At 49.9% G+C, this 59,770-nt stretch overlaps 1 protein-coding gene across 1 annotated transcript; it reads left to right on the top strand.

Annotated features, from left to right (window-relative positions):
* The first annotated feature begins 21,536 nt into the window (after nt 1–21,536).
* LOC133339356 (serine/arginine repetitive matrix protein 2-like) lies at nt 21,537–48,979 on the top strand. Its single transcript, XM_061547488.1, has 12 exons — nt 21,537–23,512; nt 24,900–24,950; nt 26,681–26,841; nt 26,978–27,094; nt 27,781–27,824; nt 30,589–30,918; nt 31,473–33,426; nt 33,903–34,040; nt 38,067–41,449; nt 42,466–42,610; nt 43,568–44,014; nt 46,467–48,979. Exons 1-12 carry the CDS (start codon nt 21,537–21,539, stop codon nt 46,553–46,555), a joined length of 8,835 nt encoding a protein of 2,944 aa, XP_061403472.1. The 3' UTR covers nt 46,556–48,979.
* Nucleotides 48,980–59,770: the final 10,791 nt, after the last annotated feature.

The raw sequence follows: 59,770 nt of genomic DNA, 5'->3' as shown, positions 1-59,770 counted from the left end.
TGTGTGGAGACGCTGGGTGTGTGTACGCTGTGTGTGAGTCGCGGGTGTTGGAGACGCTGAGTGTGGAGACGCTGTGTGTGGAGACGTTGTGTGTGGAGACGCTGTGTGTGAGACGCTGTGTGTGGAGACTCTGAGTGTGGAGACGCTGTGTGTGGAGACGTTGTGTGTGGAGACGTTGTGTGTGGAGTCGCTGTGTGTGGAGACGCTGAGTGTGGAGACGCTGTGTGTGGAGACGTTGTGTGTGGAGACGCTGTGTGTGGAGACGCTGTGTGTGAAACACTGTGTGTGGAGACGCTGTGTGTGGAGACGTTGTGTGTGGAGACGCTGTGTGTGAGACGCTGTGTGTGGAGTCGCTGTGTGTGGAGACGCTGTGTGTGGAGACGCTGTGTGTGAGACGCTGAGTGTGTGACGCTGTGTGTGGAGACGCTGTGTGTGGAGACGCTGTGTGTGGAGTCGCTGTGTGTGGAGACGCTGTGTGTGTGGAGACGCTGTGTGTGAGACGCTGAGTGTGTGACGCTGTGTGTGGAGACGCTGAGTGTGGAGACGCTGTGTGTGGAGACGCTGTCTGTGGAGACGCTGTGTGTGAGTCGCTGTGTGTGGAGACGCTGTGTGTGAGACGCTGTGTGTGGAGACGTTGTGTGTGAGACACTGTGTGTGAGACGCTGTGTGTGAGACGCTGTGTGTGAGACGCTGTGTGTGGAGACGCTGTGTGTGAGTCGCTGTGTGTGGAGACGCTGTGTGGAGACGCTGTGTGTGGAGACGCTGTGTGTGGAGACGCTGTGTGTGGAGACGCTGTGTGCGGAGACGCTGAGTGTGGAGTCGCTGAGTGTGAGACGCTGTGTGTGAGACGCTGTGTGTGGAGACGCTGAGTGTGGAGACACTGTGTGTGGAGACGCTGTGTGTGAGACGCTGTGTGTGAAGACGCTGAGTGTGGAGACGCTGTGTGTGAGACGCTGTGTGTGAGACGCTGTGTATGGAGACGCTGTGTGTGGAGACGCTGTGTGTGAGACACTGTGTGCGGAGACGCTGTGTGTGGAGACGCTGTGTGTGGAGACGCTGTGTGTGAGACGCTGTGTGTGGAGACGCTGTGTGTGAGACGCTGTGTGTGGAGACGCTGAGTGTGGAGACGCTGTGTGTGGAGACGCTGAGTGTGGAGACGCTGTGTGTGGAGACGCTGTGTGTGGAGACGCTGTGTGTGAGACGCTGTGTGTGAGACGCTGTGTGTGGAGACGCTGTGTGTGGAGACGCTGTGTGTGAGACGCTGTGTGTGAGACGCTGTGTGGAGACGCTGTGTGTGGAGTCGCTGTGTGTGAGACGCTGTGTGCAGGATAAGTGAGGTGCAAAGTAGATGAGACATAAGTGACTGTACAGATAGTTATAGGAGTGCGTACAACTGGCGCAAGAATAGGTGAATAAAGTGTAAGCAGGTGACTTGTTACAACGTGTCTGTGTAATGTTTTTTAAACACTACGAGTGAATGAGTTGATGAGTAGGTATTGAGTGGGTAAATGACTGGGTGGGTGAGTGGATGAATGTGTGTGTGAATGACTGGGTGAGTGAGTGGGTGATGAGTGGGTGAATGAGTGGGTGAATGACTGGGTGAGTGAGTGTGTGAATGAGTGGGTGAGTGAGTGGGTGATGAGTGGGTGAATGACTGGGTGAGTGAGTGTGTGAATGAATGGGTCGGTGAGTGAGTGGGTGAATGACTGTGTGAATGAGTGGGTGATGAGTGGGTGATGAGTGGGTGAATGAGTGGGTGAGTGAGTGGGTGAGTGAGTGGGTGAATGAGTGGGTGAGTGAGTGGGTGATGAGTGGGTGAATGAGTGGGTGAATGAGTGGGTGAGTGAGTGGGTGAGTGAGTTTGATGGGTGAATGAGTGGGTGAATGAATGGTTGAATGAGTGGGTGAGTGAGTGGGTGAGTGAGTTAGATGGGTGAATGAATGGGTGAATGAATGGTTGAGTGAGTGGGTGAGTGAGTGGGTGAATGAGTGGGTGAATGAATGGTTGAGTGAGTGGGTGAGTGAGTTGATGAGTGAGTGGGTGAGTGAGTTAGATGGGTGAATGACTGGGTGAATGACTGTGTGAGTGAGTGTGTGAATGAGTGGGTGGGTGAGTGAGTGGGTGAATAAGTGGGTGAATGAATGGTTGAGTGAGTGGGTGAGTGGGTGAGTGAGTTAGATGGGTGAATGAGTGGGTGAATGACTGGGTGAGTGAGTGTGTGAATGAGTGGGTGGGTGATTGAGTGGGTGAATGACTGGGTGAGCGAGTGTGTGAATGAGTGGGTGAGCGAGTGGGTGATGAGTGGGTGAATGAGTGGGTGAGTGAGTGTGTGAATGAGTTGGTGAATGAATGGTTGAGTGAGTGGGTGATGAGTGGGTGAATGAGTGGGTGAGTGAGTGGGTGAATGAGTGGGTGAGTGAGTGGGTGGGTGAGTGAGTTAGATGGGTGAATGAGTGGGCGAATGAATGGTTGAATGAGTGGGTGAGTGGGTGAATGAGTGGGTGAATGAATGGTTGAGTGAGTGGTGAGTGAGTGGGTGAATGAATGGTTGAGTGAGTGAGTGGGTGAGCGAGTGGGTGAGTGAGTTGAGTGGGTGAATGAATGGTTGAGTGAGTGGTCGGGTGAGTGAGTGGGTGAATGAGTGGGTGAATGAATGGTTGAGTGAGTGGGTGAGTGAATGAGTGGGTGACTGAGTGGGTCAGTGAGTGGGTGAGTTAGTTGACTGGGTGAATGAGTGGGTGAATGAATGGTTGAGTGAGTGAGTGGGTGAATGAATGGTTGAGTGAGTGAATGGGTGAATGAGTGGGTGAATGAATGGTTGAGTGAGTTGGTGAGTGAGTGGGTGAGAGAGTTAGATGGGTGAATGAGTGGGTGAATGAATGGTTGAGTGGGTGAGTGGGTGAATGAGTGGGTGAATGAATGGTTGAGTGAGTGGGTGAATGAGTGGGTGAATGAGTGGGTGAGTGAGTTAGATGGGTGAATGAGTGGGTGAATGAATGGTTGAGTGAGTGAGTGGGTGAATGAGTGGGTGAGTGAGTGGGTGAGTGAGTGGGTGAGTTGAGTGGGTGAATGAATGGTTGAGTGAGTGGGTGAATGAGTGGGTGAATGAATGGTTGAGTGAGTGAGTGGGTGAATGAGTGGGTGAAGGAATGGTTGAGTGAGTGAGTGAGCGAGTGGGTGAGTGAGTTAGATGGGTGAATGAGTGGGTGAATGAATGAATGGTTGAGTGAGTGAGTGGGTGAGTGAGTTAGATGGGTGAATGAATGGTTGAGTGAGTGAGTGGGTGAATGAGTGGGTGAGTGAGTGGGTGAGTGAGTTGAGTGGGTTAATGAATGGTTGAGTGAGTGAGTGGGTGAATAAGTGGGTGAATGAATGGGTGAGTGAGTGAGTGGGTGAGTGAGTTAGATGGGTGAATGAGTGGGTGAATGAATGAATGGTTGAGTGAGTGGTAGGTGAGTTAGATGGGTGAATGAGTGGGTGAATGAATGAATGGTTGAGTGAGTGAGTGGGTGAGTGAGTGGGTGAATGAGTGGGTGAATGAATGGTTGAGTGAGTGAGTGAGCGAGTGGGTGAGTGAGTTAGATGGGTGAATGAGTGGGTGAATGAATGGTTGAGTGAGTGAGTTAGATGGGTGAATGAGTGGGTGAATGAATGGTTGAGTGAGTGAGTGGGTGAGTGAGTTAGATGGGTGAATGAATGGTTGAGTGAGTGAGTGGGTGAATGACTGAGTAAGTGAGAGTCAAGATCGGCCTCTGTGGAGGAGGCTCGTGAAGGACGCTACTGGGCAGTTGGAGGCAGTCGCCCTCCAGCAACAACGGAGGGCGGAGGAGCGACGCTCACAACAACGAGCGGAGCTCCGGGCGGCTAAAACGCAGCGAATTGGTACAGTAGGGTGCACAGCTGGTGGTGGTGCACCTAGCCTGGCACAGCAGTCAGTGTAGTACTATATAGTGTAGTACTGTACTATATTGTGCAGTACTATATAGTGTAGTACTGTACACTATATAGTACTATATAGTGTACAGTACTATATAGTACTATATAGTGTAGTACTGTACACTATATAGTACTATATAGTGCGAAAGCAGCTCCACTTACTATACTTTTCTGATATTCTTGGTGTTGTTATTGTTGATGTTATTATTTTGTATTGTTGATGTTAGTCTTGTTAAATTTCGATTTAAAGCTTTCGTGACTGCAGGGATTTATCTTCTTGGTTCTTTCGGTAAAGTCACGTAGAAGGGAAATAATAAATTAATAAAACTAAAACATAGTAAAATACAATTCTCACGACGTTTCGGCCACAACGCAAGCAGCCTTCCTCAGGTGAAGAACAGGTCTATCGGCCGAAACGTCGTGAGAATTATTTTATTGTTTTATTTTTATTATTTTATTATTTCCCTTCTACGTGACTTTACCGAAAGAACCAAGAAGGTTATTCTTGTTGTTACTAGTTATTATTAGTTTGTGTTATTATTGTTGATGTTATTCTTGTTATTATTTTTTTTGTTATTGGTGGCATTATTATAGTTATTATTTTGTGTTTTTTTTGTCACTGTTGTTATTGTTGATGCTATTGTCATCATTGTTGTTCTAAGTTGTTGTTACCAGTACAGCACAAACCGGTTGCGTGTTGGAGAGCAAATCCCCGACATTCACAATCGTGACGAATTGGCCACGTTCTGTTTACGTGACGCTAAACCATACTGTGTGTGTCGGGTGGTGGCGAGGTTTAACGACACAACGTTTATATTTACACGATCTAACAACAACAATCCGAATTTTGCATCATTTTTTACATTTCCCGCCAAAAGAATCCCGACAAATTCAAACGACCCCCCTCCCCCCACGTCAGCCAATCAGCGGCGCTGCCGCCGAACTGCTCGAGACCTCCACCAATCACGGAGCTCGGCGGCGGTGACGTCATCGCATTCAAATTTTAACGGCTCCTCCCTCCCCCCTCCAAATGACCCCCCCCCCCAACTGCCCGCTGATCAAATCACCACCACCACCATTCGGTATCCGTGCGCGCCGCTCTGCAAATAGTGCGCGGCGGCTGCGTCGGTCCGAATCGATCGTTGGACAAACGACGCCACAGAAGGCCCCCCGTGGCAAGTTCTGCTAACGCGTCTCTTTAATTCGTTATCGATTATAATTTTTTTTATCGATGGTTTTAAAATTAATCGAGGCGGATGTGGCGAGTTGGGCGGTGATGCGGTCGTATATAAGTAGCGGCGCCCCTCCCCCCCCTCACTTCTCAGTGAGTGGCGGCTCAACGCAAAAAAATAGTTCTGCGCAGAAACGTTTAAACTTTGACTTATAAAGGGGATTGTTGAGTTTTAATAATTAAAATAATATTTTTAAACAGGTGGAACGAGAGGTAAGTGTCCGGTATTGTTATGCAAACATTTTATTTTGATATTTAGTTTAACATTTTGTTGTGTTTACCTCTGGCGCTGCGGGTGGTGGTGGTGGTTACGTTTTCCCGCGCTTTTTTAAAATGTTTATTTCTGAGGTTAAAGTTAAACTTCAAATCTTTAGTTAAAGTTAAACTTCACATCTAGAATTAAAGTTAAACGGTTACGTTGCTTCACCGGTTTTGTGCGTTTATTAAAGTTCTTATACCGCAATGCAGTGTTGTGTGTGTGTGTATACAACGTAGTTTAGTGTATCTCATGCACATTTCTGCGTTAAAGTTAAACAAATAAAGTTTAATATATTATATATAATAGATGTATTATATATAATAGATATTGTATATATAATATGTAGAGAAATAGATAACTCGACCTGATAAGGTGGCCCACTTAAGTTGTGTGGTTTGTTGACGTTGTCTGCGTTAACTTGTAACGTTAAACAAACCTCAATGTTCATAATTATAATAATATCACCACCTCTCCCTATCATATAATAATATCGCGTTATTATTTATAATAATATCGTGTTATTATTTATAATAATATCGCGTTATTATTTATAATAATATCGCGTTATTATTTATAATAATATCGTGTTATTATTTATAATAATATCGCGTTATTATTTATAATAATATCGCGTTATTATTTATAATAATATCGCGTTATTATTTATAATAATATCGCGTTATTATTTATTATAATAATATCGCGTTATTATTTATTATAATAATATCGCGTTATTATTTATTATAATAATATCGCGTTATTATTTATAATAATATCGCGTTATTATTTATAATAATATCGCGTTATCATTTATAATAATATCGCGTTATTATTTATAATAATATCGCGTTATTATTTATAATAATATCGCGTTATTATTTATAATAATATCGCGTTATTATTTATAAATGTGTCGTCACCCTTCACCACCCGACACGGCCAATCAGCAACAACAAAGTGTCACTCTTCAACACGCGGTGGGCTAAAGTGGAGAACTATTTAGACTTTTTATATTATTGGTTCTTTCGGTAAAGTCACGTAGATAGAAAATAAAAAAATTAAATTAAAAATACAATAACAATTATTTTGTTTGTGTGTATATGCACAATAAAAATAATGAATTAAAATACTAAATAAATTATTTTTTCTATATTTTTTTCTACGTAACTTTACCGAAAGAATCAAGAATAGTACTACTGTATAGTTTAGTACTATCAAATATAGTGAATATACTACATCGTACTAAATATCACTAGTATATAGTATCGATTTAAAGCTTTCGTAACTGCAGGGATTCATCTTCTTGGTTCTTTCGGTAAAGTCACGTAGAAGGGAAATAATAAAATAATAAACTAAAACATAATAAAATAATTCTCACGACGTTTCGGCCACAACGCAAGCAGCCGTCCTCAGGTGAAGACCAGACAGACCTGGTCTTCACCTGAGGACGGCCGCTTGCGTTGTGGCCGAAACGTCGTGAGAATTATTTTATTATGTTTTATTTTTATTATTTCCCTTCTACGTGACTTTACCGAAAGAACCAAGAAGATAGTATATAGTACTGTGAAGTTTAGTGAATTTACTATATATAGTATGAATATTAGTTAAAAATAGACTGCTATATGTCCGTAATAATTTCTAGTATATTCATCATCACCGTTGTTTAAACATCATCGTCGTCATTATACCAATTGTTTTTACGAATGTCACAATATATCGTTGTTATCACTAATATAGGATCTCTGGCGAATTGCCCGATGATGCTGGATGCAATTACCAGCGAAACGTCGTACTCAAATATTGTAAATGTTGTGGTTTCACACTTCAACACACCGGTGGGCTAAAGCAGGGAACTATTTGTCTTTTGTCAACGTGACACTTTTTTACTGATTGGCCGTGTCGGGTGGTGGAGGGTTACGACACATTTATAAATAACGCGATCTAAACCCAAAAACGTTGATTATGACTAATATATGATGTTTTCTGTTATTGGGTTAGATCGCTTGAATTTAAATTAGTCGTTAAACCCGCCACCACCCGACACAGCCAATTATTGAGGCTTGTCACGTAAACAGAACGTTGACAATTCGTTACTGGTACAGCACTAACCGGTTACGGTGTTGTGGAGAGCAAATCTACAACATTTACAATCTTCACTACCAGGACGTTTTAGCCATCAATTAGCAACGGGCATCTTCAGGCGACGGACAGATTTGTGGAGAAATCCGGCTGTTTCGTTCTTAAATAGATGGATAGACATGATGTATTATGGATAATATGGATGGAAAAAAACGTGTATTCTGGATAATGTTGGTCACGAAAGCCCACGTGTTACAAACTTTAAACCCGATGACACGGAGTGGAGAAGTATGATCGAGCCACAAACTAATATTTACCTTGACCATTAGAAACAAAACATTACTCTGTACGGTTTTCTCGGTCATATATGTAGAGGTGATACGCGCTGGGATTAAGGATCGTATGCACAGTGTGTGATGATTGGCTGTGTAGGTGGTGACGCGCGCTGACGGTGGAGGATCAGGGGTCAGCGCGGGGTCGTGGGTTACGGGGTACCGATTGGCTGTGGGCGGTGACGCGCTGAGAGGGAGTGATTAGGTGGCAGCGCAGTGTGATTGGTGGAGTAATGTTAACACGCGCTGGGGAGAGCGGATCGTAGAGAGAGTGCGTCGTGATTGGGTCATTAAGGAACGACGCACACGTCGACGCCGCATCAGCTCCGTCCCTCGTGAGCAGGGGCTATAAAAGGGGATGCACACAGGCGTAAGGGCAGTGTGTAACCAGCGAAGAATGAAGACGGAGATGAAGACCTAGAGCCCTGCGGTACCTAGCCCCGCTGTCCTAAGGGGACCGGGACTCTGTGTAACCCAGAGGCGAGTGTAGTGGGTGTAGCCATAGGGCTTACACGAGTCGAGTGTATTGTGTAGCCAGAGGCATAGGGCTTACACGAGTCGAGTGTATTGTGTAGCCAGAGGCATAGGGCTTACACGAGTCGAGTATATGGTGTGTAGCCAGAGGCCTAGAGCTTACACGAGATTAGTGGAGTGTGTCGGAGGAAGAAGGAAGAGCACACGTTGTATTGTGATACCTAAAGGATTTAATAAAAGTGTGTTACCCGTCAAGAAGTTCCTGCCGTCAATTCCCATACTTCAACTGGCGTCAGAAGTGAAACGGTCCTCCAAGCATGGATACAAGGAGGAACCGTCGGACCCACGGGATTGACCACGAGGACAACCTCGACGACGCGGGCCAGCGGGCATCAGGGGGTGAGGAAGAGGAGCTGCCCACGGGGCAGGATCCACCGACGGCGCCGGTCGAGCGACGGGGGACTGACACCGTGCTTCGCGAGGCACACTCCCGTCTGGCGGAGCTGCTGCTCGCCGCCGCGTCCATCTTGGCGGAGATCAGCTCGTCGGGAGGAGCGGGGACGGCGGCCGACGTGCTACAGGGTCGCCCTGCAGATTCCCGCCAAAACGATTTGGCGATTCCCGCCATTTCATCCGCTCCAACTTTTGGCGGGAACGGCCATCACCACGTGGCAGCGGTTCTCCATGCGCGGCCGCTGACGTCACCAACGCGCGCGGCGGACCGCCATCACACACCCGCCACTGGGGCCGCCATCTTACACACCGACGGGGGGGCAGAGAGGAAGCACGAGGAGGAGGACGACTTTATCTTTCAGCAGCGCCTTCCCACGTTGTCAGCATTCAAGGCGGAAGGCGGGGATTGGAGCCAATTTCAGCGCAGATTTTTGGCGCATCAAGAGATGTCCGCCTGGTCCGACGCTACGGCACTGCGGGCACTGCCTGCCATGCTGGACGACAACGCGCTCGCGGCCTTCACGTCCGCACGCAGGTCGGACCGCTCCACGCTCAAGGATGCGCTGGCTCTCATGGCCAAAGTCTACGGTCCTCCCTCGGCGTGCCGCCATCATTTCTACGCAAGACGGAAGGCGGACACGGAGACCGTGCTCGCCTACCGCACGGCGTTGCTCGCTCTCGCTGACGCCGCGTTCCCTCGTATGGACGAGGAGGGCCAAGATGCGATGGTTTTGGAGCAGCTGCTCAAGTTGGCGCAGGACCTGGGTGTCCTCATCAACATGGCCGACGACACCGATATTTCTTCATTACGGGTCGCCACGAGCATGCAAGCGCACGAGGTCCTTCAACGAAAGCAGGGGGTCGTCTGCAACGCTGCCGTGGCCTCAACTCCGGGTCCGGTTGACACCGTGCCCCAAGTCGTCAGCCCACGAGAGGACGCGTTCATCGCGGGACGAGCGGGGGACTGGAGGTCGGGGGGTCGTTCGCCTCTGCGAGCGGCCCGCAAGCTGGAGCAACCGAGATCTCCGACTACTGTCATCACCTGCTATAACTGCGGCCTTCGTGGCCACGTGGCCTCCGGTTGCCGCGCCCCACGTCAGCGCGCCATGGGACCTCGGCTGGACGACGACCAAGGCCCCAAGTCATCACTGCAAACCCCGGTGTCTCGGAACTGACTGCTGCCGACCACCGGCGGCCGGATCTCCACGGCGGGGCCGGTCCTTCCAGGCCCGATCCGTGCCGTCTAGAGCTGCCGGAGACACCGGACGGTCGCCAACGTCCCGTTCCGTACGACGGACCGGCCAGACGGACTCGCGCTAGGTCGCGCTACTTTGTGTAATCTACCACGCGCGGAGTCGAGGCAGCCGGAGCGCCTCGGCACTGCGTGGGTCACGGTGACACTTGGCGCGTTCGTTTTACGGTGTTCGCTTTTATTGTGTTGTTCGTCGGGCTGTATATTGCTTCGTATTTAAGGTTCTGTTATGTTGTTGTTGTTGTTGTGTTACGGGGCACACTGGGATGTGGAGTTCTTTATTACTGCGTTGCGTTATGTTGTGTTGTAGGTTAACAGCCGGGCCGGCTGCAAGCTATGTGGGAGGGGTGATGTAGAGGTGATACGCGCTGGGATTAAGGATCGTATGCACAGTGTGTGATGATTGGCTGTGTAGGTGGTGACGCGCGCTGACGGTGGAGGATCAGGGGTCAGCGCGGGGTCGTGGGTTACGGGGTACCGATTGGCTGTGGGCGGTGACGCGCTGAGAGGGAGTGATTAGGTGGCAGCGCAGTGTGATTGGTGGAGTAATGTTAACACGCGCTGGGGAGAGCGGATCGTAGAGAGAGTGCGTCGTGATTGGGTCATTAAGGAACGACGCACACGTCGACGCCGCATCAGCTCCGTCCCTCGTGAGCAGGGGCTATAAAAGGGGATGCACACAGGCGTAAGGGCAGTGTGTAACCAGCGAAGAATGAAGACGGAGATGAAGACCTAGAGCCCTGCGGTACCTAGCCCCGCTGTCCTAAGGGGACCGGGACTCTGTGTAACCCAGAGGCGAGTGTAGTGGGTGTAGCCATAGGGCTTACACGAGTCGAGTGTATTGTGTAGCCAGAGGCATAGGGCTTACACGAGTCGAGTGTATTGTGTAGCCAGAGGCATAGGGCTTACACGAGTCGAGTATATGGTGTGTAGCCAGAGGCCTAGAGCTTACACGAGATTAGTGGAGTGTGTCGGAGGAAGAAGGAAGAGCACACGTTGTATTGTGATACCTAAAGGATTTAATAAAAGTGTGTTACCCGTCAAGAAGTTCCTGCCGTCAATTCCCATACTTCATATATATAAGTGTTTAAGAGTTATTGTGTCACTGAGACCTCCTTTACCAGTGGCAAAATATAGTAACAGGTTTTTACCCTTTTAACTGGTACAAAAACTGACACCTTTATACAAGGCATCATGTTTCCAATAGCCACAACACAAGCAGTCAAAATGCAAACAAAAATAAACAACTCTGATGATGATAATGGTATGCATTGTCCTTGAAGTTGATTGGTCCACACCCGAGACAGCTTTTCTTAGAGCCTAGTCCCCATTGGTGTTGACCCAGATGACGCCAAAAGGCGTACAACTCAAAGACAGCGCACTATCAGAGTATTGAGAGCTCGGGGTAAGCATTTACACTATGAGACCTCCTTTACCAGTGGCAAAATATAGTGATAGGTTTTTACCCTTTCAACTGGTACATTGTTATTGTGTCGCTCTAAAGTTTTTAGATTTAACAGTATAATTGGTATTGTGATGAACATATAGTCTACTATAACTAGACATAATTGTACACAGACATGTGTATAGTGGAGACAACCAGACAGAAGGCATGGTGATAATGTCGTGATGATGACAGATTGTTGGTTACAGAGACAAATGTATAGACAGAACTGTATACAGACAGGTCTATGGAGAGACAGCCAGAGATGGACAGACCGAGACAGACAGAAGGCAGACAGTGTGGTAGTGATGATAATAATGTTGTGATGATGACAGATTGTTGGCTACAGAGACATGTATGGACAGAACTGTATACAGACAGGTCTACAGAGAGACAGACAAGAGACACCGAAACAGAATGCAGACAGTGTGGCAGTGATCATGGTGATAATGTGATAACAGACAGTTGAATGCAGAGACAAATGTATGGACAGAATTGGCCCCGATGGTCTGGTTAATGCTACGCTGACGATCGTTGTCCTTTTTGTAGGTGTCTCTGTTTGCCTTTGCGGGCTAGAGATCGGCGGTGGTGGTGCGGTGGTGGTGGTGCGGTGGTGAACACCGGGCCCACCAAACAACCATGGAGCTCCACGGCAAGATCATCGTCATCAAGCGAAACGGCAGCCATGGCATCGGCTTCCCCCTCAGCGTACGCAGCTGCATTATTGGCAGGTGAGATGGTTGGTGGGAGGTGGTGATAGTGGGGGGAGGTGGTGGTGCTGGTGGTGGTGAAAGTGTAATGGGTTCCGGAGACACTTGTAGAGGTAACTTCTTTATTACAATCCAACAGCACTCCAACAGTCCTGATACTCTGTTACAGCCTAGGTACACAGCCTAGGTACACAGCCTAGATACACTACTCTGGCTACGCTCTGGAACTCGCCCTCACAAGGACGTAGAGCCAGGAGTTCCAGAGTCCCACCACTGGCCCTCACAGCGTCCCAGGGTCCTCACATGGCTGGTCTTGGGTCTTGAGCTACAACTGGCCCTGATCGTCGAGGGAGCTCCCCTTTTATGCCTAGTCCTCAACGAGGGGTGGGGCCGTGTGCACCCCCAGATATCCCACAGAGCATACACAGCCCCCCCCGTTGGTGGCGCCAACGGGCTTAAGCGCCTGGGCCGCCCGGGAACCCAGCGCCCTGCGCCAAGGGGCCCAAGCGCCTGGGCCGCCCAGGGTCCCAGAGCCCCCCAGCAGCCCCTCCCATGTCACTACAAAAGTGGGGGGAGGTGGTGGTGATATTTAGGGGGAGGTGATGGTGGTGATATTTAGGGGGATGTGTGGTAGTGGTGGTGATATTGGGGAGGGTGGTGGTGATAGAGGGTGGTGATAGTGGGAGGTGGTTGTGGTGATAGTGGGGGGAGGTGATAGTGGTGGTGATAGTGGGGGTGAGGTGGTGGTGAAAGGGGGAGGTGGTGGTGATAGTGGTGGGGGAGGTGGTGATAGTGTATAGTGCAGTGTATAGCAGTGAGTAGTGTAGTATTTAAATGTAGTGTAGTCGTGCAGTGTATAGTAGCGTAGTGCATAGCGTATTTAGCAGAGGTGGGACAAAGTCATTGTTATGCAAGTCCAAGTCGAGTCTGAAGTCATCAAATTCATGACTCGAGTCTGACTCGAGTCCAAGTCACATGACTCGAGTCCACACCTCAGAGGTGGGACAAAGTCATTGTTATGCAAGTCCAAGTCGAGTCTGAAGTCATCAAATTCATGACTCGAGTCTGACTCGAGTCCAAGTCACATGACTCGAGTCTACACCTCTGGTATTTAGCATCTGAAAGCGCCGCACGCGATACCGTGACCCTCTTTGTTTTGATGGCCAGCCAAAATCCGCCGCTGGTGCTGCGAACACGACGACCGGAAATCTTTGCAGTGACGACAGTTTTGGGCTTGAGTCGTGTCGCGTGTGCCCCTGTGTGTATCCGTCCATGTCCCTGCGCGCATGCTCCCAGGTCTCCCGATTGCGACATCCGTATCCAGTTCAACGAGGTCCAGCTGATGCATTGTCGCCTTGATGTGCAGGATGACGGGCAGGTGAGGGGCTCTCCACTATGACCGATTAACCGCTCACCCACTCACCCACTCATTCACTCACACACTCATTCACTCACACACTCACCCACTCATTCACTCATTCACTCACACACTCACCCACTCATTCACTCACACACTCACCCACTCACCCACTCATTCACTCATTCACTCATACACTCACCCACTCATTCACTCACACACTCACCCACTCATTCACTCACACACTCAACCACTCATTCACTCACACACTCATTCACTCACTCACTCACTCACCCACTCATTCACTCACACACTCACCCACTCACACACTCACCCACTCATTCACTCATTCACTCACACACTCACCCACTCATTCACTCACACACTCACCCACTCATTCACTCACACACTCACCCACTCATTCACTCACACACTCACCCACTCATTCACTCACACACTCACCCACTCATTCACTCACACACTCACCCACCCACCTACTCATTCACCCACTTAACCACCCACTCTTCCATCCACTCACCCAGCCACTCATTCACTTACCCACTCATTCACTCACCCACTCATTCATCCACTCACCCACATTTACACGAGATCTAACCCGGTTGACCCGCAAAGTCTGAGCTGTACTTTCCGCTTGTTGAGCGTTTTCATTCGTGTTGTATCGTGCGTTTCGTTTATTTATTGTTGTTGTTGAACTTTTCTTACCTCGTGGGACATCCGCTTGTGACGTGGAAAAAAAAAAGCGTCGTTGCATCGTCGCATTTCCAAACTAAGGTTTTCACGATTCTAGAACGCCAACCCCTCCGTCCGTCTGTCTGTCCGTCGGTCCGCACCACCACCAGGTGGTGCTGTGCAGCCTGTCGGATGCTGGCAGGACTCTGGTGAACGGTAGTCCGGTGCCGCCCGGTGGAGTGGCGCTGGCGCACGGAGACGTCTTCACGGTGCACCACCGCTCCTTCAGGTGAGTGTCGTGTAGAGTCGTTTATAGTAGTGAAGTGTATAGTAGTATATAGTGTAGTGCAGGGGTCCTCAAACTACGGCCCGCGGGCCACATGCGGCCCGCCGAGGACATTTATCCGGCCCGCCGGGTGTTTTTGCCGCCGCTGCCTGTCTGTTACTTTTTTTCTGCATGAGAAGGACGGTCATTGGTGGAAGAGGGAGAGGGGGCGGAGTTTCCCCCAATCAGACTGCATTGATGGGCAGTGCAGTCTGTATGTCTCTGTGTGGGCAAAGTTATTACTGGTATATTGTTTTTGTAGCGCTGTATATATATTGGTATTTTACTAATATCAATTTTGACTCCCTAGGAAACAATGATGTCAAGAAAGAGAAAAATTGACTCGGAGTGTAGGATATTCAAAGAACAGTGAACTTATGATTACTTTTTCATGCAGTACAAGGAAAGAGCTGTGTGTCTGATATGCCAGAATATAGTGTCTGTGTTCAAAGAATACAATTTACGTCAACACTATAAAACTCAACATAAAGATAAATATGCTTGTTTGGTCGGAGAAGTGAGAAAAGATAAAATATTAAAACTAAAAAATACATTAACAACTCAGCGAAATAGTTTTGTGAAGCAGAAGCAGCTAAATATTTCATCACTGCGAGCAAGTTTTCAAGTTTCCAAGCTAATAGCATGCACTGGAAGACCATTCGTGGAGGGAGAATTTGTTAAAGAATGCCTTCTTTCTGTTGCCAAAGAGATGTGTCCAGAGAAGGCCGATTTATTTAGTACAGTGAGTCTTTTAGAACCTACAATTACACGGAGGATTGAAGAAATGGGAGACAATTTGCATCAGCATTTGCAAAACTCCACAAAAAAACTTTCCTATTTTTCCTTGGCACTCGACGAAAGCAATGATGTTCGTGATTCTGCACAACTTCAAATTTTTATTCGTGCGACGAATGACTATTTCGAAGTCACAGAAGAGCTTGCTGCACTGCAAAGCATCAAAGGAACAACTACAGGAGAGGATATCTTTCGATTTAAAGCTTTCGTGACTGCAGGGATTCATCTTCTTGGTTCTTTCGGTAAAGTCACATAGAAGGGAAGTAATAAAATAATTCTCACGACGTTTCGGCCACAACGCAAACAACCGTCCTCAGGTGAAAACCAGGTCTGTTGGGGAGACAGCGTCTGAATGAAACAGCACACGAGCTTGGAGCATATATAAGCTGGGTTGGAAGCGGGGGAAAGAGCGCCTTGACAAAATAATTTCAATATCAAGAGGAATTTAGCATATTTATGGGAAATGCAGGAATGTGATTAGTACTACATATGCCCGTGCTGCATATGTAGTACTAATAACATTCCTGCATTTCCCATAAATATGCTAAATTCCTCTTGATATGCAAATTATTTGTCAAGGCGCTCTTTCTCCCGTTTCCAACCCAGCTTATATATGCTCCAAGCTCGTGTGCTGTTTAATTCAGACGCTGTCTCCCCGACAGACCTGGCTTTCACCTGAGGACGGCTGCTTGCGTTGTGGCCGAAACGTCGTGAGAATTATTTTATTATGTTTTATTTTTATTATTTTATTACTTCCCTTCTACGTGACTTTACCGAAAGAACCAAGAAGAGAGGATATCTATGAAAAGGTTTGCCAAACTGTGAATGGTTTGGAGCTGAACTGGGCTAAACTAGCCAGTGTGACAACTGATGGTGCTCCTAGCATGGTGGGTCTAAGAAAGGAGTAATTGCTCGCTTTAACCAAGAGATGGACAAACATAACCATTCTCATCCAATAGCCATACACTGCCTCATCCACCAACAAGCGCTGTGTAGTAAATCACTGAAGTGGGACTCGGTTATGAAATTTGTGGTATCTTGTGTTAACTTCATTAGAGCTCATGCACTAAACCACAGACAATTTCAAGCATTTCTGTCTGAGCTAAATGTTGACTATGAAGATGTTCTGTATCACACAGAAGTCCGTTGGCTGAGTCGAGGGAGAGTTTTGAAACGTTTCTATGACTTACTTCCACAGATTACAGCTTTTCTGCTTTAAAAAAACAAAGAAGTACCAGAGCTCAATGATGCAGAATGGAAATGCCACCTTGCCTTTCTGACAGATGTAACAGAGCTACTCAACAGTTTCAATGTGCAACTTCAAGGAAAGGGGAAGCTCATCTGTGATATGCAATCACATGTCAAAGCATTTGAAGTAATATTAGGCCTCATCAAACAAGTGAAGGAGGAAAACTTCTGCCATCTCCCCACAACTCAAAATCTGTTAGTGGAAAAACCATTGGTTGCATTCCCAAACAAAACGTGTGGATTCACTGGAAAAATTGCAAAAGGAGTTCCAATTTGGATTTAAAGAGCTTCATCTCCATGAACAGGACATACAGCTTTTCCGTAACCCATTTTCTATTGACATTGAAAATGTGGATACAATTTACCAAATGGAACTGGCTGAACTGCAGAATTGTGACTCCCTGAAAGATGCATTCAAGTCAAGCAGCCTTCATAATTTATATGCATCTCTCCCTTCTGAGACATATCCTCATCTCAGGAACCATGCACTCAAAATGGCAACCATCTTTGGCAGCACTTATGTCTGTGAACAGACTTTTTCCAGAATGAAACATTTGAAATCTCCAACCAGATCTAGACTAACGGATGCACACTTGCATCACTTGTTACGACTAGCAGTGACAAATATGGAACCGGACATTGACCATCTCATTAGCCAAAAGCAGGCCCATAGTTCCCATTGAAATACTGGCAAGTTTATTGATTTAACTTTACTTGTTCTTCATTTTAAATATTGTATTTGTTCCCTTTTGTTTCTTCACTTCAAAATAAGATATATGCAGTGTGCATAGGAATTTGTTCATAGTTTTTTTTTAACTATAGTCCGGCCCTCCAACGGTCTGAGGGACAGTGAACTGGCCCCCTGTTTAAAAAGTTTGAGGACCCCTGGTGTAGTGTATAGTAGTTTATAATAGTGTAGTGTGTAGTAGTGTATAGTGAAGTGTATAGTAGTGTAGTGTATAGTCGTTTATAGTAGTGTATGGTAGGGTAGAGTAGTGTAGTGTATAGTACACTATGGGAACCTCATTTGCCAGTAAAAATATGATAATTGGTTTTTTACCCTTCTATCTGGCAACAAAACTGACACCTTTTTACAAGGAGTCATGTTTGTATAGACCGCAATACCTGCAGTCATAATACATAATAATACAAACAAAAGACATAACTCTAATAATGTGCACTGTCCTTGAAGTTGATTGGTCCACACCCGAGACAGCTTTCCTTAGAGCCTAGTCTCACATGGGTTGGACCAGATGACGCCAAAAGGCGCACATTATCAGAGTTATGTCTTTTGTTTGTATTATGACTGCAGGTATTGCGGTCTATACAAACATGACTCTTTGTAAAAGGTGTCAGTTTTGTTGCCAGATAGAAGGGTAAAAAACCAATTATCATAGTGTGTAGTAGTTTATAGTAATGTAGTGTATAGTCGTTTATAGTAGTGTATGGTAGGGTATAGTAGTGTATAGTGTAGTGTATAGTAGTTTATAGTAGTGTATAGTAGTTTATAGTAGTGTAGTGTATAGTCGGGTATTATAGTGAAGTGTATAGTAGGGTAGAGTAGTGTATAGTAGTGTAGTGTATAGTAGGGTATTGCTATCGGCATACCCCATTTTCATAGATTTTTACCCGAAATTAACTCTCACTTATGATTGCAAGTTGTTGCGAGTCAGTGACTGCTTTAGTGTTAAAATATGGTGCTGTATTTTTAGGATAGTGTGTTTATAATATCATTTTATGTAGATATCCACATCTATTTCATATTTTTCTTCTGCAACTTTAATTGAAAATGCAATATTTAATATCTCATTTTTATAGATAGTAGTACATAGTGTAATATACATTGTATATTTCTAGATTTGAAGCTTTCGTGACTGCAAGAATTCATACTCTTAGGTTTTTTGGTAAATTCACGTAGGTAAAAACTAAAATTAAAAATTACTAAAAATTAACTCTGTCACTTATGATTGCAAGTTGCTGCGAGTCAGTGACTGCTTTAGTGTTAAAATATGGTGCTGTATATTTAGGATAGTGTGTTTATAATATCATTTTATGTAGATATCCACATCTATTTAATATTTTTCTTCTGCAACTTTTATTGAAAATGCAATATTTAATATCTCATTTTTATAGATAGTAGTAGATGGTGTAATATACATCGTATATTTCTAGATTTGAAGCTTTCGTGACTGCAAGAATTCATACTCTTAGGTTTTTTGGTAAATTCACGTAGGTAAAAAATAAAATAAAAAATTACTGAAAGTAATAAAAAAAAAAATATTTATTAATTTATTTCTATTCTTATTTTATTTCTATTATTATTTTAGTTATTTTTTACCTACGTGACTTTACCGAAAAAACCTAAGAGTATACATTGTATATGTTACGCTCGTATCAGTGAACCCCAACTTAAGCAAATTCACACTTACGCGGGGGTACACGGAACCTAACCCCTGCGTACTCTTGATACCTTACTGTAGGTGTAGTGTATAGAAGTGTAGTGTGTAGTAGTATACGGTGTAGTGTATAGTAATGTGGTAGTGGATTGTATAGTGTAGTATAATGTATAGGAGCATAGTAGTGTAGTATATAGTAGTGTAGTGTAGCATATAGTAGTGCAATGTATAGTAGAGTATAATATAGTGTACAGTGACAGTGGGCTCAATGTGTCGTAGTAGGAGAAGCCCCCGATATGAAAAAGTCGGCAGGTCCTGCATATTATTTTTGCCACGTGGAGATCAAAACGACATTCTGGACGAGTAATGGTGCCGACCACAATAAGGTTGAGTTTTGTGTGTTTTTGGTTTACGGAGTGGTTCACTGGCCCTGCTGCTGCTGCTGCTGCTGCAGGTTTGAGCTGCCTCCGGATGCCGCTGCTTCTGCAGATGCTGCTTCTGCTGCACCGGCAGCTGCTTCTGCTGCACCACCAGCTGCTACTGGGCCCGTACCACCTGACGATGGTAAGAACCCGGTGTAAGGACAGCATGAATGGGTGTGGCTGGGGTGGGTGAGTGAGAGAGTGGTTTAGGTGAGTGGGTGATTTAGAAGAGGGTGTGTGTGAGTGTCTCTCTGTGCGTGGCAGTAGTGGTTAGTGGTACGCTACGAACCCGGCAACCAGAGTTGGTGCGGTGTGTCGTAAACATCGTCACTGGGGGTGTGTTGTTGGCCACCCACCACCTCGTGTGCCACAGTGCCAGGCCTTCATTGGTGCTACGCGCTCTAACAGCACTGGCCCCAACAGTCTTTTTGAGAGGCTATCCAGGGGATCTTTGTGTACAAGAGTGAGCTTGTGTGTGATGTTTCAGTGAGCGCAAGTGCTTGTACGAGCATGAGTGGGAGTGTTTCTGGACTCTCTAACACCGTCGCGCGTGTGTGTATGTTACAGCATTGACTGCCGCCATCTCTACCAGTTCCACGGTTGAGGCTGATACTTTAATCGCAGAGACAGCCGACCAGACAGCCAAGACTGCTGTGCAGACAGCTGACCAGACAGCTAAGACTCCAGCGAAAACACCCAGACAGACAACTGACCAGACAGCCAAGACACCAGTGCACACACGCAGACAGACAGCTGACCAGACAGCTATGATTCCAGTGCAGACACCCAGACAGACATCTAAGACCCCAGTGCAGACACCCAGAGAGACAGCCGACCAAACTGCTAAGACACCAGTAAAGATACCCAGAGAGACAGCCGACCAGACAGCCAAGACGCCAGTGTACACACGCAGACAGACAGCCGACCAGACATCCAAGACCCCAGTGCAGACACCCAGAGAGACAGCCGACCAGACTGCTAAGACACCAGTAAAGATACCCAGAGAGACAGCCGACCAGACAGCCAAGACACCAGTGCACACACGCAGACAGACAGCCGACCAGACAGCTATGATTCCAGTGCAGACACCCAGACAGACATCCAAGACCCCAGTGCAGACACCCAGAGAGACAGCCGACCAGACTGCTAAGACTCCAGTAAAGACAGCCAGAGAGACAGCCGACCAGACAGCCAAGACACCAGCGAAGACACCCAGACAGACAGCCGACCAGACAGCTAAGACTCTAGTGCAGACAGCCGACCAGACAGCTATGATTCCAGTGCAGACACCCAGACAGACATCTAAGACCCCAGTACAGACACCCAGAGAGACAGCCGACCAGACTGCTAAGACTCCAGTGAAGACACCCGGACAGACAGCTAAGACTCTAGTGCAGACAGCCGACCAGACTACTAAGACTCTAGTGCAGACACCCAGACAGACAGCCGACCAGACAGCTAAGACCCCAGTGTACACACGCAGACAGACAGCCGACCAGACAGCCAAGACTGCAGTGCAGACACCCAAACAAATAGCTGACCAGACAGCCAAGGCTCCGGTGAAGACACCCGGACAGACAGCCGACCAGACTGCTAAGGCACCAGTGTACACACGCAGACAGACAGCCGACCAGACAGCCAAGACTGCAGTGCAGACAGCCGACCAGACAGCCAAGACTCCGGTGAAGACACCCGGACAGACAGCCAAGACTGCAGTGCAGACAGCCGACCAGACTGCTAAGACACCAGTGTACACACGCAGACAGACAGCCGACCAGACAGCTATGATTCCAGTGCAGACAGCCGACCAGACAGCCAAGACTCCAGCGAAAACACCCGGACAGACAGCCAATCAGACAGCCAAGACTCCAGTGTACACACGCAGACAGACAGCCGACCAGACAGCTAAGACTCCAGTCAAGACACCTGGACAGATAGCCGACCAGACAGCGAAGACTGCAGTGAAGACACCCCAACAGACAGCTAAGGCTGCAGTGCAGACACCCAGACAGACAGCGATGACACCAGTGCAGACACGTAGACAAACAGCCAATACACCATTGCGGACACCCAAATGGGCATTGTCCACCAAGGAGGTTGACCTTGATAAGCCGTCCATGGATGAAACAGATATGCAGAATTCGTCTGTTGATGATACGGACCTGCAGACGCCATCCATTGATGAGGCAGACCTGCAGAAGTCGTCCATTGATGAGGCAGACCTGCAGAAGTCGTCCATTGAAGATGGAGACCTACAGAATTCATCCATTGATGAGGCAGACCTTCAGAAGTCGTCCATTGATGACGCAGCAGACCTGCAGAAGTCGTCCATAGATGACGCAGCAGACCTGCAGAAGTCGTCCATTGATGAGGCAGACCTGCAGAAGTCGTCCATTGAAGATGGAGACCTACAGAATTCACCCATTGATGAGGCAGACCTTCAGAAGTCGGCCATTGATGACGCAGCAGACCTGCAAAAGTCGTTCATTGATGAGGCAGACCTGCAAAAGTCGTCCATTGAAGATGGAGACCTACATAATTCATCCATTGATGAGGCAGACCTTCAGAAGTCGGCCATTGATGACGCAGCAGACCTGCAAAAGTCGTCCATTGAAGATGGAGACCTACATAATTCATCCATTGATGAGGCAGACCTTCAGAAGTCGGCCATTGATGAGGAAGACCTACATACATCGTACATTGAAGATGCAAACTTGCAGAAGTCGTCCATTGATGAGGCAGACCTGCAGAAGTCATCCATTGATGAGGTAGACTTCCAGAAGTTTGTTGATGATGCAGCAGACAAGCAGAAGTCGTCCATTGATGAGGCAGACTTACAGACGTCCATTGAAGATGCAGACCTGCAGGATCCGTCCATTGATGAGACCGACCGACAGAAATCCATTAATGAGGCAGACCTGCAGACGTCCTTTCAAGATGAATCAAACCTACAGAAGTCGTCCATTGATGAGGCTGACCTACAGAAATCATCCATTGATGATACAGACCTGCAGACGTCCATTCAAGATGAATCAAACCTACAGAAGTCGTCCATTGATGAGGCAGACCTGCAGACGTCATCCATGGATGAGACAGACCTACATAAGTCGTCCATTGAAGACACAGTAGACCTACAGAAGTCGTCCATTGATGAGGTAGATCTGCAGACGTCATCCATGGAGGAGACAGACCTACATAAGTCGTCCATTGAAGACACAGTAGACCTACAGAAGTCGTCCATTGATGAGGTAGATCTGCAGAAGTCATCCATTGAAGACGCAGTAGACCTACAGCAGAAGTCCATTGAAGACACAGTAGACCTACAGAAGTCAATCATTAAAGACACAGTAGACCTACAGCAGAAGTCCATTGATGAGGTAGATCTGCAGACGTCATCCATGGAGGAGACAGACCTACATAAGTCGTCCATTGAAGACACAGTAGACCTACAGAAGTCGTCCATTGAAGACACATTATACCTACAGCAGTCGTCCATTGATGAGGTAGATCTGCAGAAGTCATCCATTGAAGACGCAGTAGACCTACAGCAGAAGTCCATTGATGAGACAGACCTTCAGAAGTCGTGCATTGAAGATGCAGCAGACCTGCAGAATTCGTCCATTGATGAGACGTCCCTTAGGAACATCACCCTCGCGTCGAAGTCGCCCCTCCGCGAGGTGGACCTTTCGGGCCAGCGGCCGCCCCCCCGTCCCGAGGTCGACCCGGCCTCTAAGTCACCCTCCTCCGGCACCGCCAAGACCGATGCCAAGGCCGATGCCAAGGCCGATGCCAAGGCCGCGCTGCTGCTATGTTCGTCGTCGTTGTCACCCCTCGTCGGCCGCCACCTCTTAGAGGTGGGATCCGTGAGGAGCGTGCTGCTGCTTAGCAGCAGCTCGCCTGCCCGCGCCTCCAAGGAGAACGTTCCCCTTGCGCGGGACGGGGTGGACAAGAGCCCGGGGGAGTCGTCCCCCTTTCCCCTCGTCAAGGACGGCAGGAAGAAGACCACGGCGGGGGTGGAGACTGACGGCCCTGCTACGTCCGACTGCGGTGAGTTCACTTTCTGTGGGTTCATGATGGCCGTGTTTGTGGCGGGTGCTGGATTCACTCTGTGTGGTTTCATGATAGCTGTGTTAGAGACACGGGGGTCCTGCATTCTCTCTTCGTTATTTAGGTCTGAGTGTCTCTCAGTGGGTTCATGGCTGTGTAGGAGACAATGAGGTCCTGGATTCACTCTGGGTTCATGATGGCTGTGTAGGAGACACTGAGGTCCTGGATTCACTCTGGGTTCATGATGGGTGTGTAGCAGAGGTGTGGACTCGAGTCATGTGACTTGGACTCGAGTCAGACTCGAGTCATGAATTTGATGACTTCAGACTCGACTTGGACTTGCATAACAATGACTTTGTCCCACCTCTGAGGTGTGGACTCGAGTCATGTGACTTGGACTCGAGTCAGACTCGAGTCATGAATTTGATGACTTCAGACTCGACTTGGACTTGCATAACAATGACTTTGTCCCACCTCTGGTGTGTAGGAGACACTGAGGTCCTGGATTCACTCTGGGTTCATGATGGCTGTGTAGGAGACACTGAGGTCCTGGATTCACTCTGGGTTCATGATGGCTGTGTAGGAGACACTGAGGTCCTGGATTCACTCTGGGTTCATGATGGCTGTGTAGGAGACACTGAGGTCCTGGATTCACTCTGGGTTCATGATGGGTGTGTAGGAGACACTGAGGTCCTGGATTCACTCTGGGTTCATGATGGCTGTGTAGGAGACACTGAGGTCCTGGATTCACTCTGGGTTCATGATGGCTGTGTAGGAGACACTGAGGTCCTGGATTCACTCTGGGTTCATGATGGCTGTGTAGGAGACACTGAGGTCCTGGATTCACTCTGGGTTCATGATGGCTGTGTAGGAGACACTGAGGTCCTGGATTCACTCTGGGTTCATGATGGGTGTGTAGGAGACACTGAGGTCCTGGATTCACTCTGGGTTCATGATGGCTGTGTAGGAGACACTGAGGTCCTGGATTCACTCTCTGGGTCCATAATGGTTGTGTCACAGACACAGGTCCTGGGTTCACTCTGGGTTCATGATGGGTGTGTCGGAGACACTGCGGTCCTGAATCACTGTGTTCATGCTGGCCATGTCGGAGACACTGAGGTCCTGGATTCACTCTCTGGGTCCATAATGACTGTGTCACAGACACAGGTCCTGGATTCACTCTGGGTTCATGATGGGTGTGTTGGAGACATTGCGGTCCTGAATTCACTGTTCATGCTGGCCGTGTCGGAGACACTGAGGCGCTGAATTTACTGTTCTTTGTTTAGGTCTGAGTGTTTCTCTCTCTGGGTTCATGTTGGCCGTTTCGGAGACACTTGAGGTGCTGGATTCACTGTTCATTGCTTGTGTCCGAGTATCTCATTTTGGGCTCACAATGGCCGTGTGTCCCCCACACACCCCCACTAATACCTCCTCCCCCCCCACCTTAGATGCAAGGCCTGCCTGGACATCTCCTACGGGGCGTCGCCGTTCCTCTGTGGGTGCTCGCGGCACCCCAGAGACAAACGCAGCCATCTGCCACGCAGCGCGCTTAGTGAACACGGTGGGTGGTGTGATAGTGTGGGTGGTGTGGTGGTGTGGGTGGTGTGGGTAGTGTGATGGTGTGGGTGGTGTGGTGGTGTGGGTGGTGGGGTGAATGGTGGGTGGCGGATACGTGACCCACCATTGCGACCCCTACTTAAAATTCAATCTCACATCACTTGAAGAAAGACAAAAAATCTACATTGGGGCCCTGTGCACCCATAATAATGATTATTGGCTAATCTGTGCGATACTTAGCTAATTCATTCACCCCATTATCAAATCCAAGAAACTGTAGGACATCCATCTAAGCCTTTTAACTATCCCAAGAACAAAAATAGGAATAGGTGATGAAGCCTTTGCCATTGCAGCATCAATGTCGGGATCGAACCCACAACATCCTCCATAGCAGGCGAGGGAGATAACATCTCACCACGGGGGGAGAGAGAGAGACGCAGACTCCACATATACAGCAAGGCGTCAGGGGTGGGATCGAACCCACTGCCGCCTGTATACTGGGTGAGGTAGTTAACATCTACCTAGCTACCGTGGTGATGATGATGATGAGAGAGATAGAGACGCAGACTCCAAATATACAGCAGCAGGCATCTTCAGGGTTTGAAGGAGGCATCATCACAAATATACGAAGAAGACATCACAGAGACGATGATACTCTAATCTTGATTTTAAGTTTTCGTGACTGCAGGGATCCATACTCTTTGGTTTTTTCGGTAAAGTCACGTAGGTCGAAAATAAAATAAATCACGACGTTTGCTGCCTTTATAGCCTCTTGTCACGGCAGCCCTTTTCTTGCTGTGGTTGTCCCACCTGATGACGGACGCTTGTGTTGTGCCCGAAACGTGATTTATTTTATTTTATACCTACGTGACTTTACCGAAAGAATCAAAGGATACTGATGATACTCTACTCCACTACTCTGCTCATAACAAGGGTCGCACTCATTACACACACAAAGTGCTTGCTACAAATGAACCACAACAATATCACCTTGGCTGAGATCTTGTGAAGGAATATATAAACCATCATAACACGCATTCCTGTCATTATCACAGCAGCAGCAGCTTTGGCTGAGCCATGGAACAAAGACGGGTCACGGCATCACGCGCGTTCAGATGCTATATAAACTACACTATACACTACACGACATACACTACCCTTTTAAAGCTTTCCTGACTGCAGGGATTCATCTTCTTGGTTCTTTCGGTAAAGTCACGTAGAAGGGACGTAATAAAATAATAAAAATAAAGCATAATAATATAATAATTCTCACGACGTTTTGGCCACAACGCAAGCAGCCGTCCTCAGGTGCGTTGGCTATGTGGCCGAAACGTCGTGAGAATTATTTTATTATGTTTTATTTTTATTATTTTATTACTTCCCTTCTACGTGACTTTACCGAAAGAACCAAGAAGATGAATCTCTGCAGTCACGAAAGCTTTAAATCGAAATGAATTTGGAAGTAGTTGTCGTCTCTGCAGCTGTACGTAACGTGTAAAACAAATAGACGACTACCCTAGTCGACACGAACGATGCGTTGACATCCTCCTCCTTTACCACCGCCCCCCCCCCCCTTTCCTCCTTTTCGGCAGGCTCCGGCGTTCTCGCGAGGCCGCTACCGCCAGAGTAGCCCACTCGTGCCTCGTCCCCGCGGCCGCCGCCCCTCCCTCAGGCCCTCCATCCTCATGAGGAGGTCGGAGCAGCTTGGGGGGGGCCGCATGGCCGAGTTGACGGAGGAGGAGGTGGAAGTGGTGACAGAGGAGGTGGTGACGAAGGAGGCAGAGGAGCAGCAGCTGAAGGAAGTGGCGGGAAGAGACGCGGGGGCACGGAGAGGTATGGAATTAGGTCCGTGTCTTGTGGGCATGAACGCCTGACGGCCTTTATTTAACCGGGTGAAAGAGAGTCCTTTGAGATTCACCACCCGACCCCCGACACCTCGACCTGACCCACACTCCCCTTTTCTGCGCAGTCTCCACTCGGAAGCGGACGTCAGAGGTGGAGGTGGTAGAGGAGGAGGAGGTGACGAAGGAAGCAGAGGAGCAGCAGCAGAAGGAAGGGGTGGGAAGAGACGCGGGGACACGGAGAGGTATGGATGGAGGGGGTGGGGGGGAATTTTGTTCGTGTCTTTTGTTGCGACGTGTCGTTGTGTCCGTCTGATGTCCGTCATCGTGATTCCCAACCTGTACCGTCACCCTGTCACGCCACCGTGATAATTCCTGCCCGCTCTCTCTCGCCCAGAGGTCGCAACCGGGTACCCGATACCCCCGTACCCTACCCAATACCCGGCTACCCGTACCCGGCCGGGTACGGGTAGCCGTTTGCGACCCTGGTGCGGCCGGGTACGGGTAGGCCGTGGGTCAATGGTGAGTCACCGTTTGTTACTCATTTCCCAACGTCTTGTCTCTTCTCACAATTCAAGTTCCTAGAATCAACCCACCAGCAACAAGGCTTCATCCCAGAGGTCGCAATCGGGTACCCGATACCCTACCCGTACCCAGCCGGGTACGGGTAGGGTACGGTTAGGGTACGGGTAGGGTACGGTTAGGGTACGGTTAGGGTACGGGTAGGGTACGGGTACGGGTAGGGTACGGTTAGGGTACGGGTAGGGTACGGGTAGGGTACGGGTAGGGTACGGGTACGGGTATTGAATCAAAACCCGTTTCCGACCTCTGCTCTCGCCTCCCCGGACCAACGCTCTCAGTCCACTTGTCCACCACGCCCACCACCTGACACCTCGACCCCCCCACCCCCCCTACCACCTTTTCTCCACAGTCTCCATCCGGAAGCGGAAGTCGGAGGTGGTGGAGGAGGACGAGGCGGTGACGAAGGAGGAGGAGGCAGAGGAGCAGCAGCAGAAGGAAGAGATGGGAAGAGACGCGGGGGCACGGAGAGGTATGGGTGGGGGGTGGGGGTGTCTTCTGTTGCGACGTGGCGTTGTGTCCCGTCTGATATCCTTGGTCATGGTTCAGAATCTGTACCGTCACCCTGCCACGCCACAGTGGAATCTTTTGCCCGTTCTCTCTCGCCTCTTCCGGCCAACGCTCTCCATCCACTTGTCCACCACGCCCACCACCTAACACCTCCACCCCCCTCCACCTTTTCTCCGCAGTCTCCATGCGGAAGCGAAAGTCGTTGGAGGAGGTGGTGATCGTGGTGGTGGAGGAGGAGAAGGAGGAGGTGGTGGAGGAGGAGGATGTGGTGGAGAAGGAGGAGGTGGTGGAGGTGGTGGAGGAGCAGGTGACGGATGATGATGCGGAGAAGGAGGAGGAGGTGGTGGTGGTGGAGGTGGTAGAGAAGGAGGACGAGGTGGTGACGAAGGAGGAGCAGCAGCAGAGGGAAGGGGTGGGAAGAGACGCGGGGACACGGAGAGGTATGGATGGGGGTGGGGGGGGAATGTTGTCCGTGTCTTGTGTGCGTGTCCGCCTGACGGCCTTTATTTAACCGGGTGAAAGAGAGTCCTTTGAAATTCAGCGCTGTCTTTGAGATTCACCACCTGACACCTCGACCCCCCCCCCCCACCTTTTCTCCGCAGTCTCCATCCGGAAGCGAAAGTCTTTGGAGAAGGAGGTGGTGGAGGAGGAGGAGGAGGAGGATGATGTGGAGGGGCTGGAGGAGGAGGAGCAGCAGCAGAAGGAAGGGGTGGAAAGAGATGCGAGGACACGGAGAGGTATGGATGGGGGGTGGGGAATGTTCGTGTCTTCTGTTGCGACGTGGCGTTGTGTCCGTCTGATGTCCGTCATCATGGTTGCGAATCTGTACCGTCACCCTGCCACGTCACAGTGGAATCTTCTGCCCGCTCTCTCTCGCCTCTCTGGACCAACGCTCTCCGTCCACTTGTCCACCATGCCCACCACCTGACACCTCAACCACCCCCCTTCTCACCACCTTTTCTCCGCAGTCTCCATCCGGAAGCGAAAGTCATTGGAGGAGGAGGTGGTGGTGGTGGTGGAGGAGAAGGAGGAGGTGGAGGATGATGAGGAGGTGGAGGAGGATGATGATGATGATGACGTGGAGGAGGAGGTGGTGACGAAGGAGGCAGAGGAGCAGCAGCAGAAGGAAGGGGTGGGAAGAGACGCGGCGACACGGAGAGGTATGGATGGAGGGGACGGGGGGGGGGATTTTGTTCATGTCTTCTGTTGCGACGTGGCGTTGTGTCCGTCTGACGTCCGTCATCGTGATTCCGAACCTGTACCGTCACCCTGCCACGTCACAGTGGAATCTTCTGCCCGTTCTCTCTCGCCTCTCTGGACCAACGCTCTCCGTCCACTTGTCCACCACGCCCACCACCTGACACCTCAACCACCCCCCTTCTCACCACCTTTTCTCCGCAGTCTCCATCCGGAAGCGAAAGTCGTTGGAGGTGGTGGTGCTGGAGGAGGAGGAGGTGGTGAAGGAGAAGGAGGAGGAGGAGGTGGTGGAGGTGGTGGAGGAGGAGGTGGAGGATGATGATGCGGAGAAGGAGGAGGAGGAGGTGGAGGTGGTAGAGAAGGAGGACGCGGTGGTGACGAAGGAGGAGCAGCAGAAGGAAGGGGTGGGAAGAGACGCGGGGACACGGAGAGGTATGGATGGGGGTGGGGGGGGAATGTTGTCCGTGTCTTGTGTGCATGAACGCCTGACGGCCTTTATTTAACCGGGTGAAAGAGAGTCCTTTAAAATTCAGCGCTGTCTTTGAGATTCACCACCTGACACCTCGACCCCCCCCCCCTCACCTTTTCTCTGCAGTCTCCATCCGGAAGCGAAAGTCTTTGGAGAAGGAGGTGGTGGAGGAGGAGGAGGATGATGTGGAGGGGGTGGAGGAGGAGGAGGAGCAGCAGCAGAAGGAAGGGGTGGAAAGAGATGCGGGGACACGTAGAGGTATGGATGGGGGGTGGGGAATGTTCGTGTTTTCTGTTGCGACGTGGCGTTGTGTCCGTCTGACGTCCGTCATCATGGTTGCGAATCTGTACCGTCACCCTGCCACGTCGCAGTGGAATCTTCTACCCGCTCTCTCTCGCCTCTCTGGACCAACGCTGTCCGTCCACTTGTCCACCACGCCCACCACCTGACACCTCGACCTCCCCCCCCCCCCTTCCCACCTTTTCTCCGCAGTCTCCATCCGGAATCGAAAGTCGTTGGAGGAGGTTGTGGTGGTGGTGGAGGAGAAGGAGGAGGTGGAGGAGGAGGATGATGAGGAGGTGGAGGAGGAGGAGGAGGTGGAGGATGATGATGTGGAGAAGGAGGAGGTGGTGGTGGAGGTGGTAGAGAAGGAGGAGGAGGTGGTGGTGGAGGTGGTAGAGAAGGAGGAGGAGGTGGTGACAAAGGAGGCAGAGGAGCAGCAGCAGAAGGAAGGGGTGGGAAGAGACGCGGGGACACGGAGAGGTATGGGTGGGGGGGATGTTGTCCGTGTCTTGTGTGCGTGTCCGACTGACGACCTTTATTTAACCGGGTGAAAGAGAGTCCTTTGAGATTCAGCGCTGTCTTTGAGATTTACCACCTGACACCTCGACCCCCCCCCCCCACCTTTTCTCCGCAGTTTCCATCCGGAAGCGAAAGTCTTTGGAGGAGGAGGAGGAGGAGGTGGTGGTGGTGGTGGAGGAGGAGGAGGAGGAGGAGGTGGAGGAGGAGGAGGAGGAGGAGTGGAAGGAGGATGATGATGTGGAGGAGGAGGAGGTGGAGGAGGAGGAAGAGGGCAAGAAGGGGGCTGTCGCCCCTTCTTCTGCTGGTGCCTCTCCCTTGTCATTCCTTCTGCCCCCCCGCAAGCTCAAGAAGGGCAGGAAGGGCAGGAAGGGCAGGGTGGTGTCGTTTGGTATCCAGCTGAGCCCCGAGCTCTTTGACAAGACACTGCCACCCTCCACGCCGCTCAGAAGGGGAGCGTCGCCCGCCAGGACCCCCAGGGCCCGTGTGTCCACGCCGGCCTGCGGTGTCATCCAAGTGAGCTCCGGGGGGTGTGTGGTGGTGGTGGTGACGGAGGTGGTGGTGACGATGAGTTGTGGTGGTGGTGGTGGTGTTGATGGTGGAGCAGAGGTCGCAAACGGGTTTTGATTCCTTACCCGTACCCGGCCGCACCAGGGTCGCAAACGGGTACCCGTACCCTACCCGATACCCGGCTACCCGTACCCGGCCGGGTACGGGTAGGGTACGGGTATCGGGTACCCAATTGCGACCTCTGGGATGAAGCCATGTTGCAGGCGCTGGTGGGTTGATTCTAGGATCTTGAATTGTGAGAAGAGACAAGACGTTGGGAAATTAGTGACAAACGGTGACTCACCAGTGACTCACTGCCTACCCGTACCCGGCCGGGTATCGGGTAGGGTACGGGTATCGGGTACCCAATTGCGACCTCTGTGGTGGAGGTGGTGGCTGCGATAAACTTTTCTCCTGGTATATGCACTTTCTCTGCTACGTTCACACTTCGGTAGCATTATTCTACCGATTAATTCACTAACCTCATTCATTCTTCTCTCCCTTTTGTGCTGCGACTACAGGAGGAGGGGGATGATGAGTTGTGTTCACACAAGAGGTCTGTGTCTACCTCCAAAAAGCTGTTCCCTTTCAAAGTGACCTCGCGCAAGAAGTCTTCTCCGAGAGCCTCGCCCAAGATGGCTTCTCCTGGAGCCTCGCCCAAGATGGCTTCTCTGAGAGCCTCGCCCAAGATGGATTCTCTTGGAGCCTCACCCAAGATGGTTTCTCCTGGAGCCTCGCCCAAGATGGTTTCTCCTGGAGCCTCGCCCAAGATGGCTTCTCCTCGAGCCTCGCCCAAGATGGCTTCTCCGAGAGCCTCGCCCAAGATGGCTTCTAGATCCTCGCCCAAGATGGCTTCTCCTCGAGCCTCGCCCAAGATGGCTTCTCCGAGAGCCTCGCCCAAGATGGCTTCTAGATCCTCGTCCAAGATGGCTTCTCCTCGAGCCTCGCCCAAGATGGCTTCTCCGAGAGCCTCGCCCAAGATGGCTTCTAGATCCTCGCCCAAGATGGCTTCTCTGAGAGCCTCGCCCAAGATGGCTTCTCCGAGAGCCTCACCCAAGATGGCTTCTCCGAGAGCCTCGTCCAAGATGGCTTCTCCGAGAGCCTCGCCCAAGATGGCTTCTCTGAGAGCCTTGCCCAAGATGGCTTCTCCTAGTGCCTCGCCCAAGATGGCTTCTCCGAGAGCCTCGCCCAAGATGGCTTCTCCGAGAGCCTCGCCCAAGATGGCTTCTCCGAGAGCCTCGCCCAAGATGGCTTCTCTGAGAGCCTCGCCCAAGATGGCTTCTCCGAGAGCCTCGCCCAAGATGGCTTCTCCGAGAGCCTCGCCCAAGATGGCTTCTCCGAGAGCCTCGCCCAAGATGGCTTCTCCGAGAGCCTCGCCCAAGATGGCTTCTCCTCGAGCCTCGCCCAAGATGGCTTCTCCGAGAGCCTCGCCCAAGATGGCTTCTCCGAGAGCCTCGCCCAAGATGGCTTCTCTGAGAGCCTCGCCCAAGATGGCTTCTCCGAGAGCCTCGCCCAAGATGGCTTCTCTGAGAGCCTCGCCCAAGATGGCTTCTCCGAGAGCCTCGCCCAAGATGGCTTCTCCGAGAGCCTCGCCCAAGATGGCTTCTCCGAGAGCCTCGCCCAAGATGGCTTCTCTGAGAGCCTCGCCCAAGATGGCTTCTCCTAGAGCCTCGCCCAAGATGGATTCTCTTGGAGCCTTGCCCAAGATGGCTTCTCCTGGAGCCTTGCACAAAATGGCTTCTCCTGAAGCCTCACCCAAGATGGCTTCTCCGAGAGCCTTGCCCAAGATGGCTTCTCCTAGTGCCTCGATCAAGTTGGTTTCTCCTGAAGCCTCACCCAAGATGGCTTCTCCGAGAGCCTCGCCCAAGATGGCTTCTCCTAGTGCCTCGCCCAAGATGGCTTCTCCTGAAGCCTCACCCAAGATGGATTCTCCTAGAACCTCGATCAAGATGGTTTCTCCTGGAGCCTCGCCCAAGATGGCTTCTCCTAGAACCTCGATCAAGATGGATTCTCCTGGAGCCTCGCCCAAGATGGATTCTCTCACTCGAACCCCCTCGTCTGTGGCGGTGATGGCTTCTCCTGAGCTCTCTTCGCCAACGGCGGCTTCTCTAATTCCTGAGAGGGCCTCACCAAAGCTGTCCTCAACCAAGATGGAAACCTCAACCCGCACCCCCGTTCGCGTGTCTGGCCGTTTCTCCGTGTCCGTGGTGGAGACCCCGTCGCCCGTCCCGACTCTGCGGCAAAACCGTGACAACGACCGTGGCGATGGTGATGACGACAATGGTGATGACGCCCAGGAGACGGCAGTTGGTGTCGGTGGTGATGGTGGTGGCGGTGATGGTGGCGGTGATGGTGGTGGGTCTACGGTGGAGCGGCGAGGAAGGGGCAGGAGGAGGAGGAGTGCCCCAGCGGTCCGGACAGCGAAGGAAGTTTCAGCGCTGGTGGCTGTAGGGAGGACACGCAGGAGTGTGGGAGGTAGGTGGAGGTGCATGCTCATGTGTGTGTTGGCACAGTGTGGGCAGTGGTAGTATCGTATCGGTTAGCGTGCTGCCCTTGGAACCCGACGATCCGAGTTTGATTCCTACTCGTGGCCAACACCAGTGACGATTATAAACCGGTGCTGGGTGGGTCTGAGCGGGATTCGAACTTGGGTCCCCGGGTTTGCAGCGCAGCAGCCACTACTGCACTCCCGCTCCCTACACAGACAGACAACACTCACACATTCAGCCGCTCACACACACACCCACCCACTCGCACAACCACCCTCTCACCCACCCATCCACCCTGTCACTCACCCACCCACCTACTCACCCACCTACTAAATTCCCTCACCCACCCACTCGCCCAGTTCTACATGCACAGCTCGAAGATGACCGTACCTTCGTTAGTGGGAGTGGTGTCTCAGTGTAGAGATTGCCTCCATAAACCCACCCCTTCTTGTTATTGTGCAGGCACGTTGAGCAGCTCTTTGGCCGCCCGCGGCGAGACATCGGCCCATGTGGCAAAGACCCCCGAGAGCCGTTCTCCGTGGTCCGGGAATGAAGGGGAAGTGGACCCCTACGACTTACTGTGCACCCCCGAAGGGAGCGGTGAGACACTCATCCACTAACACCCACTAACACGACCACCCACTAACACCCACTACCACCCACCCACTAACACCCACTAACACAACCACCCACTAACACCCACTCATTCATTCACTCATCCCACACATCCAACCCCTCCCCCAAGACTTACGGTTGTGTGCGTCTTCATGGGTCACAACACATTACACTAACAGGACCCTGCGGGGTGGGCTGGTAGGAATAATACTTAGTACCGGTACAGGGATATCGACCGGGTATAGAGGAGTTAAAGACAAAATTACTGTATTCTAGTGTAACGTTAATTAAAAGTGTTTGTTTTGACAAGAAACGCTGTGAGATTTAAAGACTCGTAGTCTTTCATTTCCAACACCACCCTCAACACCACCCCTCCCACGGACGGACGGACGGACGGACGGACGGACGGACGGACGGACGGACGGACGGACGGTCGGACGGACGGACACATTAATCTATTGGTGGTCTGGTCCACTTCGTTCCTACCAGTATAACCCCCCCCCATCACTCGCTCGTGATCAATAACCCCCCAATCACTCGCTCGTGATCAATAACCCCCCCAATCACTCTCTCGTGATCAATAACCCTCCCAATCACTCGCTCGTGATCAATAACCCCCCCAATCACTCGCTCGTGATCAATAACCCCCCCCAATCACTCTCTCGTGATCAATAACCCTCCCAATCACTCGCTCGTGATCAATAACCCCCCCAATCACTCGCTCGTGATCAATAACCCCCCCAATCACTCCCTCGTGATCAATAACCCCCCCAATCACTCGCTCGTGATCAATAACCCCCGCCAATCACTCGCTCGTGATCAATAACCCCCCCCCAATCACTCGCTCGTGATCAATAACCCCCCCAATCACTCGCTCGTGATCAATAACCTCCCCCAATCACTCGCTCGTGATCAATACCCCCCCCAATCACTCGTGATCAATAACCCCCCCAATCACTCGTGATCGATAACCCCCAATCACTCGTGATCAATAACCCCCCAATCACTCGTGATCAATAACCTCCCCAATCACTCGCTCGTGATCAATAACCCCCCCAATCACTCGCTCGTGATCAATAACCCCCCCCAATCACTCGCTCGTGATCAATAACCCCCCCAATCACTCCCTCGTGATCAATAACCCCCCCAATCACTCGCCCGTGATCAATAACCCCCCCAATCACTCGCTCGTGATCAATAATCCCCCCAATCACTCGCTCGTGATCAATAACCCCCCCAATCACTCTCTCGTGATCAATAACCCCCCCCAATCACTCGCTCGTGATCAATAACCCCCCCAATCACTCGCTCGTGATCAATAACCCCCCCCAATCACTCGCTCGTGATCAATAACCCCCCCAATCACTCGCTCGTGATCAATAACCCCCCCAATCACTCGCTCGTGATCAATAACCCCCCCAATCACTCCCTCGTGATCAATAACCCCCCCAATCACTCGCTCGTGATCAATAACCCCCCAATCACTCGCTCGTGATCAATAACCCCCCAATCACTCGCTCGTGATCAATAACCCCCCCAATCACTCGCTCGTGATCAATAACCCCCCCAATCACTCGCTCGTGATCAATAACCCCCCCAATCACTTGTGATCAATAACCCCCAGAATCACTCGTGATCAATATACTCCCCAATCACTCGTGATCAATAACCCCCCAATCACTCGTGATCAATAACCTCCCCAATCACTCGCTCGTGATCAATAACCTCCCCAATCACTCGCTCGTGATCAATAACCCCCCAATCACTCGCTCGTGATCAATAACCTCCCCAATCAGTCGCTCGTGATCAATAACCCCCCCAATCACTCGCTCGTGATCAATAACCCCCCCAAGCACTCGTGATCGATAACCCCCCAATCACTCGTGATCGATAACCCCCCAATCACTCGTGATCAATAACCCCCCAATCACTCGTGATCAATAACCTCCCCAATCACTTGCTCGTGATCAATAACCCCCCCAATCACTCGCTCGTGATCAATAACCCCCCCAATCACTCGCTCGTGATCAATAACCTCCCCAATCACTCGCTCGTGATCAATAACCCCCCAATCACTCGCTCGTGTTCAATAAACCCCCCCAATCACTCGATCGTGATCAATAACTCCCAATCATCGCTCGTGATCAATACCCCCAATCACCGCTCGGATCAACCCCCCCAACACTCGTTCGTGATCAATAACCCCCCCCCAATCACTCGCTCCGTGATCAATAACCCCCCCATCACTCGCTCGTGATCAATAACCCCCCAATCCCTCGCTTCGTGATCAATTAACCCCCCCATCCACTCGCTCGTGATCAATAACCTCCCCCAATCAACTCGCATCATGATCAATAACCCCCCCATCACTCGTGATCAATAACCCCCCCCAATCACTCGTGATCGATAACCCCTCAATCACTCGTGTCAATACCTCCCCAATCACTCGGCTCGTGATTCAATAACCCCCCAAGCACCTCGTGATCACTAAACACCCCTAACTCACTCCCTTCGTGATCAATAACCCCCCCAATCACTCGCTCGTGATCAATAACCCCTCCACAATCACTCGCTCGTGATCAATATACCCCCCAATCACATCGCCTCGTGATCAATAACCCCCCAATCACTCGCTCGTGATCAATAACCCCCCAATCACTCGCTCGTGATCAATAACCCCCCCAATCACTCGCTCGTGATCAATAACCCCCCAATCACTCGCTCGTGATCAATAACCTCCCCCAATCACTCGCTCGTGATCAATAACCCCCCCAATCACTCGTGATCAATAACCCCCCCAATCACTCGTGATCAATAACCCCCCAATCACTCGTGATCAATAACCTCCCCAATCACTCGCTCGTGATCAATAACCCCCCCAATCACTCGCTCGTGATCAATAACCCCCCCAATCACTCGTGATCAATAACCCCCCCAATCACTCGTGATCAATAACCTCCCCAATCACTCGCTCGTGATCAATAACCCCCCCAATCACTCCCTCGTGATCAATAACCCCCCCAATCACTGAAATGCGAACCCCTCCCACGGACGGACGGACGGACGGACGGACGGACGGACGGACGGACGGACGGACGGACAGTCGGACGGACGGACGGACGGACGGACGATATAATCTATTGATGGTCTGGTCCACTTCGTTCCTACCAGTATAAACTACACTACTATACATTACACTACTATACACTACACTACTATAGATTACACTACTATACACTACACACTACACTACACCACTATACACCACACCGCTATACACTACACCGCTATACACTACACCGCTATACACTACACCGCTATACACTACACCACTATACACTACACTACTATACATTACACTACTATACACTACACACTACACTACACCACTACACATTACACCACTATACACTACACCGCTATACACTGCACTACACCACTATACACTACACTACTATACACTACACACTACACTACACCGCTATACACTACACCACTATACACTACACCGCTATACACTACACTTCGTAGTCGCGAATGAAGTTCAACATACATACTGCACTATATGCACAACGTTACGATACACTAAACATAGTACACTGTACACTACACTACTGTACCATACACCACGATACACTACACCACTATACACTACACTATCCACGACATCACTATATCTTCTTGGTTCTTTCGGTGAAGTCACGTAGAAGGGAAGTAATAAAATAATAAAAATAAAACATAATACAATAATTCTCACGACGTTGCGGCCACAACGCAAGCAGCCGTCCTCAGGTGTCGCCTCGAATCCCTGCAGTCACGAAAGCTTTAAATCGAGACATCACTATACACACACATTTGAGGCTGAGTCGACCTAGGGGAGGCCCAAGACCGTTTCAGTCCATTGTCACTGGTGTTGGCCGTGAGCGGGAATTAAACTCGTGTGTCACCGTGTTCGTAGTGCAGCACATGCACGACAACTCACCATGAACCCTCTCCCCCGCACCTCCCCAGGTGAGATGACCGTATCTCCCCTGAGTTCCGATGGCAACCTCCGCCGGGCCCTCCGTCCCGTCTCTCCTCCCGCGTCGTCGGACCGACCGGGCGTCCGTCGTTTCGCTCCACGGCCTGATGCGGTCGCGACGGAGTGGTGGGTGGCAGTAGGAGCCTCGGTGGACCCCTCTTCGCTTCCGCGGATTTCCTTGGAAGCGAATACAGAGACGGATTTCGCGGTCGGCGCTGGGGCCGTGACGGAGATGTTTTCGCTCGGGGAGGATGGCAGCCAAGTAGGAATTATGGAAGTTCCCTCTCAGAAAAGATCTCGCAGGGGGAAATCTGCGGAAGCCCCTAGCCAAGATATTAGCGAGGTAAAAATGGTGGAAGTTCCCTCTGAAGAGAGATCTGGCGGAGTAAAATCTGCGGAAGCCTCTGCCCAAGATGTTAACGAAGCAGAAATCGTGAACGTTCCCTCTGAGAAGAGATCTCGCAGGGGGAAATCTGCGGAAGCCCCTGCTCAAGATATTAGCGAGGTAAAAATGGTGGAAGTTCCATCAGAAGAGAAATCTGGCGGAGTGAAATCTGCGGAAGCCCCTGCCCAAGATGTTAACGAAGCAGAAATCATGAACGTTCCCTCTGAGAAGAGATCTCGCAGGGGGAAATCTGCGGAAGCCCCTAGCCAAGATATTAGCGAGGTAAAAATGGTGGAAGTTCCCTCTGAAGAGAGATCTGGCGGAGTAAAATCTGCGGAAGCCTCTGCCCAAGATGTTAACGGAGCAGAAATTGTGAACGTTCCCTCTGAGAAGAGAACTCGCAGGGGGAAATCTGCGGAAGCCCTTGCTGAAGATGTGAATGAGGTAAAAAGCGTGGAAGTTCCCTCTAAGAAGAGATCTCGCAGGGGGAAATCTGCAGAAGCCCCTAGCCAAGATATTAGCGAGGTAAAAATGGTGGAAGTTCCCTCTGAAGAGAGATCTGGCGGAGGGAAATCTGCGGAAGCCCCTGCCCAAGATGTTAACGAAGCAGAAATCGTGAACGTTCCCTCTGAGAAGAGAACTCGCAGGGGGAAATCTGCGGAAGCCCTTGCTGAAGATGTGAATGAGGTAAAAAGCGTGGAAGTTCCCTCTAAGAAGAGATCTCGCAGGGGGAAATCTGCGGAAGCCCCTGCTCAAGATATTAGCGAGGTAAAAATGGTGGAAGTTCCCTCTGAAGAGAGATCTGGCGGAGTGAAATCTGCGGAAGCCCCTGCCCAACATGTTAACGAAGCAGAAATCGTGAACGTTCCCTCTGAGAAGAGAACTCGCAGGGGGAAATCTGCGGAAGCTCCTGCTCAAGATATTAGCGAGATAAAAATGGTGGAAGTTCCCTCTGAAGAGAGATCTGGCGGAGGGAAATCTGCGGAAGCCCCAGCCCAAGATGTTAACGAAGCAGAAATCGTGAACGTTCCCTCTGAGAAGAGATCTCGCAGGGGGAAATCTGCGGACGCCCTTGCTGAAGATGTGAATGAGGTAAAAAGCGTGGAGGTTCCCTCTCAGAATAAATCTCGCAGGGGGAAATCTGCGCAAGCCCCTGCCCAAGATATTAGCGAAGTAGAAGTTGTGGAGGTTCCCTCTCAGAATAAATCTCGCAGGGTGAAATTTACGGAAGCCCCTACTCAAGATATTAGCAAAGTAGAAGTTGTGGAAGTTCCCTCTGAGGAGAGATCTGGCGGAGGGAAATCTGCAGAAGCCCCTGCCCAAGATATTAACGAGGTAAACGTTGTGGAAATTCCCTCTAAGAAGAGATCTCGCAGGGGGAAATCTGCGGAAGCCCCTGCCCAAGATGTTAGCGAGGCAGAAGATGTGGAAGTTCCCTCTGAGAAGAGTTCTCGCAGAGGAAAATCTGCGGAAGCCCCTGCTCAAGATGTGAACGACGTAAAAATCGTTGAAGTTACATCTCAGAAGAGATCTCGCAGGGGGAAATCTGCGGATGCCCCGGCTCAAGATATTATCAAAGTAGAAGTTGTTGAAGTTCCCCTTGAGACGAGGTCTATGAGGGGGAAATCTGCGGAAACTCCTGCTCAAGATATTAGCGAGGTAGAAGTTGTGGAAGTTCCCTCTCAGAAGAGATCTAGGAGGGGGAAATCTGCGGAAACGCCTGCTCAAGATATTAGTGAGGTAAACCTCGTGGAAGTTCCCTCTGAGGAGAGTTCTGGTGGAGGAAAATCTGCGGAAGCCCCTACTCAAGATATTAGCAAAGTAGAAATTGTGAAAGTTCCTTCTGAGACGAGGTCTATGAGGGGGAGATCTGAGGAAACTCCTGCTCAAGATATTAGCGAGGTAAAAGTTGTGGAAGTTCCCTCTCAGAAGAGATCTAGGAGGGGGAAATCTGCGGAAGCCCCTGCCCAAGATGTTAGCGAGGCAGAAATTGTGGAAGTTCCCTCTGAAAAGAGGTCTCGCAGGGGGACATCTGCGGACGCCCCGGCTCAAGATGTGAACGACGTAAAAATCGTTGAAGTTACATCTCAGAAGAGATCTCGCAGGGGGAAATCTGAGGAAGCCCCTGCTCAAGATATTAGCAAAGTAGAAATTGTTAAAGTTCCTTCTGAGACGAGGTCTAAGAGGGGGAAATCTGCGGAAGCCACTGCTCAAGATATTAGCAAAGTAGAAATTGTGAAAGTTCCTTCTGAGACGAGGTCTAAGAGGGGGAAATCTGCGGAAGCCCCTCCTCAAGATATTAGCAAAGTAGAAGTTGTTGAAGTTCCTTCTGAGACGAGGTCTAAGAGGGGGAGATCTGCGGAAGCCCCTGCTCAAGATATTAGCGAGGTAAACCTCGTGGAAGTTCCCTCTGAGGAGAGTTCTGGTGGAGGAAAATCTGCGGAAGCCCCTGCCCAAGATGTTAGCGAGGCAGAAATTGTGGAAGTTCCCTCTGAAAAGAGGTCTCGCAGAGGAAAATCTGCGGAAGCCCCTGCTCAAGATATTAGCAAAGTAGAAATTGTAAAAGTTCCTTCTGAGACGAGGTCTAGGAGGGGTAGATCTGAGGAAGCCACTGCTCAAGATATTAGCAAAGTAGAAATTGTAAAAGTTCCTTCTGAGACGAGATCTAAGAGGGGGAAATCTGCGGAAGCCACTGCTCAAGATATTAGCAAAGTAGAAATTGTAAAAGTTCCTTCTGAGACGAGGTCTCGCAGGGGGAGATCTGCGGAAGCCATCTCAGAAGTTCCACCTCTGCCGCTGGCTGCTAAGAGAGCAACGCGGGGCCGCTCGAAGACACCCGAGGAAATTCCCTCGACCAGAATGTCTAGGAGGGAGAAATCCACGGAAGCCGCGGCTCAACATGCGAGCGAGAGAGAATTCGTGCAAGTTCCCTCGGAGCCGGCCGTGAAGGTGAAGACCATGAGGGCGGGACGGCTGAGGGCGAAGCAGGTGAGATGATATCAACATCATCAACAACCTTAACAACATCATCACCACTATAATCATTGTCCCCATCATCATGAACAACATCAACGTTGTCTCCATCATCGTGATCAAAATCATCATCGTCGTCATCATCATTGTCTTAATCACAAACAACATCAAGATCGTCATCGTCCACATCATCTCCATCATGAACAACATCACCATTGCCGTCATCATCAAAATCATGGTCTCCATCATGATAAACATCTTCATCAACATCACCATCTTCATCATGGCCAACATCACCTCCATCGTAAACATTAACATCATCTCGTTCATCATGAACAACATCATCAACACCATCTCAAATGTGAACATCAACATAATCTCCATCATCATGAACAACATCAACATCACAATCATCAGCATCACAACCATCATCACTATCAACATCACAACCATCAGCAACATCACCACCACCAGCTACATCCGTACTAGCATCGTCACCAACATCATCAACATCCACACTGTCGGCTTCACAACCATCGTCAATCAACACCAATACCATCATGAATATCACAACCATCATCAACATTACAACCATCATCATCAACATCACAACCATCATCACTATCAACATCACAACCATCATGAGCATCACAGCCATTAACATTACAACTATCAGTACCATCATCATCGCAACCATCAACATCACAACCACAAATCATCGCCAATAGCACAACCATCGGCACCATCACGACCATCATCAATATCACATCCATTATCACTATCAACATCACAACCATCATCACTATCAACATCGCAACCATCATCACTATCAACATCACAACCATCGTCAACATCCACATCAGAATCAACATCACAACCATCGCCAACATCACCAGCGTCTTCACTATCAACATCACAACCATCATCATCACCACCATCACGACTGCCACCACCATCATCACCACTGCCACCACCATCATCACTACTCCCACCAATGTCCCCCCACACTCTCCATGTCTCCCTGTCCAAAGGCTGAAACCCCCCGGGACTGCTCTCTGGAGACAAGTGGAGGAGTGGTGAATGTCCAGAAGTCTCCACCCCGTGTTTCCCGTCGCCCGGGCCTGAGCCCAATCGCAGAGATCCGCACTCCCTTTGTGGGCGAGAAGAAGAGCGCCGGTGAGTTGGTTAGCGATGGGTGGGTGAGTGTGTGAGTTAGTGTGTCAGTGTGTAGGTGGGTGGGTGGTTTAGTGAGTCGGTGAATAAGTAAGTGTGTCAGTGAGTGAGTGAGTCGGTGGGTGGGTGAGTCAATGGGTGAGTGGGTGGGTGGGTGAGTGAATGTGTCAGTGTGTAGGTGGGTGGGTGAGTTAGTGAGTCGGTGAATGAGTTAGTGTGTCAGTGAGTGGGTGAGTCGGTGGGTGGGTGGGTGAGTGGGTGGGTGGGTGAGTGGGTGGGTGGGTGAGCGTGTGAGTGAGTGTGTCAGTGTGTAGGTGGGTGGGTGGGTTAGTGAGTCGGTGAATGAGTAAGTGTGTCAGTGAGTGGGTGAGTCGGTGGGTGGGTGGGTGAGTCAATGGGTGAGTGGGTGGGTGGGTGAGTAAATGTGTAAGTGTGTAGGTGAGTTAGTGATTTGGTGAATGAGTAAGTGTGTCAGTGAGTGGGTGAGTCGGTGGGTGGGTGGGTGGGTGAGTGTGTCACTGGGTGGGTGAGTTAGTTAGCGGAGGGTGGGTGGGTGGGTCAGTGGGTGAGTTAGTTCGCGGTGGGTGTGTGAGTTAGTGGGTGGGTGTGTGAGTTAGTGGGTGGGTGGATGAGTGAGTGTGTTAGTGGGTGAGTTAGCAGAGGGTGGGTGGGTGTGTGTCACTGGGAGAGTGATTTGGTCAGTAGCCTTCTACATGGGTTGTTGGGGCAGGTTCCTGTTAGTTGCGAGTTGGTGGCCAACACCAACATTCCCGGCCGCCTTTGTCTCTCCCCAGTAGCGATGTTTACTTACACACCACTGTGCCAGCTAATTCACTGGAGGCTGAGTCGACCCAGGGGAAGCCCAAGACTGGTTGAGCCTCCACACACGCAGACACCTACCTTTAATAGGCGCTCGCTAACGGAGGAGTTGGGGGCCCGACATCTGTGTGCCGTGAGCAGAGGTGCCGGCGTTGAGCCTCCGCATGAAGACATTGAGGGAGACATCACCACCACCAGCAGCATCACCACCACCACCAGCATCACCATCAGCAGCAGCATCACCATCAGCAGCAGCAGCTGCTGCTCAGCCGCGCCCCAGACAGCCGGGCCGCACCAAGCGACCCGCTGGGCAAGGTAGCGCTGGCGGCAAAGCCAAGATGGCCAGGAACACGCGGGGAGGAGCAGAGGAGGTGGAAGAGGAGGGGGAGGGCGGTAACAGAGCCAAGAGGAGAAGGTGGAGCCAGGTCATTTTGGAAGCATCGACAAGTCCGACTCCTGCTGCTGCTGCTGCTCAAGGGGCAGCAGCGGGGGCAGCGAGGGGCAGGCCGAAGGTGAAGAGGCAGGCGGTGGTTGAGGAGGAGCGAGGAGAAGAGATGTCGCCACCTAAGAGGAGGACGACACGCACCGGTGAGTGGCGGTAGTGGCGATGGAGGTGGCGGATGTGGTGGCGTTGGAGGTAGTGGAGGTGGTGGTGGCTGCATGACGCTGCTGTGTGGAAGCTACCTGGTCTGTCGCTCCATACGAAGTTTCGGGTTTTCTCTGCCACGGTCATTCCCTCCCTTCCCTATGGTTGTGAAACGTGGACTCCTCGAATGGAACATCCGCGCCAGTTAGAAACATTCAGGCTGGACTGCCTACAATCCATCCCGGGTTTAACCTGCAGGCTGGATTGTGTGAGGAGCTCACAAATCCTCAGAGATCTTGACACATTCCCATTGGTGAGCTCCTCCGAGGCTGCGTTGGCTGGGTCATGTAGCACTCATGCCCGGCCATCCCATGCTTAATCAGCTTCTTTTGGCCAGATAGAGGCGGCTAAATGAGCACAACACGGGCTGGAGAAGAGATGGAGCTGATGCGGTACAGGAGGATTTGGAGTGGAGTGAACTTTGGCATGACCGGTACCAGCGGTGTTAAGATCAGCTTCTGCGGAGGAGGCTCGTGAAGGACGCTACTGGGCAGTGCCAGACTAGGTGCACCGTGAGGCTACTGGGCAATTGGGGGTAGTTGCCTTCCAACAACAGCGTAGAGCAGAGGAGTAACGCTGCTCACAATGAGCGAAGCGCCGGGCGGATAAAAATGCAGCAAGTTGGCACAGTAGGGGGCCCAGGTGGTGCATCGGCCAGTCATCTCAGTCAACCCACAGCCTCTGGGTCTGTCCCGTGACCTCCTGCACCTAGCCTGGCACAACAGTCAACTCATGGCACCTGCTGGGTCTGTTTTTTGACCTGTCAGCAGCGAGCCTTTGGTACTTCACGTGGTGCCAAAGTGCGTGCACCTGGCCTGGCACAGGCGCCCGTGGGGATGTCACCGTCACTAATTGGCGAATGACGGGTATTGGTGTGTACACGTACACACACGTGTGCACACACAGACACACCTACCTTAAATAGGCGCTCGCTAACAGTGTGGAGGTACCAGAGGTGGTGGCGTTGAGACTCCGTGTGCATCAGCGTCATCACCACCAACAACAACAACCACCATTTGCTACTAAGTGGCGGTGACATCACCAATGAGCTTGTGCCAGTCTATAAAGGCAATTTAAGGCCACGTAAAGTGTCGAACGTCCGCTGGCAGGAGGTCACGGGACAGACCCAGGTGCCATGGGTTGACTGTTGTGCCAGGCTAGGTGCAGGAGGTCACGGGACAGACCCAGGTGCCATGGGTTGACTGTTGTGCCAGGCTAGGTGCAGGAGGTCACGGGACAGACCCAGGTGCCATGGGTTGACTGAAATGACTGGCCGATGCACCACCTGTGCCCCTTACCGTGCCAACTTGCTGTGTTTTAGCTGCCCAGTGCTCCGCTCGTTGTTGTGAGCAGCGTCATTCTGCCCTCCGTTGTTGGAGGGCGACTGCCTCAAACTGCCCGGTCGTGTCCTTTACGAGCCTCCTTTACAGAGGACGATCTTGACACCGCTGGTACCAATCTTCGCCAAGTTCACTCACCACATCACTCCATCTCTTCTCTAGCCTGTGCCGTGCCCATTTAGCTCCCTCTCGGCTGCTTGGGCACGTGGTGGCTGGGCATGCGGGCTAAATGACCCAGCCAGCGGAGCCTTGCCTGCCGGAGGAGCTCACTGATGGTAATGTGTCGAGATCTTTCATCTCGAGGATTTGTGAGCTGCTCGCACAATCCAGCCTGGTTAAACCCAGGATGGATCGTAGGCATGCCAGCCTGATTGTTTATAACCGGCGCAGATGTTCCATTAGAGGGATCCACGATTCACATAACCATGGTCAAGAAGACCCGAAGCTTCGTGTGGAGCGACAGACCAGATTGCTTCCACACAGCATTGTGCAGCCGATGAAAAGTTAAATGCCACCCGACTGATTCGAAACTGGTCATAAGCACACTGCCAGGTTTGGGAAACCACTCTCTCCACAACTGCTCCATCACCAATCGGGAGCTGAGGGGATGGAGTGTTTGGTCGCACAAATTACCCGGGCAGGTGCTTAGTTTTGGTGGGGCTGATGGTAAGGCCCCACCTCTTAGTGGCACACTCCAGGTTGAGCAGCAGCGCCTCCAACTCCTCTGAGTGAGCAGCAATCACCCGATCATCAGCATACATAACGTGGTTGACCAATAGGGAGCCATCCCTCGACCTCACCTGGGCATCGATCATTCTCTCGTTGTATCTGTACCAGATCGAAATTCCTCTGGTACGTCCATGGAAAAACCATCATGACCTTCATCACCACCATCATCACCACCATTACCAACATCATCGCCATCACCGCCCTCCGATTAGCATGGTGCGAAAGAAGTTCAACATACGTACATCACCATTACCAACATCATCATCATGACCACCACCTCATCCTCCCCCGCCCCCCTTTCTGCGCACCCCCTCCCCAACCACAGGTTCAGCCTCTACCATCACCCAGCCCGGCGCCGGTGTCGAACCCAGGCTAGGAGCTCTGAGGCTGAGAACAGCGCGGGCTCGGCGATAGCACGGCCGGGCGGTGCGCCCACCCACGGCACCTACGGAGCCTTGGTCATCGGTTCGAGTGTGAGTGGGTGGGTGGGTGGAGAGATGTTATCTCCCTCGCCCGACGCTGACAATGCCTGCCACTGTATATTTGGAATTGCGTGTCTCTCTCTCATCATCATCGCGGTAGCTAGGTAGATGTTCACTACCTCGCCTAGTATACAGGAGGTCGTGGGTTCAATCCCGAACTCTGACGACGCCTGCCACTGTATTTGGAGTCTGCGGTCTCTTTCCCCATTGCCGCAGAGATATTTTCTCCGAGTTTTTCCCTCCGTATAAAATATTGACGTCACACGTTCTGAGTGTAATTGGCTGCCGCGTATACATTTCCAAGTGACGATAAGCCACTTTGTTGTTGAGCTATCATTTGTGGTAGCCAGGTCGCTCGCTGTAAAATAGCTACGTAGCTTAGTGGAGCCTTACCTGGTAAAATAAAAATAGTTATGCTGAGCGGTGGCGCAGTGGTTAGCGCCACGCTGCGCTCCGAATCCGGCAGAGACCAGGGTTTGATTCCCGCTCACGGCCACCAAACACCAGTAAGCGACGATTATCTCAACTGGTCCTGGGCCTCCCCTAGGTCGACTCCGCCTCAACTCAGTGTCGCGTGCAGTGGCGTGTCGTAAACATCGTCGCTGGGGGAGACAAAGCCGGCCGAACGGGCGTGGTGTTGGCCACACCTCCTCCTCGTGTGCCACAGTGATGGCCTTCATAGGTGCTACTGCTGCACGCTACTCAACAGCACTTGCCCCAAACAGTCTGTCACAGGCTGTACGGGGGATCTTTGTTTGTGTGTTGTTAGAAAAGCAGATCCCTGGCTGTAATATTCAAACACCCTCTGTGTGTGCCTGGGATTTCTTCCTCGTGTCTCCGACACAACCATTATGAACCCCCTGTGAGAGAGAGAGGGAGACGCCCAGGGCTTGAACCCAGGCTCGCCTTGCGGTGCTAAGTTAAGGACTCGGCACGGCCAATTATTGCCTCGTCCTAAATCTTTATTGTATTCAAATCTTTATTTTTGTAATTTGTCTTTTTACCTTATATTTACAAAGTGTTTGGCGTCTTAATTTGTTTGTGCTTCCCTAGCAACGTTGTTTTAAAAAGCTCTTGTTAAAACTAAATAGTTATGCACGTGTGTTAGCTTTTAATTAATCTCTGGTTGTATTACAGAGGAGAAGGACCTGTGTGTGTGTGTCTCTGTGTGTGTGTGGGGAGCGGTAGTGTAGGAGCCCTACGCTGCGACGCTACGAACACAATAATCCGGGTTCGATTCCCGCTCACGGCCAGCACCAGCGACGAATGTCTGAGTCGGTCCTGGGCCTCACCTAGGTCGACTCGGCCTCAAATGAATACCTTGTGCAGTGTGTGTATACCCTCACTAGGGAGACAAAGGCGGCCGAGCGTGGTGCTGGCCACCCACCCCCTCGTGTGCCAGTGGTAGCGTTCATAGGTGCTACTACTCGCTAACAGCACCTGCCCCAACAGTCTGTTAAGGCGACACGGGGGGGGATCTTTGTTTATTGTGTGGATGGAGCGGTGGCGCGGTGGTTACCGCTACGCTACGAACTCGGGTCGCCGGGTTCGTAGCGTTCACGGCCTCTTAAACACCAGGAGTGGCAGCGATTATCTGAACCGATCCTGGGCCTCCCCTCATCCTCCGCCATATCCCCCACATATCTCTCCATCCCCTCACTTCCCCCCCCCACATCTCCCCTTTCTATGACCTTTGCTGAACCCCCCCACACACTCCCCCCATCTCCTCCCCCCACTTCCCCCCCCACATCCCCCCCTCTCTATGACCTGTGCTGAACCCCCCATCCTCGTCAATGGGACCAGTCTGAGTAAGCATGGTGGCTAGGGGCCGCTATAGGTTTGGGATGAACGGGGATTCTTTTTTGGCTCGGCCTCCCTCTGTACCACCGCCGATCTACATCGCCCCGTTTCCCCTCGGTGCAAAAATGGATGGAAGGTTTAGTTTTTTATTTTGTTGTCTTTATGATGATGATGATGATCATGATGATGCTGTTGTTGTTTCCCCACCCCCTCCAGCGTGTAAGTATCCGTATAGAGCTGGTGGTTTTATATTTGGTTTAAATAAATAAGGTCCTGGTCCCCTTTTAAGTGTTGCACACTCTCATCTTTTCTTCAAAGGAATTTATATTGCCCCCTTACTCAAGGCGCTTTACGCACTATTAACAATTAGTAAGTATGGATGTGATAATGGTGGTTAGATGAGGTGAATGAAATAGATGTGAGGAAGCAATGGGTGGGTAATCTGTGGTGGTGGTGGTGGTGGTGATGTGTGAATTCGGTGGAAGCGAAATTGATGGCGGTAAATGATTAATGGATTGAATGAATGGGGTTAATGAGTGATGGACATAATCAATTATTCAATCTAGATTTTAAGTTTTCATGACTACAGGGATCCATACTCTTTGGCTCTTTCGGTAAAGTCACGTAGGTATAAAATAAATTAAATTAAATCACGAAGTTACGATGGCAACACAAGCAATCATCAGGTGGGAAAAGCACAGCAATTATTTTTTTTGCCGGCTCCAACAAGGAGCCCAAAAACCGAGCAAAAAAATGTCTTGCTGTGGTTTTCCCACCTGATGATGATTGCTTGTGTTGCGATCGAAACGTCGTGATTTATTTTATACCTACGTGACTTTACCGAAAGAAGAGTATGAGAATTATTATTCTGACAGTAAATGATGATGAATGGATTGCGTGACTGGGAAATGTTAAGTGATGACTAAACTGGCTCGGTGTTTGGGTTCCTTGTTGGAGCCTATGAAGGTATTCGTTTTCTGTTTAGGTGGAGATCACCCCCCCCCCCCCTTGTTCTGTCCTGTCTTGTTTGTTTTCCGTACTAGAGGTTTTTACTTTGGGGTTATATATCTTCGCGTGAATATACAGTGGTGTTTCAGTTTTCAGTTTCATTTATTTGGTATAGCCTTGTGAGCCATTCGGCTCTTGAATCGGGTGCAACCGCAACAAACTAAAACATGAACAAGAAAACATCTTAAAGTGACCATGCTCAAACAGAAAAATCCAGGAAAAAACTGCAAAGTCTTCCAGAAACAGAAGCGTCGTGCACCAACGCTGTGCAAAAATTCCAGTTTAAAAGACGATGCTTATGTATTATCAGAGCATGTTTGTTTGCATTTTCACCACAAATACTTTGTGTGGTTAATGCAGTACAGTAAAACCTTGGATTGCGAGTAACTTGGTCAGTGAGTGTTTTGCAAGACGAGCAAAATTTTAAAATAAATATTAATTTGATAAACGAGCGAGGTCTTGCAATACGAGTAGCACGTGTATACGCTTTGTCTGCCGAGCGTCACGTGATCACAACTGATATACGAGTGCTTTGGATTACAAACACGTTTCCGGAACGAATTATGCTCGCAACCCAAGGTTTTACTGTACTTGATCCCTTGCCAAAGGTTAATCTATTTGGTGTTTGAACATCTGAACACAACTGCTGTTTTATTGCCAGAGAGGGCAAAAACGTAATCCTATTTTTCATACTTTTGATACTGGCAAGAAAGGCATCCCATGATGTAGCTGCTCACGCAGAGCTATAAATGCTCTGATACTTGCATGGTCTTTGGACTGTTTGCCTTTTGGCGTTCTCTGATTTGACACTGGTGAGACATTGTGACAATATTCTTTGGGTCTTTCAGTAAAGTCACGTAGATAGATCGATGACGATCGCTTGTGTTGTGATCGAAACGTCGTAGTTTTTTGTTGATTTAACTTTTTTACTAATTTGAACCTCTCTACGTGACTTTACCGAAAGACCCAAGAATATAAATTCCTGCAGAAACGAAAGCTTTAAGTCAAGATTTAACATAATATGTTACAATGGATCACAGTTAATCAACATAAGTAGAATGTCCGTAAGTAGACAAGTCCCTGCCAGTATCAAAGGTAAGAAAAATAGGAATATGTTTTAAATTTTAGAGCCATGCTTGTGACGTCTGGTTGTGTGCAGCCCATGGGCTTGTAATTACCAACCATGCTGTTCCGTCATTGGCGCATCATCCACAAAACATAGATGCATGCCCGGTCCAAGCAAGAACATCTGCTGGACTACATCGTGATGGAACAGGGGATGCAGGCCCATGCCCTTGACACCAGGACCAAACGTGGAGCTGATCTGCTCACTGGCCATTGGCTTGGCATCTGTAAGATGCACCTGCCATTCTTCCACGCCGGTGGTGGGTTTACATCGAGTACCCCCATTAAAACCCACAGCGGCGTGGTCTCAGCTAACGGATGAAAGTTGCAAGCGAGAATTTAATCATCGCTTGCAGCTGGGGTTGGCATCGACCCCCACTCTTGATGCCGAGGGGAATTGGGCGAGGTTTAGGACTGTGGCTCGTGTAGCTGCTTTGCGACCACGGTCTAAACCTCCCCAGAGACATTTGGTTGAAGGAGGTGTTCCGGCTGGCTGAGAAAAAGCAACAGGCCCATTCCCAATATGTACAGCATCCCATGTCCATGAATGAGGAGGCTCAGAGGTGCAGAGAGCCTTGCGGCACTAAGTGCTGGTCGCAGGTTGCTGTGGAGATGAAATCTTCAATAGCCCGCAATGATAATAAAGTAACTACTACACCGAGCACCATCCTGAGGTGAAAGAAAGGTGATCCAATATTTGACCCCAGCAACAGGTTTGAAGGTTTGCTGAGCATTTCTTGAGATCTTCGGGGAGGGGAAATCCCTCAGCCCAGAAAACATCGTGGGGCAAAGTGGGCACGACCCTCCTGAGGCTGCCATGCCTCAAATATGGAAGAAGTAGCGACCCCCTGTGAGTGGCTGGCTGAAGTACGGAGGGAAGGTGGTGTTTTTGTGCAGACTGCCAAATATGGCAACAGTCTGGACTATTGGACAGATTCCGCAGAAATGGAACGACGGCCCTTTTTAAGAAGGGGGGCCGCACAGACTCGCAACTACAGGGGCTTCTCCCTCAGTGTTCCGGGAACATTCCTAGCAAGCATTATTCAATATCGCCTTGCCAGGTATGCTTAATAGAGGATTGCGGAGCCCCAATGTGGTTTCAGGCCAGGGCAGTCCTGTGCAGATGCTATAGTCGGAGCCTTTCCCTGCTCACCTTCGGGCGTGACAGGAATGTCCTCTGGCTCCTACATTTGTAATAAATCAGCTCGACGACAAGCGATTGTGTCTCCGTATGTATTCCTTTGTCTGCTGGACAGCTCGCGTTCCGCTCAGTTCCTCCGGTTCCTCCCCACCAACCGGCGACCCCCCCAGCATAAGGTCTCATTACATCACCCCCCCAGTGTAAAAGACGAGCTGTCCCGGCGAAATTAAAGAAAGTCTATAATGCGAGAGACATAGTAACACAGTAACAGACAAGTGGAACAAGAGCAACACAACAAGGAAATGGTAATCAACGGAAGGGGTGGGATTTTGATCTGGTACGTGACGCCGGACCATCCCCTACATGACGCTTGTGCCAGGCTAGGTGCACTGAGGCCACGTGAAGTATCGAACGCCTGCTGGCAGGAGGTCACGGGGCAGACCCAGGTGCCACGGGTCGACTGACTGAGACGACTGGCCGATGCACCACCTGTGACCCCACTGCCAACTTGCTGTGCTTTAGCCACCCGGCGCTCCACTCGTTGTGAGCGTCCTCTGCTGTTGTTGGAAGGCGACTGCCTCCAACTGCCCAGTAGCGTCCTTCAAGAGCCTCCTCCACAGAGGCCGATCTTGACACCGCTGGTACCAGTCATTGGCAAGTCCACTCAGCTTCACGTCCTCCTGTACCACATCACTCCATCTCTTCTCTAGCCCGTGCCGCGCCCGTTTAGCCCCCTCGATCCGGCTGAACAAAAGCTGTTTAGGCATGCACAAACACTAACACATACATTAATCATATAACATTCTTAATTACACCAAACGCATATTTTTAGTTAATCATACTTAATTAACTGCATTAACATAATTGACCTAATTTTCAATTTTTTTTTATTTTCTCATCTTTCATTTTTACATTTTATTTGTTTTTTAGAACAATGAATACGTCACCCCCGTCACCCACCATTACCTAAAACCTCTGGCATACCAGGCGAGGCAGATAACATAGTTGTATATTGAGGTGTCTCTGTAAAGGCTGCTGAATGACTCTCCATTGACGTTCCGTAGATTCCACTCTTTGTTGAATGTTATTATTCTGTTAAACCTCAAAACACAAAAAAAATCAAAAGACTCACCACCACCACGTATCTATCACCTGGGTGGGTAAGCGGGTGAATGGGTGAGTGATTGAGTGGGTAAGTGAGGGAGTGGGCAGGTGAGTGTGTGAGTGAGTGGGTGGGTAAGTAGGTGGATGAGTGGGTGTGTGAATGAGTGAGTGGTTGAGAAAGTGGGTGGATGAGTGGATCGGTGAGCGGGTGAGATAACGGATGGATGAGAGAGTGGGTGGGTGAGAGAGTGGGTGGGTGTGAGAGTGAGTGGGTGGGTGAGTGAGTGGGTCGGTGAAAGAGTGGGTGGGTGTATGAGTGGGTGGTTCAGTGAGTGGGTGGGCGAGTTGGTTGGTAAGGGGGCGAACAGGTGAGTGAGCGAATAATGGTGTCACAGTTTGCATATCTTCATGTTCCCGTTGGCGTCGAGGACGATAAGGTTAGATTCGTGTATAGTGAAGGTCAGGATGTTAACATCGGGCATTGGCTGAGTCCACGCCGTTTCATTCACAGCCCTGCGAGAAGAACAGAGACACCATAGACTCATCATTGCACCATAGACTTAGCACTGCCAAGCATAGTTTCAACACTGCCATCCATAGACTCAGCACTGCCACCCATACACTTGTAGTGGTGTTAACTACTCGCTGTTCGCAAACTGTGAGAGAGCGGATCGTAAACAAGGTTTTCCCGCTCAATCAAACGGGCAGGGTCAAATGGGGTGAGGTAGGATCCAAACGCCAGATTGGGAAGGACCAATCGGAGGGTCCCACAAGGTGGCCTGGGATTGGACAACCCGGCCACGAACAGGTATAAAGCCAGAGCACTGAGAGCTCTTGGCCAGTTCTGCTACACGAAGACCCAAGTCGGCCGAAGACATCTAGGACCCTGGACCAAGCCCTCCTTATCAGGGCTCGGGCTCAGAGTAACCAGTGGTCGGGGAGAGATCCCCTAGGTCCAGCCAGAGGACGCTGGGATAGCAGGGAGATTAGATAGCCTGCAAGGTCCAGAGGCTGTGTCTCAGGGTAATGGGTGAGGGGACCATATACCCCCTTTGTGTGATAGGGACTGTGTATTAAGATAATAAACAGTGTGTGCCATAAAGAAGTTTAGAAGTCCGTCCTTTACAACACTACACACTCAACACTGCCACCCATAGAGTCAGCACTGCTACCCATAGAGTCAGCAGACACCCATAGACTTAACACTGCCACTCAGACTCAACACTGCCACCCATAGACTCAACATTGCCACCCATAGACTCAGCACTGTCACCCATAGACTGCTACCCATAAACACAGCACTGCCACCCATAGACTCAGCATTGCCACCCATAGACTCAGCACTGCTACCCATACACTCAGCACTGCCACCCAAATAATCAACACTGCCACCCAAAGAATCAACACTGCCACCCATAGACTCAGCACTGTCACCCATTGACTCAGCACTGCTACCCAAAGACTCAGCATTGCATCACAGACTCAACACTGCCACCCATAGCGTCAGCACTGCCACCCATAGACTCAACACTGCCACTCATAGACTCAACACTGCCACCCATAGACTCAACACTGCCACCCATAGACTAGGGGTCGGCACGGTTTGGCTCAAACCACCAAACCGCGGTTTGAACCGAACCAAATCGGTTTGGTTTGGCTCTGTTTGAACTGGTTCGGTTTGGTTTGGGGCTACGAAAACCGACTCGGTTTGGCTCGGACAGGGTGGAACCGGCTCAAACTAGTTTGGTTGGTTGTAAAGGCGACACGAAAGGACATGCTGTAGTTGCCTTTGCCTGCGAATTCACTTTGCAATTGCATCTCCATGGCTCGAGCGGCTCAAGATGGCGCCATCCCCGGCGGCTCCAGCATCACAAGGTATCTCATCCACGACGTGGAAGAGACCAAACACGCCGGTAGCGACGAGGAGCCGATGGCGAGCGAACGTGAGAGCCCGGACGCCACGCGCGGCGACACTGCGTTCAAGGACATTGGGCGTGCCAAGCTTGAGGAGATGGCTGTGGACGACATCGTCGTCCAGTACTTGCTAGTGAATCTCAATATGAAGAAAGCCTGCGTAGAAATTAGCGATTAATACACTTGATATTTGTATTGAATGCGAATATTGTTTGCCGCGCATCTTTTCGGTTCAAGCCAACTCAAGAGGTTTGGTTTAGCTTAGTTTGGTTTGGTTTTGGTTTGGTTTGGTTCAGTCGTCGCTGGTTTGGTTTGGTTTGCTCAATTTGAAACCAGTTTGAGTCGGTTCAAACCGTGCCGACCCCTACCATAGACTCAACACTGCCACCCATAGACTCAACACTGCCACCCATAGAATTAACACTGCCAACTTTATACTCAACACTGCCACCCATAGACTCAACACTGCCACCCATAGACTCAACACTGCCACCCATAGACTCAACACTGCCACCCATAGAGTTAACATTGCCAACTTTATACTGAACACTGCCACCCATAGACTCAACACTGCCACTCATAGACTCAACACTGCCACCCATAGACTCAACACTGCCTACCCATAGACTCAACACTGCCACCCATAGAATTAACACTGCCAACTTTATACTCAACACTGCCACCCATAGACTCAACACTGCCACCCATAGACTCAACACTGCCACTCATAGACTCAACACTGCCACCCATAGACTCAACACTGCCACCCATAGACTCAACACTGCCACCCATAGAATTAACACTGCCAACTTTATACTCAACACTGCCACCCATATTCTCAACACTGCACCATAGAATCAGTATTGCCACCTAACACTGCCACCTACAGACTCATCACTTCCACCCATAGGCTCACCACTGCCGATAGACTCAACAATACCAATAGACCTCCTTAACCAGTGGCAAAATATAGTAGTAGGTTTTTACCCTTTAAACTGGTACAAAACTGACACCTTTATACAAGGCATCATGTTTGCAATAACCACAACACAAGCAGTCAAAATGCAAACAAAAATAAACTCTGATAATGGTAATGATATGCACTGTCCTTGAAGTTGATTGGTCCACACCTGAGACAGCTTTCCTTAGAGCCTAGTCCCCATTGGTGTTGGACCAGATGACGCCAAAAGTCATACAACTAAAAAACTGCACTATCAGATTATTGAGATCTCGGGGTAAGCATTTACACTATGAGACCTCCTTTACCAGTGGCTAGGCTCTAAGGAAAGCTGTCTCGGGTGTGGACCAATCAATTTCAAGGACAGTGCATATCATTACCATTATCAGAGTTCATTATTTTTGTTTGCATTTTGACTGCTTGTGTTGCGGTTATTGCAAACATGATGCCTTGTATAAAGGTGTCAGCTTTGTACCAGTTTAAAGGGTAAAAACCTACTACTACAATACCAATAGACTCGACACTGGTACCCATAGACTCAACACTGCCCATAGATTCAGCACTGAGACCCATACACGTAACACTGCACCATATAATTAACAGCACTGCCCATAGACTCAACACTGCATAATAGACTCAGTAACTCACTCATAGACTCAGCACTGCCACCCATAGGCTCAACACTGCCGATAGACTCAACACTACCAATAGACTCGACACTGCTACCCATAGACAAGGCACTGCACCATAGACTCAGCACCGAGACCCATAGACTCAACATTTCCACCCATAGACTCAACACTGCCACCCATAGACTCAGCACTGCCACCCATAGACTCAGCACTGCACCATAGACTCAGCACTGAGACCCATATACTCAACATTGCCACACATAGACTTAACAACACAACTCCAACCTGTGGTAGAGTAGCCCATTGGCTCCTTTCAAGTAGACTCCACCCTCGGAGTCCACCTCTATTTTATAATGCTTCGTCGGAGCGTCTGGACCCCTCACCCACGTCGTGTCGGCGCAGTCAACGTTGGGCTTATGCCACATCCGTAATATGTCGTCGCCGGCCCAGCATTCGTGGGGCGAGCAATCTATGGAATGCATGTGGGAGTCATTTCTCTGGAGACTTATCGAGGTCTTCAACCAGGATTGGCGCTCGCCGGGCGCAGACGCCTTGGCGCAGAGGATGCTATAATAATTGCCCGTGTAGACGTTGACGTAGATGTAGCCCGGGGCTCCGCCCGTGAATTCTGCTGCGCCATCTGCACGCATCCGTTCATATATATATATATATTTGTTTAGAAAATTCAAGTATATATAGAGTGTACATCATTGGACCTCCTTTGCCAGTACCAAAATATGGTAATAGGGTTTTCTCCTTTTTTCTGGCAACAAAACAGGTGTTAATTTGTTAAAAGACCAAAACTGAAACCTTTTACAAGGAATCATGTCTGCATTAACCGCAATGCTTGTAGTCAGAATGCAAACACCGTTTGAGACGAGGCTCAAAAGAAAGCTGTCTCTGGTGTGGACCAATCAGTTTCAAGAACAATGCATATATTATCAGAGTATGTTTTTTTTGTATTCTGACCACAAGCATTGTGGTTCCTTGTACAAGGTTTCAGTTTGGTGCTTTAACATCTTAAATATCTGTTTTGTTGCCAGAAAAAGGGGAAAAACGTATCATATATATGTATACAGGGTGGTTTATATGTTAAGAAAGTTTTGTACGTACTTAATTGTGATAGAATATTACCCCAGGAACGTAACCTCCCCAATTAACATTTATTCCTATGGGAAAGTGGGTTTCACTTAGCGCTGCTTCACTTAAAGTGGCATTTTCAGGTTCATATACAAGGTGCAGCTCTGCCTGTGCATTGCTCCACTCCACTTGCACACATTCATTAATGTGTATATATACGATGTGGTTCAATGTATGTACACACATATTTAAAAAAACATTCCATCGTAAATTTCCCCAGGAATGTAACCTGCCCTATTAACATTGTTTCCTTATAGAAAGTGGGTTTCTACTTATAAAGGGTGGTTCGTACATAGGGTCGCCTAAAGTCAGGATGCATAGGAACTCTATGGATCTCTATTAATTCCATGAGTCTCTATGGATCTATATTCATCTCTAAGAGTCTCTATGTATCTCTATGAGTGTTTATGTATCTCTATGAGTGTTTATGTATATCTATGGATCTGAATGTATCTCTATTTATCTCTATGAGTCTCTGAGTATCTCTATGGGTCTCTGAGTATTTATATCGGTCTCTCTATGGGTCTCTGTGTATATCTGTGTATCTCAAAGGGTATCTGTTTATCTATATGGGTCTCTGAGTATATATTAGGGCCTCTGCGTATCTCTATGGGTTTCTGTATATCTCTGTGTATATATGTATCCCTGTGTATGTCTATCGGTATCTATGCATCTCTGTCTATCTCTATGGGTATCTGTGTATCTACGTGCATTTGAATGGGTCTCTGAGTATCTCTATGGGTCTTTTGGTATGTCTGTGTATCTTTATAGGTATCTGTGTGTCTCTATGGGTATACGAGTATCCCTGAGGTTATCTGTGTATCTTAATGGATCTCTGTATCTATATTTGTCTCTGAGTAACTATATGGGTATCTGTGTTTCTCTGTGTATATCTATGGATCTCTTTGTATCAACATGGGTATCTGTGTATCTCTATGGGTCTCTGTGCTTCTCTGTGGATCTCTGTGTATCACCATGGGTCTCTGTGTTTCTCTATTCATCTCTAGAGTATATATCTACTTTTATGTGTCTATGTGTAATATGAGGATGCACCCGGGGGGTAACTGGGCCATGTTGATGGGCTCTGCAGCCCGCAGCCAATGGGACGTCGAGCCAGGGGCGTAGCCCTGTGGCTGCATAGCAACATCTGAAAGGTTCCAGGGGGCGAGGCTGATGCTTGGCTGCGTGGTATCACGTGGGCCAGGTGTTATAAGGGGTGGAGAGGGGCTGAGGATGGACCACGTCTGTGTCAACCGGCACGCCAGTGGCCACGTGGCAGGCCGGACGCTGTCTCCCACACACGCCGTCAACCAGCGGTGTGAGGGAGCGAGGCAGCGAGCGAACGCCACGCTCGGGGAACGGAGTAACGGGGGAAAGAGGAACCCAGCTTGTGAGGGAGCTGTGGAATGAGGAACGAATAAAGAAAAGACACGATATCGTCCGGAGCGGATTTATTACATATGTACATCTATCAACGTGCATGTATCTCTATCAGTCGTTATGGGTCTCTATGTAGATTTATGGGTCTCAATGTGTCAATGAGTAGGATGATACAGCCAGGCTAACCCAACAAAAACAGCACTTGACTCCACACTAACAATAGCAGTGGGATGTTTAGACGCAGATAGAAGATGATTGGTACAGCAGTCTTCTTGGTTCTTTCGGTAAAGTCACGTAGAAGGGAAATAATAAAATAATAAAAATTAAACATAATAAAATACAATTCTCACGACGTTTCATCCACAATGCAAGCAGCCGTCCTCAGGTGAAGAACAGGTCTGTCGGAAAGACAGCGTCTGAATGATCACCACCATGCTTGGCAGCGTATATTCAAGCTGGGTTGGAGGGGGAAGAGCGCCTTGACAAGGAATTGCATGTCAAGAGGAATTTAGCATACTTATGGGAATGCAGATATGGATTAGTCACTACTTGTGGAATGCGTAGGAGGTGGGGGGGGGGGTTTTCAAAGTCATATTATGCTCGTGCATTATGTAGGATTAGCAGCATCAAAGGGAGGGAGTAGGGTTAGCAGTAATAGAGGGAAGGAATGTTAATAGTAAGGAGCTGCAGCAGCTAAACCACCACGTAAAAAATTCAAATATAAACTACATCAGTATCATCAATATACTAAATATCCTCTCCAATAAGCTGAGCTACTAACAGTAAGTCATACATTACAATTCTATGTCGCAAACAATATAATATGCCTCCAGCTAAATTTGGGTGAGTGGTTAAGTGAGTGGTTGGGTGAGTGGGTGGGTGAGTGGATGGGTGGGTGGGTGAGTGACTGAGTGGGTGAGTGACTGAGTGGGTGATTGAGTGAGT

This window comes from Lethenteron reissneri, unplaced genomic scaffold, assembly GCF_015708825.2.
Source record: "Lethenteron reissneri isolate LAM-NWPU_2019-01 unplaced genomic scaffold, ASM1570882v1 scaffold_1846, whole genome shotgun sequence".
In the NCBI taxonomy this organism is placed as follows: Eukaryota; Metazoa; Chordata; class Hyperoartia; order Petromyzontiformes; family Petromyzontidae; genus Lethenteron; species Lethenteron reissneri.
The sequence above is the reverse complement of the archived record's forward strand: the minus strand, read 5'-3'. Positions and strand labels throughout refer to the sequence as shown.

Excerpts from the sequence above, each read along its gene's own strand:
- LOC133339356 (XM_061547488.1), top strand. The coding sequence starts at position 21,537 with ATGCAGAATTCGTCTGTTGATGATACGGACCTGCAGACGCCATCCATT. Across the intron at positions 27,825-30,588 it reads AGGTGGTGGAGGAGGACGAG|GAGGAGGAGGAGGTGGAGGA; the intron begins GCGGTGACGAAG and ends GTGGAGGAGGAG. Across the intron at positions 33,427-33,902 it reads GACACGCAGGAGTGTGGGAG|GCACGTTGAGCAGCTCTTTG; the intron begins GTAGGTGGAGGT and ends GTTATTGTGCAG.